The 60948-nt window shown below is 37.2% G+C and overlaps 1 long non-coding RNA gene and 1 pseudogene across 1 annotated transcript; both read left to right on the top strand.

Moving 5' to 3' along the window:
• Positions 1-262: 262 nt before the first annotated feature.
• On the top strand, positions 263-37017 carry Gm45964. The gene is made up of 3 exons (XR_001780531.1): positions 263-533; positions 1562-1613; positions 36943-37017. It is a non-coding gene; the product is annotated as a predicted gene, 45964 (long non-coding RNA).
• Positions 44049-45243, top strand: Gm7745 (predicted gene 7745; annotated as a pseudogene).

Genomic DNA, 60948 nt, shown 5'->3' with positions numbered 1-60948 from the left:
GAAAAGTAACTGAAAATCCCTGCATCTCGGGAGGATGAGGTGTGATACAGATTCCCTGTTTAGGACTGAGAACTTCACACTCTTATTATTTCTATACTGAACATCTGTGGGACTGTGTAGTCTCTGATGAGGGGTGAAAAATGTACTAATATATGTTTATAACGATAAGTCTTTAGAAACCTCTGTAATGGTATATGTATTTAGAGAAATAATAATGGTAGATTTTTTCACAGAAGGTACTTGAGTTCTGGGTCTCATTATTTATGGCAGGCATGAGTTCCATCCTGTTGACTGGCCCTTGATTCCAATAAGAAAGTGGTTGACTACTTCCATCACATTCATACTACTCTCACACACATACATCAGATTAGCATTCCAGGCCAGACACTATCGTAGTTGTCACATCTGGCTTATACTGATAATTACTTTTCATCTTGGAAGCTGTCAGGTGCATCTAGGAAAGGATGAAGCTTGCAGGTATTTTCCTGAGATGTCCAAAATTTTGCATAGACTATGATGGATGAGCTCCGGAGGTAAGACTCAAAGAGACTAATCTCAGGGTTGATTCTTGTTATTGATATGTCCGTACTTTAATTATTAAATTAATATAAAAATTCCTGGGTATTAGGCCACCCTATTGGCCAGATTTTTTACAGATCAATAAAGATGTACTGTAATATAATGATGCTACGGAGAAAAATGATTTCTTAATTTTTAATGATGATTCAATGATAATTCCTAAATTTGTATTAATAATTATTGTGCCCTTTATAATAATGACTGAAATTAAGGCCCTCTGTAATAAGAATACTGCAATCAGATCTCTACCAGTTTTCATATGTCATGAGCTAATTGCACTAGATGGAAAGTTTGATTTCCCCATGATCTATGACTCAAAAATATGTTATCCTCAAAACCAGTATCTTAACACAATGAACAATGTCAATAGCTCATATAGATGTATGGAATTCCAGTGACCATGAACATCAAAAGAGGTAACGAATTTCTAGATTTTGGCTTATTACTTATAGCCTATAGTGTCTGGGAGTGGCATTGTCACCTATTTATAGAAGGAAACCTTTTAAACTCTTTATATGTGTATATATTTTTATGTAACCCAAGGAATGAAGCTACCCTCCTTTGGGATGAGCTTTTCTATCTAAAACTAATTGATACAGTTTCCTATATGCATGACCATAGAACAACATAAGATTTTTAATTTTTGTATGTTTAATTATATGTATATGTGTTCTTCTGTTTTGGCACATGCTAATGCCTGCAGAAGCTTGAAAGGGTTCATGAATGATGCTCAGAAGAAGAATTTACAGGTGATTTTGAACTGTGTGGCATGGCTTCTGAAAAAAAGGATTTAACTCTTCTGCAAGAGCAGTACATAATGTAAACTGCTGAGCCATCTCTCTAGCTCTATGATAATCTAATTTGAATAATCCTACAAATATGTACCCAGAAGCTTATAGACTATGAGATTCTAATCTTATCAAATTGACATCATAAATATTTAAAGTATTAAAAGGAAATATCCTGATATACTTTCTTTCAGATGCTTCTCTGAAATATGTTTGAGAATGCCGAAGAACAGTTATACAAATCAGGTAAGAACCATTGACAGAATGCCCTGGGTTAATCACCACAATGTATAAACTCTTTTAGTGGTCCTTGCTTTTTACCCCAACACTCAGAAGGTGAAGGGAGGAGAATCAGAAGTTCCAGGTAATCACATGGAGCATTTGAGGCCAAACTTGGATTACTCAGCCTCAAGAAAATCATTCAGTCAATAAACAACAAATAAATAAAAGAGTTGATGAAATACATCAATTAGAAACCAAAACAGCTTAAAGGAGGAAAAATCAGATTATCTTCAAAACAAATGCTTAACTTGTAAATCTATATTCTTATGTGGCTTTGCTTAGGATTTCACTGAAATAAATTTAACTATGGACACATAAATATTGAGAAGCTTTATCACTCTATTATATATAACAGTCAGTTGGAACACAATTTTAGATAAAAGTTCAAAACTTTAGAAAGAATTCAAACATTCATGTTCTTACCTTGGTTTTGGACTTATCAAAATAGTTGTAACAGATAGGAACAGAATATGTGTATTCATACAGTTAGTGAAAATGAAATAGATATTTATTGGCATGCTGTCAAAAAGTTCTGAATAGGGCTAGAGAGATAGCTCAGCAGTTAAGAGCACCAACTGCTTTTCCAAAGGTCCTGAGTTTAATTCTCAGCAACCACATGGTGACTCACAACCATCTGTAATGGGATCCATGCCCTCTTCTGGTGTGTCTGAGGGGAGTGACAGTGTACTCACATAAAATAAATAAATAAATAAATCTTTATATTATATATTTATATTATATATACTTTATATATATAGTTTGTATTCTTTCCAATATATTGTTTGATTCCAAAAATATTGACTATTGACATTCATATAAATATGCTTTGACATATTAGTCTAATATTTATATCTTAACATAGTCATTGTTTGACGTAAGATATGCCAAACCTAGTTAAGGAATAATGACAAATTCACCATGAGCCCCCTAGAAATGAAAGGTGATAATGTAGTCAAATATTAGTCAAAGCTGTTTGCTGGACTTCTGTTTGTTTACTTTTTTAAATGGTATTTATTAAGCAAAATAAGAAAAGTGATTAATACGCAAAAGTAAACAATTGACTCTTGTCATCTACAGTTCATCCAAGCAAAATGGATACTTTCTGTTATAGTTTGTATTCTTTCCAATATATTGTTTGATTCCAAAGATATGGACTATTGACATTCATATAAATATGCTTTGGCATATTAGTCTAATATTTATATCTTAACATAGTCATTGTTTGACGTCAGATATGCCAAACCTAGTTAAGGAAAAGCTTCTGAGTTACCTAATTAAATTTGGTCAAAGACAGAGTCTTCGTTGATAGTAATGGTAGGTAGATGAAATAAACTAAGTCTAGTTAGAAGGGTATTTACTAGTTAAATCCAGCTAGATTTGTGGCAGTTTTTCATGACTAAGCTGTATGAAAATTATGATTGTACTGAAACCTATGACACCATGGTGGAAAGAGTTTATGGTTCCAAAGAGACAAAGGGAAAAAAACACAAAAAAATAATATAACATGCAATAATAAAAGCCTCTTAATTTTTATTATTTGTAAGATTAAATTGAAATATATGAAACATTATTAATAGTTACATTATATCTCAAAGGAGAATTGCTCTCAAATACATGATACAAGCAATTTATATGTGGTGCTGTTCAAGGAAGAATTTAGTTAATATCTTTGATGTCCTTTTGGCTGAAAAGTAGTTTATTCTCAAAAACAATAAAATAGAAATAAGCAAAGTAAGTCACAAAAGAAATAAACACATGGCTCTAGTGAACTAAAATGAGTTTTTCTGTTTTCCTAGGATGTATTTTTTTCTAATATATTATTTGGTGGTGTGGAATATGTAAATTAGCTGTTTAAATAATTTCAGATTGCTTATGCATATCTTATAACTTAGAATAAGATTTTCACCAGAAAATGGCAAACATATGTAAAAGGTGTTATTAGTCTAATTTGGTTAGACTTGAACAATTAGGTATTTTAACTCATTTTTAAATTTATAAATGAAATTATACATTTTATAGGTTACTATGTAATGTTTTGGTGCACATATATATTCATGTGACATTCAAATCAAGGTAAACATCTTATAGTCTATTTACAATATCAAATGCTGGAAGTGCAAAAATAAGTTATGCTTCCTTGATGCTTTATTCTTTATAAAGCTTTGCAATTGTTCTCAAACATTTTTAGTATGATATTCACTAATTGCTTTCAAGTGGGAAGATAATAAGAACTAAATTAGCCTTCCCAATTCTAATTATGGAAGTAACTATTCATTAACGTCAGATTAGCTATGGCATCGATGAACACTTTCCCACGTACTCATAGACTCACCCAGCATGTATGTCAATGCAAGCAAAGTAGTTCCTTTAAATATTGAGGATTCTTTTACAGGGTACTTTGTAAAAGTCTGTCAACTTTTTATATTTTCCAATTAAAAATATAAATCCCCTCTGGTAATTCATTTCTTTTTGTCATAGAACCACAGTGTATTTCACAGAATTAAAGCAGATGGCTGCTAAAAGGGAATTTACCACCAAGTTTAACTTCACAGAAGTCGTTCCGTTTATACATGGAAATTTTATGAAGTGTTTTTTTTTCTCCAGACCCTTATGAAAATTAGCCCACACCCTGAGGCCCAATGAATGAAAACAGTTAGACAGACTTAAGGAAATCAGGCTATGGGCACATGGATAAAAAGCACAATGTAAAGCCGTAGTTCTAATGTCTGCCTGTGCCTTCATCAGACTTGAACTTCTCTGGCACACACTCTCTCCTGATCATACATGGAGGGAATTAGAGAAGGCTGTAGACTACCTTGGTGTTAAAACTGTGCTAGAGAGCTGTCTTAATGTAATATTGATCTTTCAAGTCATTGATTTTTTTAGCTTGTAATTTATGGAAGTTGATAATTTTATCAGTAAACCTCCTGAGTCAGTTGCAGAGACCAGGAGTTTTCTAACAAGTGCTAGCTTCTGCCTTTCCTTCCTACACAGTTCTTTCTATTCCCCTCTGGAATTTCTATGTATATCTCTGATGGTTTATGAGCATTCTGAGGCAATTCAGCTGTTTTCAACCTTCATTTTATTGCTGGATGCAGAATCAGAGGGTAAAGAGCTAATTGGTTTAAGGTTTATTTTTCCAGGAAGTTCTAGTCTATTCATAGATTCCCTTTAAGAATAAGATGTAACAAAGACATTAACAGTGAAAGGCATTGTCTCCTTCACATATGGAGACAGTACTGACTGGTATCATTTTAGGTATTGGGTGTTGTTGAAAAGCAGACATTTTTGCAGCAGGGTTTCTATGCAGCTAGACTGATAACAAGAGCCCTTTGGTCTGCAGCTGCTGATACAATTCACTAAGCCTGATGGATTCTGGAACTGTTCGCCTTTTCAGAAATTAATTCAGAATACAGCAAGATTTGGGGGAAAATTCTGTGTTGGAGCACACAATGAAGAGCTTCTTTTAAGAAAATAATCTGACTCAAAATTAAATCACATTTATGCTCAGGATACGGAGTACTTCATGGAATGATGTTTTGAAAGTTTGATGATTCTAGCTCACAACAGGAACAGTCATTTGAGGAAAATCTTTAACTTCCATTTCCCTAAAATTATACAATTTCCAACTGCATACCAAACCTTGTTATTTTTTATTTATTTACAAACTTTAATGCAATATATTTTGGTCATATTTTTACTTCCCTTAACTCCTTTAGGTATTATTCGTAACCCCTATACACCAAAATAAAAAATACCTCACACCACCACTGTTCTTCTTATAACAGATGGAGATGGTCACAGAGAGCTACAACTGGTCACAATGCAGGGAGTAAGTGATTGTGGATGCAGCCTTCCTTGCATTTCAGGTTGTTATTCTATGACACTAATGGCAAGGAGCATTAAGGCAGACAGACATGGTCTGGAGCAGCAGCTGAGAACTCACATCTGATCAGCAAATTATAGGCAGAGAGAAAGAGAGACTGAGCTTGGTGTAGGATTTTGATACCTTAAAGCCTACCGCTAATGACAGAGCTTCTCCATAAAGGTCACATCCCCTCCTAAGAGGACAAATCTCCTTTCTCAAACAGTTCTACTAATTAGAAACCCAACATCCAAACATGTCAGCATATGTGGCATTCAATCCATCTCAGGAAACATCATGGAGAAAAGGCAGAAATATTTTAAAAGGTGGAGGGCTAGGTTACCAGCTCCTAGAGTGTCCCCTGGACATAACAAGGAAATTGCCCTTCTGAGTTCCCAGCAATATGGTTCCCTGAATATCAGAGTAAGATAAAGAACATCAATTGATATGTCAATGTGAAGGAGACATCTCATAAAGGCCTATCCCAGATGATGAAGCATCACCAATGGCAAATGGCTGCTAAGAGAGGGAAAATCAATTTCTTCCAAGAAGAGCTCCCACATAGGTTGTCAATCTCAAGTGATCGAGCCTGAACCTAGCACATATAAGCAATGTTAAATTGCTAAAAGAACTCAGTAAAATATAAATAAATAAATAAATAAATAAATAAATAAATAAATAAATAAATATTTACAATCATATTTGTATATATGTGTGGATATGGCCTCCTAATACCTGCTAAATATATATTTGTTATATATTTGTTTGTGTATGTGTGTAAAAATAATAATTATAGAAGAGATGAATATATTTAGGAGATGGGAGGGCATACAAGGATTTCCAGAAGGAGAAAGGGTTGGGAATGATGTAGAGGCTATAATTTTGTCTGCGGCTCTAAATTTAATAAAAATTAAAAAGAAATGCCAGTACCGTATAGAGATGAAGATGACCTAGACTGAAAGTCACCAGTGATAACTTGCCCCATTCAGGCTGATGTTGGAAATAGATAAGAATAGTATATTTTTCTATGAGATTGACCTTAACATTGTAGGCAGGGAAAATTGCTTTTGTTTTATATCATGGGAAATGAATGATAATTATGCTAGAACACTGCAGGGTTAGAAGCGTGTAATTTAGGCTTGATGCAGAAACTAAAAAGAAAGCCACTCATAATGTAGGCTTATAATGATAACACATGGAAGACAAATACAGGGGGAATCTTAGTTCAAGTACAGCTTGGTATACTTTCCATGACTCTGTATCAGAAAGTCCAGGAAGGATAGAAAAAATAAAGGGAGGGAGACAGACTTTTTGCTAAGGCTATAGGTAATGTGGTCAATTATTTAGGATTTGGGTTACTTTTTCCTAAGCACCTCACACATAATTGCAATTGCACACAGTCTAACCAAAGTAAATTTAATTTGGAAAGTCAGCTCTATCCAACAGGGGAACGGAAATATAATATACTTCTTGGCATTAGCGATGTTGTAGATTATCGTAATGGTAGAAAAGAATCTACCATTGTCATTTTGCCTTACTACAGTTTAAATCTTATTTTTTAGATTGTTATTAATTCCTTGTGAGTTTCACATCCTGCAACCGAATCCCACTTATCCCCTCATCCCTTTGTATCAACTGCACTTGAAATTCCCCCCTAAAAGAAAAATAAAATAAAAAAATAACAAACAGAAGTAAATAAAACAAACCAAAGCATACCAAAAAATCTCCTTGGAAGCTGCAGCTTTGGATCTGCAGGGTTTGCTTCAGAAGTTCATAGATGAAATAGAGCCCTTTATCTGGGCCTGGGTGGTAGCTGAGTTGGTCAGGCTACAATCGTTACTGTACTTACACCAACAAGGTAAGTTTTCAAGCACTGGCCCATGAGCTTCGCCACTGCTGAAGCCTGAAAATAGCAGTGTCCACAGCTATCCTGTTCTCATGTTCTCTGGTGCTTCACTTGTTGCTGATTCAGGTGGTATGGGACAAGGTGGAGAAATGGCACCAATCCTTTCCATGCCGCATCATAGGAGATGAGTGACAGGGCCAGCTGTCCCATGCTTACATCATTGGGGCCATCTCATTTGCACAGAAGTAAAAGGATTAATGGTGCAGCAATATACGAGGTAATCTAACAAACCAGAGAACAAAAACTGATACCAATCGTCAGATTTTTGTTGTTGTTTTTTCTCTCTAATATTATTTTTTGGGCAAAATTAAACTTTTTAATTGCCCCTGACTGGTGTGCATAAGAGCAGATTTTTTTTTTCCACAGGACCATAAAGGAGACTCTTTGCTTTATAAAAAGGAGGTCCATTTTTCTATGATCCTGAAGAACAACGTCTCCTAAGAAGTCTACCTGAGCATCTAGTTGGGAAGTAGAATTTTCTAGATGGCCTAGGTCCATGTCAATGTGAGCACTGAGGTTTAAATTTTTCAGCCTCCACAATGAGGGTTGAAGTTTCAGGTGTAGCAGAGCCATGGATTGTCTGTCTGCCCTAATAAGGGAGTGAGAATGGGCACTACTCACCAAACAGGGATAATTTACACCTAGGTGGACCCTGCCCTCTTCGCCAATATAGATGAACACCTGTGATATGACAACTATAAAAACACAAAGAAGCAGACCTCCTCCTATCCCGAGCTTTTGTCCCCGCCGGCAAGAACACACTCAGGACAACCAGAATCTTCTGCCGCAAAGGCTTTATTGCTTACTTCTCAGGAGAAAGAGAGCGAATGACAAAACCCGGTCCCTTTTATGGAGAATTGTCCTCCGTCTCAGACATGTTGCTCCCTGATTGGCTGAAGCCCATCTGCCAAGTTGTCATCACGGGGAAGGCAGAGCACATGGAGTGGAAAACTACCCCGGCACATGCGCAGATTATTTGTTTACTACGTAGAACACAGGATGTCAGTGCCATCTTGTAATGGCGAATGTGAGGGCAGCTCCTCACATCCTCCAGTACAACAGTTCAGAAGATGCATACTTGGTTAAACCATTGATGCAAGCAATACAGGTTGTGTCTAGGGCCTTAAAATTCACTCAAGCACCATTTCTGTAGTTAAGCTGATGTGTATATCTACAGAAAACTGAAGACAGGGAGCTATCTTGGGGGTTAGTATCAATACACAGATACTCTTTCCTTGGAGAACTCCTAGGGTGCTCTTAGGTTGCTACCATTTACAGTTGTTAAAATTGGAAATGGAGCTTATTGTTTAATTAATTCCAATTCCAATATTATAAGAGAGCCTGGAGTCTAGGAATAGTGAGCAGTGTTTACCTAAGTCCAGTTGAGAATGGTTAGGGAATTGATATACATCTTCTAGTATCCTGAAAAATAAAGAGATTGGCTTTGTTGCTTCCTGGATCTTTACCCTGATTATTACCAAATGTCTTTCTGGAGAAATTGGAATTTTCAAAGTTGCTGATTTCTGAGGCTCATATTTCAGCAATACTGTATTGGGCATGTTTGGGGTGATGGGCCAAATGATACTAGGCAGAAGGTTTTTTCATTTTGGTTTTGTTTCCTTTTGGTTTTGGATAGTAAATTCATTGCCTGGATCTTGACAACTTACATATAAATTGACCATTTATTTATAACCCAGTATCTACTGTTTTTTAATTATGATCTTCAGTTTCCTGTCAGGCTTTAACCCTTATAGCTATGGGGTCATATTTCCAAATGACAAGTAGGTTGTGATGGTTTTCTTTTTAGGGCTATTGAGTCATCATGTTCCAAGGAAGAGTTAGTTTTGCAACCCCATTGAACACAATGGTATTTCTGTGGCTCTTGGCAGGTCAGAGGGCTGTAGGCAGGGTAGGTATAATAATGGGTAGATAGGAGTCCTTTTTTTTTTTTTTTTTTTTTTTTTAATCAACAGTGAGCCAACAGACTCCTTTGTGGCCTCTTCCTGTTAACTCTGGATGTACTATTTTATAGAAATCTACCTAGAATGTGGGTTGGGTCTCGATGGATAGATTGATCTTTCCTAATTTCTGTACCAAGGGTCTTATTTTATTGGGGTTAAGAGCCTTTTTGATGATGGAAAGACAAAGAAGACAAAACAGAAGAATCATAGTCATAGGGTCCATGTCAGTCTTCATCATGTCAGAGGACATGATGTTGAGATCTGTAGCCTCCTTTAACTGGGTGTGGTGGATCCACAGGTGATACTGGAGATACTTACTGCTGTAGGGCTGGAATTTGTGGACAGGCTCAGACATAAGAAAGAGCATCGCCTCTCAAATTATCTGAATGAATGACAGGCATGCCCAAGTCTTCTGGGCTTGTTCCAGGGTCTATGAAGGGACATCATTTAGTTACAGAGGAAAGTGTGAGGCATTCTAGACTTAATTTGAAATACAGTGAAACCTTTTTGATATGGGGTATATATCATCCTTTGGAGGGCAAATGACAGGAGTATTAGCTGGTTTCAGGGACATACTTAGTTTAAGGTTACCTTAAAGTCCTATTTATCATTTTATCTGTCCTTAGCTTTGTGGCCTATAGGTAAAATATAGTTTATATTAAACATTTAGGTCCAGAAATATATATACATGTTTCTTTGCTTGCATGAGACTCGGAAGAGTATAGGGATTCAGAAACATAGGGTGGATTATTTTTACCCTTCTGTTGATCTATGATTCTACATGAGTTGGTAGCCCTGAGTGAAAGCCAGGGAGTATTACAAAGGGAACATGAAGGAATGAAGGTTCCTTCTTGTCATAGTTTATTAGCATGTTTAGCAATGCCCTGTTTGTTGCCCTCTATCATAGGATACTATTTGATGCATACTAGGATAGCAGTACTCAGTACCTGGATGACAACTGGTGCTCTGTGGATGAGCAGTCTTGCTGAGCTAAACTCAGCCCAGACTCAAGCATATAGCTTTTCAAAATTCTGCAGGTATTCTGAAGGTTGAACATCATTTTCAGGTGCAGAATTTTTATGGAGGGAGAATTATTCCAATAGGGGTCAGGCTGGAGGCTAAGTAGAATTCCGAATAAGGTGAGTGATGGCATCTCCAAAGGATATGGTTTCCTGTAGTTTTTGTAATGTCTCTCCCAAATTGGGGAATGAGGGGGTCTGGCATAACTAAGAATTAATGGGTTATATTAGTTTTTACCAAACCTACTGTCCAAGAAGTGAACCAGGGAAAGAGAAGTCTGTCCATTTTCCCCTTGGATATCTGTCCATTGAAATGGCACTGGCCTGAGTAGCTCTGTCTGGACTGAGTGGTACCTGCTTGTGTCAAGTAAAAAGTTTACAGATTTGCCATCTACTTTTAATGTTACCCTAGTCTCCCGACAGCTCAGTGGAATAGAACCCTAATCCCTTCACTCCTTAACCAAATGAAGAAAATTAGGTCTCATCTCTATTCTCAAGCTGAATTCTGTCCTCCTAAGCCATGTAGGAGTAACCATGAGCTATTAGCAGTCATCCACGGTTTGCTAGTGGCTGTAAAAGACTGTCTTGATGAGACTAATGCTACCCTGAGGATTTTTATAAAAGAATTGTCATTTCTGAGTTTTCCAATTAAATGTATCATTGGTTGAAAAAGAGACATATGTCATGAAAAGGGTAGAGGGGGGCCAAGAAGGAAGAAACTACTTTCATCCAAATCCAACTGGGGTCTGATTATTTCCTCCTCATATGTTGCCAGGAGCCATGCTGAGGCATATAGAGGGGAAAGTCAACATCCTTCAGTGGAGCTGAGAGAACAGAAAATGGTTTGGGTTCCTCTGGGTGACTTGACGAAATCAAGAAGATCCAGGTCCCAGCCAGCAAAAGGGCAGAGCTCTTAAACCATGGAGTTGCATCATATATCAGGGAAAGCCAGTTGGTCAGTAAAGGGAAATTAGTCTGCATGGCTGGGGTCTTTTGTCAGCCCATTCCAGATGGCCTGAATCATTTGAGGATCCAGAGGTCATTTACTGAGCCACCAGACTCCAAAAGAAGGCCAAACAATTTCACAGAAGGTCCAGAAATTGTTGGTAAGAAAAAAAAAAAAAAAACACTGTATTCATTCTCATCTGCTAAACCCTCCTTGAAGCATTTTATCCTATATTTACATGGTGTCCTAGGACTGCTCACTCCCCCTTCCACTTCCAATGTTTCAGCAAAACAATGGAACAGGTAAAACATGCATAGAGACACACATAAAGGAAGACTAGAGACAGCCAGAGTTAGCTACCACAAAGACTTAAACCAGGGTGTCTAGTGATGTCTCACATAGATCATGGAGCCAGGTATTTGGGCCACATAAAATCTTTTCTATATATCTTATTTAAAATGTATTATAAATAAATTTACCTCTAAGAGACAACAGATTCAGGCAACTTTTTGTTATTTCACATTTTAAGGTTAAGGCATTGGTAGCCTCTTGGGAAATAGGAATTGGAGTGGGGGGAAGTTCATGGGACCCTGGAATATCTTAAGGTATGTAACCCACCAGGAACTGTCTGTTTTATGTGTCATGAACTCATATAAACAAACTAGATCCCCAGTGTTTTAGCATCTCAGTCTCTGAAGATCAGTTGGACATTTAGAATGCAGCAAGTTAAGCTCACTGGAGACCAGTACAAAGAAACTCCTCAAGCCAAAAAGGAAGCATTGCCAGTGGATGGCTACATGGAAAAGTTACCTAAATCATGCATCCTTAAACCATATAGCTCTTTGTCTTTAGGAAGAAACCATCTTGGTTGTCACATTTCAGTTAGCAAGAAGTAGAACTATAGAAGCCAAAAAGCAAGATTAATAGATTTAGGAACTTTTTATTTGGGGATACTTATAGTACTAGGACTGGGAATGTGGAATGGGTATTTCATTTTGTTTTGGAAGGTATCGGGTCACATTTGATGGGGTATAAGGTCAGAATTGTACCTCAGTCATGGTCCTACTCAGGCTAAGGTCTGCACAGCCTATTATAACTTGTCCTGTATCTAAGGCTCAGTGAATTTCACAGACAAGTAGACAGATAGATTTTAAGAACCAAATATTAGGAAGTTTCCTGTGAAAGTCTTTCCCAGAAATGGCTTCAGAAGCAAGACCAGAACAAAGCCAATCTTAATAGCCGTATGAACAAAAAAGGGTTGAAATTTTACAAGGTAACAATTTTACACAAAATATGTACCTTAGGACTGGTGAGCCAGGGAAATTGGCATCTCCCGGGGTTGAGATTCCTTATTGGTTATTCAATACAAAGTAGTCAATCCTGAAAACACACGTGCACGCACACACCCACAAACACAAACACACACACAACCAGACTCAGCATGTTATATATAAAGTTTACATATTTTTGCATGCAAGTACAGATTACATCTAATAACAATAATAAAAAGGGAAAAAGCCATTAAGTCGAGAGGTTGGTTATACTAGAAGTTGGAGGATGAGTACTTGAGAAGAAGTTGTAAATGGGAAAAAGAAGGGATTTTGATGTAATTCTCTAGTAACAAAAATGTATTAAAATACAAAGAAATTATACAGGGAATACATATGTAAATTCTAAAATTATTTTGCCAATCATGTTCCAAATTTTAGTGTAGGAAGAGTAAGTGCTTTTTAATTAATTATTTGAGATTTTATGCTTTGTATTTTGATCATATTCATCTCCTCATCTCCCAGATACTTCCTCCCTTGTATATACACCCATTTTTTATGTTCTGCTCTTTTGCAGACTCATTAAGTCCCATTAATGCTGACTATATAATCTGACTGTCATTATCAGATTTACCCACCTCCACATTTTGATGTTCTAATTCCAATGACATGGTATATATGAGAATTCTAATGGATAATTAGATTTAGACAAATGAGGATAGAGTTAAAATGTGGCTGTTGAAGGAGCATATTGCAAAAAATATTAAATCTACCAGGGTATTGATCCTTGACTTAGCAGACTTCAGAACCATGAAAAGAACAAACATTTATGTTATCCAAACTTGCCAATTTGGCAATTTTTCTATAGAAATCTGTGCTAATGAAATCATACAGAAATATTCTTACTAAAGGATTAGTGTTATAGCTTGTTATGTACCTCCAAGAAGGAGATTATTATACATAAATCAATCTAAGAAAATGAATTTTATTTCCAGTAAGAGTACTTCTGAGGATGATAGTATTGGAGATAAACAGGAACTTAGCCTACTACCTGAATTCTTTGCCTTCTTAGACTCTTAGTAACACAGTAGAAAGGCATAGCATAAAATCTCTGGAGATTGGCTGTAACAGTCTTAACAAACATTTGAAAGAGCAAGACATTTTAGTAAGACATACCAGTATGATATGAAAGCAAATCTCTATGATCTCACAGTGTCTAAGCACTTTGGCTATAAAAGGTTGATAAGGTTAATCATGGAAGAAATGGTTACCTAATAATCTCATTTTCACTAAAATGTTTTTATGTGGTTTATTAAACTTTATTATGCATATTGGCTACCACCGAAGAATATAAAAGCACACAAGTGGGAAAAATTAGGGCAGTTTGCAAGGTATATAAGATTAAAAGAGACTACAAATGAGATCACACATGTCCACCTGCACAAGCATGCACGTGCACGCAAACACACACACACACACACACACACACACACATACACACAGAGAGATAGAGAGACAGAGAGACAAACAGACAGAGACAGACAGAGACACTGAGAGACAAAGACACAGAGAAAGAGACAGACACAGAGAGACAGAAAGAGGGAGGGAGGGAAGAAGGGAGGAAGGGAGAAAGGAAAGGAAAACTGAGAGGGAGGGGGAGAGGGAAAAAGAGAGAGACAGAGCAACAGAGAGCAAGAGAGCAAGAGAGAGAGACAACTCTCTTTTAAGACAATAGATGCACTTTTTAATATTATCTTTTGGCTAAAGATCATTTACTTTAGAGTAACTACTTAAATCTTTAGCTTGATGTATCTGAAATAATTTGATAGAGGTTCTCTTATTTGAAGCTCATCACATTTCTTTCATTGAGAAACATGGATCAATGTGTCAGGGATTTAGTAATTATTCTAGTTAGGATATCCTTATCTGTTCCTTTTAACTTGTTTTCAAATGTTACATTTAACTGTATCTTTTCCATATGTATAAATCTTCAGGTGTTAGAACATGCTGGAGTTGTTTTAAAGGATCTTAGAGATAGGCTTATCATTGGTTGTGAAATATTGTACAAAGTCAGTATTACATTGGTATAACTACTATCACTTTATACAGCACATTGTTTATCAACCTTTAGAAATATGTGTGGTATGGATTAGCTGGAGTAAAAAGTCAATGAACCCAAAAAAAGTTAAACAAGTTGTCATTAAAGCCAATTATCTTATACCATGGACATTTGAATGTATCTAATGTTAACTTCGTTTGAGAATTAAGAGTTACTTGAAGCTGAATTTTTGAATTTGTGACATGTCATACAACATTGTTTACAGTCACATAAAGAAAATAAAAACCAAAACATTAGCATTTAACTAGTAAATAAACAAGAAGATTCTAGTCAAAGCCACTTAAACCTAATTTTATGAACCCCTTTTGAATGTTCAGAAAGACCTTAGTGTTTTGGGTGAGACTCTCTTCAACTTCTTTTAACTTGACATTAGTTATGACTGAGGTATACATAATTGTATTAGGTATTTTTCTGTTGTTTTAATAAAATGCTATACCAATGCAACTCAGGAAAGAAAGATTACAGTTTCAGAGGGTTAGATGCCAAAGAGTAAAGATGGTTTTACATTGGGATCTGGAAGCTGAGTGATCACACAGATGCCATTCACACAGGAAGCAGAGTCATAAAAAAGTCAGAAATGGATCTATTACAAAACTTCTTACCCTTCAGTAGCTTACTTCCTCCAAGTAGTATGTTCTCAATGTGCTGTATCATCCTGAAAGCAGCCCTCAAATTGAGGAGCAAGTTTCAAATATATGAGCCTTTGGAGGATATTTTTCATTTAAACCACCAAGTTCCACACGGAACTACATAGGCTCATGGACACCTTATGATGCAAGATGTATTTAGTGAAATTTCAAACAACCTCAACCTTTAAACTCTCAAAAGATCAATTTTCAAATTTTCTTCTGAGACTAAACACATTCTTTTAAAAGTGACCCCCATGTGAATTTCAAATAAACTAAATACTTCTAACATACAATGGCAAAGAATAAATATTCCTTCCATAAAAAGAAAGAATATGGAAACTGTGACAAAATGTTGAACCAAAGTATGTCTAAAACAGTAAAGGTCAGATAACAAAACTTGTAGCTGCATGTCAGGTATTAGGGGCTTCTGTTTAGATAGCCTTTTCTCTCCAGCTTTGCTGCCTACAGCATATATCCATCAGTATAGTTGCATTCTCTGTATGCAGCTGTCTCCCAGCTCTCCATCATCTTGGGATTTCAACCACAACCAAGGCTTTGCCTTTACCACTTCACTAAATGGTCTCACAGGGCCTCCTCTCAGTGCTTCCAAACTACAATATGTTGTGCGAATTCAATGGCTCTCTGAAACTTTGAAGTAAGAATCTATGACTCCCGCATCTCACCTTTCTCTAGTCCCATGCAGTTTACTCTGCTGATTTCTGCTGCCAATTTCTGCTGCCAACAGTTTGATGGGCCTTAATCCCATCAAACAATAATTGCATCAGCATTCGTATGTACTTATTGTATGTACTTATTTCTAAAAGTAGCAAAGCTCTGAAGCTCTTTAAATAGGAGTTGTAGCAGGATGGACTCTGTCCTGTTGGAACCCTTCTTATCATTTTAATAAGAAAAAGACACTTCCCTTTAATGACAATCATTTCAATAACAGAGATAGCCTCTATTCTGCAGAGGACTTGGATGGGAAATTAAGATTCCTACTTTTCTTTTCTTACGTATACAACACATTTAAAAAATTTACTTCTGCCCCACATGTTGGCAATTCTTATTAATTTTTAATTATTAATTTTACTTATTTCCATTCCAAATATGTTCTCCCTTCCTAGTCTCCCATCAACAATCCATCCCATCCTGCTCCACTTTGCCTCAAATTGGGTGCTCCTCCACCCACCCACTCACACCTCACTACTCTAGTACCCCCTATGCTGGGGCATCAAGTTTCCACAGGACCAAGAGCCTACCCTCCCACTGATGCCAGATAAGTCAATCTTCTGCTACATATGTAGCTGGAGGCATGGACCCATCCACAAATACTTTCTGGTTGGTAGTTTAGATCCTGGGAGCTCTGGCTGGTCCGGTTAGTGGATATTGTTCTTCCTATGGGGTTGTAGTCCCCTTCAGCTCCTTCAGACCTTCCTCTAGCTCTTCTACTGGGGTTCCTGGGCTTAGTCCTATGATTGGCTGTATCTGCATCTGTAGTAGTCAGGTGCTAACAGAGCCTCCCAGGGGGCATCTATATCAGGCTTCTGTCAGCAAGCACCTCTTGGCATGAGCAATAGTGTCTGGGATAGGTGTTTGCACATGGGATGGATACCCAGCTGGACCAGTCACTGGATGGCCTTTCCTTCACTCCATGTTTTTGTCCCTGCATTTCTTTAGTCAGGAGAAATTCTTGGTTAAAAGGTTTGAGATGGGTGGGTGGCCCCATTCCTCAACTGGGGACCCTGCATATATTTTGGAGGTGGTCTCTACAGTTCTATCTCTCCTTCTTGGGTATTTTGGCTAATGTAATCTCAATTGGGTTCTACGAACCTCTTGCTTCCCTGACTTTGAGGACTTTCTAGTGGATCGCTCTAGTTTCCCACCCTTGAGTGCTAGATGTTTCTATTCATTTTCCAGAACATCTGGACTTCTCTCCTGTTTCTTCCCACACCTAATCATGTCTTCCCTTTCTCTTCCCCTCCTTTCTCCCTCCAAGGTCCCTCCTTTCTTCTACCTCCCATGATTATTTTGTTCCCTTTCTAAGTAGTACCAAAGCATTCACACTTTGTTCTTCCTTATTTTAAACTTCATATGGTCTGTGAGCTATATCATGGATATTCTGAGCTTTTGAGCTAATATCCACATTTCAGTGAGTATATACCATGTGTGTCCTTTTGTGTCTGGATTGCCTCACTAAGAATGATATTTAGAGTTCCAATCATTTGACTGCAAATTTTATTGAAGTTATTGTTTCTAGTAGCTGAGTAGTACTCCAATGTGTAAGTATACCACATTTTCTGTATGCATTCTTCCCTTGAGGGACTTCTGGGTTGTTTCCAGCTTCTGCTATTATGAATAAGGCTGCTACTAACATAGTGGAGCATATGTTCTTGTTATATTTTTGAGCATCTTTGGGGAATATGCCCAGGAGTGGTATATCTCTTTGTATATGACTCTTTGTATAGTTCTTTTTGTTTCTACTTAGTTGATTTTAGCCATAAGTTTGATTATTTCCTGCCTTCTATTTATCCTGAAAGTATTTGTTTCTTTTTGTTCTAGAGTTCTCAGATGTTTTGTTAAGCTGCTAGTGTAGGATCTCTCCAATTTCATTATGAAGGCACTCAGGGCTATGAGTTTTCTTCTTAGAAGTGCTTTCGTTGTTTCCCAAAAGTTTGGGTATGTTGTTCATTCATTTTTATTAAATTCTAAAAATTCTTTAGTTTCTTTCTTTTTCTTTCTTTCTTTCTTTCTTTCTTTCTTTCTTTCTTTCTTTCTTTCTTTCTTTCTTTCTTTCTTCCTTCCTTCCTTCCTTCCTTCCTTCCCCTTCCTTACCCCATCCCTTCCTCCCTCCTTCCCTCCCTCCTTCCCTCCCTCTTTCCCTCCCACCCCCCCTCCCTCTCCCCTCTCTCTTTCTTTCTTTCTTCCTTCCTTCCTTCCTTCCTTCCTTCCTTCCTTCCTTCCTTCCTTCCTTCCTTCCTTCCCCTTCCTTTCCCCCTCCCTCCCCCTCTCTCTTTTCTTTCTTTCTTTCTTTCTTTCTTTCTTTCTTTCTTTCTTTCTTTCTTTCTTTCTTTCTTTCTTTCTTCCCTAAGTTATCATTGAGTAGATAGTTGTTCAGCTTCCATGATTATGTGGGCTTTCTGTTGTTTTGTTATTTTTGAAGACCAGCCTTGATCTGTGGTGAACTGATAGAATGCACAGGATTCTGTCAATTATCTTGTATCCGTTGTGGCTTGTTTTATGTCAGATTATATGGTAAATTTTAGAGAAGATATCATGAGATTCTGAGAAGAACATATGTTTTATTTAGGGTGAGATGTTTAGTAGATATCTGTTTTCTCTTCAATTCATAACCTCCATTAGTTTACTAATTGCTGTGTTTATGTTTAGTTTCTATTTCAAAGGCCTGTCCATTGGTGACAGTAGGGTGTTGAAGTCTCCCACTATTATTGTGTGAGGCTCAATGTGTGCTTTGAGCTTTAGTAGAGTTGGTTTTTTTTTATGAATGTTAATGCCCTTGGATTTGGGGCATAGATATTCAGAATTAAAAAATCATCTTGGTGCATTATTTTCTTTGATGTGTGTTGTGTCTTTCCTCATCTTTTTGATATATTTTGGTTGAAAGTAGATTTTATTTGATATTACAATTGCTACTCCAGCTTGTTTCTTGGGAACATTTGCTCAGAATTTTTTTCTGGCCTTTTTCTCTGATGTGGTATCTGTCTTTGTCACTGAGGTATGTTTCCTGTATGCAGCAAAATGATTGTTGGTTCCTGTTATTTTTGTGGTTAGAAGTGGATTTATGTTTGTATGGTTTTCTTCTTTTGGGTTTCTTGTGAGACGACTAATTACTTGGCTTTACATGGGTATAGTTTCCCTCCTATTGAAGTTTTCCTTCTATTTCCTTTATAGGGCTAATTTGTGGCAATATATTGCTTAAATTTGGTTTTGTCATGGAATATCTTGGTTTTTCAATCTATGGTAATTGAAAGTTTTTCTTGGTATAGTAGCCTGGGTTGGCATTTGTGTTCTCTTAGAATCTGTATGACATCTGCCGAAGATCTTCTGATACTTAGTCTCTCTGTTGATAAGTCTGGTGTTATTCTGACAAGTCTGCGTTTATATGTTAGCTTGCCTTTTTCTCTGTCCACTTTTAATGTTCTTTCTTTGTTATGTGTATTTAGTGTTTTAATTATTATGTAACAGGGGGATTTTCTTTTTTTTTCCATTTTTATTAGGTATTTAGCTCATTTACATTTTCAATGCTATACCAAAAGTCCCCCATACCCACCCACCCCCACTCCCCCACCCACCCCCACTCCCCCACCCACCCACTCCCCTTTTTTGGCCCTGGCGTTCCCCTGTACTGGGGCATATGAAGTTTGCCTGTCCAATGGGCCTCTCTTTCCAGTGATGGCCGACTAGGCCATCTTTTGATACATATGCAGCTAGAGTCAAGAGCTCCGGGGTACTGGTTAGTTCATAATGTTGTTCCACCTATAGGGTTGCAGATCCCTTTAGCTCCTTGGGTACTTTCTCTAGCTCCTCCATTGGGAGCCCTGTGATCCATCCATTAGCTGACTGTGAGCATCCACTTCTGTGTTTGCTAGGACCCTGCATAGTCTAACAAGAGACAGCTACATCTGGGTCCTTTCAATAAAATCTTGCTAGTGTATGCAATGGTGTCAGCATTTGGATGCTGATTATGGGGTGGATCCCTGGATATGGCAGTCTCTACATGGTCCATCCTTTCATCTCAGCTCCAAACTTTGTCTCTGTAACTCCTTCCATGGGTGTTTTGTTCCCAATTCTAAGGAGGGGCATAGTGTCCACACTTCAGTCTTCATTCTTCTTGAGTTTCATGTGTTTAGCAAATTGGGTATCCTAGGTTTGGGGCTAATATCCACTTATCAGTGAGTACATATTGTGTGAGTTCCTTTGTGAATGTGTTACCTCACTCAGGATGATGCCCTCCAGGTCGATCCATTTGGCTAGGAATTTCATAAATTCATTCTTTTTAATAGCTGAGTAGTACTCCATTGTGTAGATGTACCACATTTTCTGTATCCATTCCTCTGTTGAGGGGCATCTGGGTTCTTTCCAGCTTCTGGCTATTATAAATAAGGCTGCTATGAACATAGTGGAGCATGTGTTCTTCTTACCGGTTGAGACATCTTCTGGATATATGCCCAGGAGAGGTATTGCGGGATCCTCTGGTAGTACTATGTCCAATTTTCTGAGGAACCGCCAGACTGATTTTCAGAGTGTTTGTACAAGCCTGCAATCCCACCAACAATGGAGGAGTGTTCCTCTTTCTCCACATCCATGCCAGCATCTGCTGTCACCTGAATTTTTTATCTTAGCTATTCTGACTGGTATGAGGTAGAATCTCAGGGTTGTTTTGATTTGCATTTTCCTGATGATTAAGGATGTGGAACATTTTTTCAGGTGCTTCTCTGCCATTCGGTATTCCTCAGGTGAGAATTCTGAGCCCCATTTTTAATGGGGTTATTCGAATTTCTGAAGTCCACCTTCTTGAGTTCTTTATATATGTTGGATATTAGTCCCCTATCTGATTTAGGATAGGTAAAGATCCTTTCCCAATCTGTTGGTGGTCTTTTTGTCTTATTGACGGTGTCTTTTGCCTTGCAGAAACTTTGGAGTTTCATTAGGTCGCATTTGTCAATTCTCAATCTTACAGCACAAGCCATTGCTGTTCTGTTCAGGAATTTTCCCCCTGTGCCCATATCTTCAAGGCTTTTCCCCACTTTCTCCTCTATAAGTTTCAGTGTCTCTGGATTTATGTGAAGTTCATTGATCCACTTAGATTTGACCTTAGTACAAGGAGTTAAGTATGGATCAATTCGCATTCTTCTACACGATAACAACCAGTTGGGCCAGCACAATTTGTTGAAAATGCTGTCTTTCTTCCACTGGATGGTTTTAGCTCCCTTGTGGAAGATCAAGTGACCATAGGTGTGTAGGTTCATTTCTGGGTCTTCAATTCTATTCCATTTGTCTACTTATCTGTCTCTATACCAGTACCATGCAGTTTTTATCACAATTGCTCTGTAGTAAAGCTTTAGGTCAGGCATGGTGATTCCACCAGATGTTCTTTTATTCTTGAGAAGAGTTTTTGGTATCCTAGGTTTTTTGTTATTCCAGATGAATTTGCAAATTGCTCCTTCTAATTCGTTGAAGAATTGAGTTGGAATTTTGATGGGGATTGCATTGAATCTGTAAATTGCGTTTGGCAAGATAGCCATTTTTACAATGTTGATCCTGCCAATCCATGAGCATGGGAGATCTTTCCATCTTCTGAGATCTTCTTTAATTTCTTTCTTCAGAGATTTGAAGTTTTTATCATACAGATCTTTCACCTCCTTAGTTAGAGTCAAGCCAAGATATTTTATATTATTTGTGACTATTGAGAAGGGTGTTGTTTCCCTAATTTCTTTCTCAGGCTGTTTATTCTTTGTGTAGAGAAAGGCCATTGACTTGTTTGAGTTAATTTTATATCCAGCTACTTCACCGAAGCTGTTTATCAGGTTTAGGAGTTCTCTGGTGGAATTTTTAGGGTTACTTATATACACTATCATATCATCTGCAAAAAGTGATATTTTGACTTCTTCTTTTCCAATTTGTATCCCCTTGATCTCCTTTTGTTGTCGAATTGCTCTGGCTAATACTTCAAGTACTATGTTGAAAAGGTATGGAGAAAGTGGGCAGCCTTGTCTAGTCCCTGATTTTAGTGGGATTGCTTCCAGCTTATCTCCATTTACTTTGATGTTGGCTACTGGTTTGCTGTAGATTGCTTTTATCATGGTTAGGTATGGGCCTTGAATTCCTGATCTTTCCAAGACTTTTATCATGAATGGGTGTTGGATCTTGTCAAATGCTTTTTCTGCATCTAAGGAGATGATCATGTGGTTTTTGTCTTTGAGTTTGTTTATATAATGGATTACATTGATGGATTTTCGTATATTAAACCATCCCTGCATCCCTGGAATAAAACCTACTTGGTCAGGATGGATGATTGCTTTAATGTGTTCTTGGATTCGGTTAGCGAGAATTTTATTGAGGATTTTTGCATCGATATTCATAAGAGAAATTGGTCTGAAGTTCTCTATCTTTGTTGCGTCTTTCTGTGTTTTAGGTATCAGAGTAATAGTGGCTTCATAAAATGAGTTGGGTAGAGTACCTTCTACTTCTATTTTGTGAAATAATTTGTGCAGAACTGGAATTAGATCTTCTTTGAAGGTCTGATAGAACTCTGCACTAAACCCGTCTGGTCTTGGGCTTTTTTTGGCTGGGAGAGTATTAATAACTGCTTCTATTTCTTTAGGTGATATGGGACTGTTTAGATGGTCAATTTGATCCTGATTCAACTTTGGTACCTGGTATCTGTCCAGAAATTTGTCCATTTCGTCCAGGTTTTCCAGTTTTTTTGAGTATAGCGTTTTGTAGAAGGATCTGATGGTGTTTTGGATTTCTTCAGGATCTGTTGTTATGTCTCCCTTTTCATTTCTGATTTTGTTAATTAGGAATTTGTCCCTGTGCCCTTTAGTGAGTCTAGCTAAGGGTTTATCTATCTTGTTGATTTTCTCAAAGAACCAACTCCTCGTTTGGTTAATTCTTTGAATAGTTCTTCTTGTTTCCACTTGGTTGATTTCACCCCCGAGTTTGATTATTTCCTGCCATCTACTCCTCTTGGGTGAATTTGCTTCCTTTTTTTCTAGGGCTTTTAGATGTGTTGTCAAGCTGCTAGTATGTGCTCTCTCCCGTTTCTTCTTGGAGGCACTCAGAGCTATGAGTTTCCCTCTTAGATATGCTTTCATTGTGTCCCATAGGTTTGGGTACGTTGTGGCTTCATTTTCATTAAACTCTAAAAAGTCTTTAATTTCTTTCTTTATTCCTTCCTTGACCAAGGTATCATTGAGAAGAGTGTTGTTCAGTTTCCACGTGAATGTTGGCTTTCCAGTATTTATGTTGTTATTGAAGATCAGTCTTAGGCCATGGTGGTCTGATAGGATACATGGGACAATTTCAATATTTTTGTATCTGTTGAGGCCTGTTTTGTGACCAATTATATGGTCAGTTTTGGAGAAGGTCCTGTGAGGTGCTGAGAAGAAGGTATATCCTTTTGTTTTAGGATAAAATGTTCTGTAGATATCTGTCAGGTCCATTTGTTTCATAACTTCTGTTAGTTTCACTGTGTCCCTCTTTAGTTTCTGTTTCCATGATCTGTCCATTGATGAAAGTGTTGTGTTGAAGTCTCCCACTATTATTGAGTGAGGTACAACGTGTGTTTTGAGCTTTACTAAAGTGTCTTTAATGAATGTGGCTGCCCTTGCATTTGGAGCGTAGATATTCAGAATTGTGAGTTCCTCTTGGAGGATTTTACCTTTGATGAGTATGAAGTGTCCCTCCTTGTCTTTTTTGATAACTTTGGGTTGAAAGTCGATTTCATCCAATATTAAAATGGCTACTCCAGCTTGTTTCTTCAGACCATTTGCTTGGAAAATTGTTTTCCAGCCTTTCACTCTGAGGTAGTGTCTGTCTTTTTCCCTGAGATGGGTTTCCTGTAAGCAGCAGAATGTTGGGTCCTGTCTGTGTAGCCAGTCTGTTAGTCTATGTCTTTTTATTGGGGAGTTGAGACCATTGATATTAAGAGATATTAAGGAAAAGTAATTGTTGCTTCCTGTTATTTTTGTTGTTAAAGTTGGCATTCTGTTCTTGTGGCTGTCTTCTTTTAGTTTTGTTGAGGGATTATCTTCTTGTTTTTTCTAGGGCGTGGTTCCCGTCCTTGTATTGTTTTTTTTTTTTTTTTTTCTGTTATTATCCTTTGAAGGGCTGGATTCGTGGAGAGATAATGGGTGAATTTAGTTTTGTCGTGGAATACTTTGGTTTCTCCATCTATGGTAATTGAGAGTTTGGCTGGGTATAGTAGCCTGGGCTGGAATTTGTGTTCTTTTAGTGTCTGTATAACATCTGTCCAGGCTCTTCTGGCTTTCATAGTCTCTGGTGAAAAATCTGGTGTAATTCTGATAGGCTTGCCTTTATATGTTACTTGCCCTTTTTCCCTTACTGCTTTTAGTATTCTATCTTTATTTAGTGCATTTGATGTTCTGATTATTATATGTCGGGAGGAGTTTCTTTTCTGGTCCAGTCTATTTGGAGTTCTGTAGGCTTCTTGTATGTTCATGAACATCTCTTTCTTTAGGTTTGGGAAGTTTTCTTCTTTAATTTTGTTGAAGATATTTACTGGCCCTTTAACTTGAAAATCTTCATTCTCATCCACTCCTATTATCCGTAGGTTTGGTCTTCTCATTGTGTCCTGGATTTCCTGGATGTTTTGAGTTAGGATCTTTTTGCATTTTCCATTTTCTTTGATTGTTGTGCCGATGTTCTCTATGGAATCTTCTGCACCTGAGATTCTCTCTTCCATCTCTTGTATTCTGTTGCTGATGCTGGCATCTATGGTTCCAGATTTCTTTCCTAGGGTTTCTATATCCAGCGTTGCCTCACTTTGGGTTTTCTTTATTGTGTCTACTTCCCTTTTTAGGTCTAGTATGGTTTTGCTCATTTCTATCACCTGTTTGGATGTGTTTTCCTGTTTTTCTATAAGGACTTTTACCTGTTTGGTTGTATTTTCCTGTTTTTCTTTAAGGACTTGTAACTCTTTAGTTCTCCTGTATTTCTTTAAGTGAGTTATTAAATTCCTTCTTTATGTCCTCTACCATCATCATGAGAAATGCTTTTAAATCCAGGTCTACCTTTTCAGGTGTGTTAGGATGCCCTGGACTGGGCGAAGTGGGAGTGCTGGGTTCTGATGATGGTGAGTAGTCTTGGTTCCTGTTAGTAGGATTCTTACAATTATCTTTCACCATCTGGCAATCTCTGGAGTTAGTTGTTATAGTTGTCTTTGTTTAGAGATTGTTCCTCTGTTGATTTTGTTACACTCTATCAGCAGACGTGGGAGACTAGCTCTCTCCTCTGAGTTTCAGTGGTCAGAGCAGTCTCTGCAGGCAAGCTCTCCTCTTTCAGGGAAGGTGCACATTTATCTGGTGTTTGGACCTCCTCCTGGCTGAAGATGAAGGCCCAAAACAGGATCTTTCCCAGAAGCTGTGTTGCTTTGGCCAGGAAGGTGGCCGGTTGTCTGGAGCCGAAGATGGCTCTGCCTCAGAAGCTCTGTGGCTCTTGCCTGTCCCAGAAACGGCTAGCCTATGTATTCCACACCGTCACCCGTGCAGCCTGCCCTCCGTGGAGTCCCGGAGCCAAGGAGGCTCCCACCGGGTCCTGAGGCAGAAACCTCTCGGGCCAGGCGGACCCCTGTGCTCTCACCAGGAAGGTGGCCGGTTGCCTGGAGCCGAAGATGGCTCTGCCTCAGAAGCTCTGTGGCTCTTGCCTGTCCCAGAAACGGCTAGCCTCTGTATTCCACACCGTCACCCGTGCAGCCTGCCCTCCGCAGAGTCATGGTTAGGTTAGAGAAGTTTTCTTCTATGATTTTGTTGAAAATGTTTTCTGGCCCTTTGGATTGAGAATCTTCACTCTCTTCTATATATATTTTTCTTAGGTTTTATTATTATTATTATTATTATTATTATTATTATTATTACTATTACCAAATTTCCGGGATATTTTGGTTTAGGAGGTTCTTATGATTTGTATATTTTGACTGTTTTCTCAATATCTTCCATGGTATTTTCTATGGCTGAAATTATCTCTTCTATCTCCTGTATTATGTTGATTATGGTTGCATCTGTAATTCTTGATCTTTTTCCTAGGCTTTCTATCTGCAGGATTGTCTCCCTTTGTGATTTCTTTACTGTTTTTATTTTCATTTTTAGACCATGGATGGTTTTGTTCAATTCCTTCACCTGTTTGATTGGTTTTTATTTCCTGTATTTCTTTAAAGGATTTATGTGTTTCCATTTTAAGGGAGTCTACCTGTGTACCTGTGTTATCCTGTATTTCTTTAAGGGGGTTATTTATGCCTGCCTTAAATTCCTCTGTCATCGTCATGAGATGGTCATTTAAGTCAAGATCCTTCTTTTTATGTGAGATAGAGCATCTAGGGCCTGCTGTGGTGGAAGAACTGGATTTTATAGTGCCAAGTGGCATTGGTTTCTGTTGCTTATATTCTTATGCCTGCTTTTCACCATCTTGTTATATCTGGTGTTAACTGGCCATGCTATATCTTACTGGAGCTTGTCCCTGCTGTGGCCCTTGTTATGTTCAACCTCCTTGTGTCAGGCTGTCTCTTGGTATGGCAAGAGGTCTACACTGGTGATCTGCCCAGGCATTGCTGTTGGCAGGAAGAGGATGTGTCTCTGGCAGGGTGGATAGGTCCCACCTCTGCTGAGGCATGCACAGGTTCCAGTTAGGTCAGGTATTAGGGTGGGAGTTGGGGGCTCACCTTTGAGCCTGGTTGTAACAGAATTACTGCATGGCATGTTGTCTCTGCGTGTGGGAGGGGTCTATGCATGCAGGATCTCTCCAGGGCAGAGTTGCAGGCCCAGAAGGAAGATGTGCCTCTTCTTGTTATTGATCAATGTAAATGTAATATGTATCAATATTTTGTGTTTTTGAAATTTTCCCAACCAAGAAATTTGTCCCTTGCTTTAAAATAGAGCTTTAGACAAATTTGTAGGAGATGGGTAAAATACAACTGCACAAAATATACTATGAGTGATCTCTATCTTTTTTCGTAATATAGTATTTGCTCCCTTGGGTAATCTTCAAAGCTGGGCCTCCACGGTCTGCACTACTCTCAGCATTACTGTTTTCCTGGTTCCTACCAGATTTGTCTCTTAAGCTCTATACCTTTCTTTTCTAATTAAATATTCCAACATTTTCTGCATTTCTTAGAAAAAAAAAAAAAACACAGTCAGGTTTTTGTTGTTTTTGTGCATAAGCCTACATCTACAACCAGAGAACTCTTAAGCAGTATTTTGCTTAAATACAACATAATTGAAACACAAGGTCAGCACAGATGACAAAAATTTATTGTAATCAAGCTGCTACAACTTTGCCATCTTGCAGACAGGATCAAACTAAGTTCATGTTTTCAGGCTCAGGAAACAACTTCTATCCTAACTAAGATTCCCTTGCTTAACCTCTTATGTCAAAATATGATTGGACAGTGATACAGCTCACCCTGCGGCCTTCCCATTAAGGTTTAATATTTTAAATATACTATACAGTGTACCTTCAAGGTCATAGTTCAACCCCTTAGTCTGTTCTTGCCCCCCCCCCCAATAAATCAGGATGTCTGAACACAGACAACTGTTTCCCTACAACAGAATCTGTTCAGCTATTGCGAAGTTCTCAGCTCTCCAAAGTCCTGGGACATTAAATTTCATTTCTTCTTATGATGAAATGGAGATGGAAAATATGGCTGTTCAGAAAGTAAGTTTCTTTTGCTTGTTCTCAAGAACACTTGTACTTATTTTAGATTGTAGTTTGTACCTACATTGAGGACAAATGTATTTAAAATTTGAGCCCTGCTAATAGCGTTCAACATTTATTTTGAAAGACCAGAGAGTATGATCATACAATTAAAAATCAGTCATTTCATAAAAATGGTTGATTTCTATCTAAATCGCTATCACTTTTCCATATAGCTTCTTTAAAATGCTCCCACATTTTGTACTTTTTAAATGGAGTGAGAGGAGGATTCTCAGAATAGCTGTCTTCCTACCTTGTTAATGTTGGCCATATCTTTAAAATCCTTGCAATGAGTTTACTGAAAGTATTTTATTATCTACACTAGTTATTCCCTTAGAAAATACCAGAACATGTGCGAATTCTTTATTAATACCTGGAACGATCAAGATTATTCATAATTTCCACAGCATTTTACAATTTGTATTGGCTCCAATGAGAAAACAGCCATCAATCTAAATGTTGATTCTTCTATATAGACAAATAGGTAGGATGGGTGCAAAGAGGCTCACTACTTTACATTCATGCCAACTGAATCAAACAATAAACAGCTATATTTGAGAGTTGGATAATAGTTTAGTTTGGGTATGGGAAAACTTGACATTTTCTTCATCGGCCTGAAAATAAAGTATATTAAAAAATAAGATTAATCGAGACTCGAGCCCCGGGCTACCTTGCCAGCAGAGTCTTGCCCAACACCCGCAAGGGCCCACACGGGACTCCCCACGGGACCCTAAGACCTCTGGTGAGTGGACCACAGTGCCTGCCCCAATCCAATCGCGCGGAACTTGAGACTGCGGTACATAGGGAAGCAGGCTACCCGGGCCTGATCTGGGGCACAAGTCCCTTCCGCTCGACTCGAGACTCGAGCCCCGGGCTACCTTGACAGCAGAGTCTTGCCCAACACCCGCAAGGGCCCACACGGGACTCCCCACGGGACCCTAAGACCTCTGGTGAGTGGACCACAGTGCCTGCCCCAATCCAATCGCGCGGAACTTGAGACTGCGGTACATAGGGAAGCAGGCTACCCGGGCCTGATCTGGGGCACAAGTCCCTTCCGCTCGACTCGAGACTCGAGACCCGGGCTACCTTGCCAGCAGAGTCTTGCCCAACACCCGCAAGGGTCCACACGGGACTCCCCACGGGACCCTAAGACCTCTGGTGAGTGGATCACAGTGCCTGCCCCAATCCAATCGCGCAGAACTCGAGACTGCGGTACATAGGGAAGCAGGCTACCCGGGCCTGATCTGGGGCACAAGTCCCTTCCGCTCGACTCGAGACTCGAGCCCCGAGCCCCGGGCTACCTTGCCAGCAGAGTCTTGCCCAACACCCGCAAGGGTCCACACGGGACTCCCCACGGGACCCTAAGACCTCTGGTGAGTGGACCACAGTGCCTGCCCCAATCCAATCGCGCGGAACTTGAGACTGCGGTACATAGGGAAGCAGGCTACCCGGGCCTGATCTGGGGCACAAGTCCCTTCCACTCCACTCGAGCCCCGGCTACCTTGCCAGCTGAGTCGCCTGACACCCGCAAGGGCCCACACAGGATTCCACACGTGATCCTAAGACCTCTAGTGAGTGGAACACAACTTCTGCCAGGAGTCTGGTTCGAACACCAGATATCTGGGTACCTGCCTTGCAAGAAGAGAGCTTGCCTGCAGAGAATACTCTGCCCACTGAAACTAAGGAGAGTGCTACCCTCCAGGTCTGCTCATAGAGGCTAACAGAGTCACCTGAAGAACAAGCTCTTAACAGTGACAACTAAAACAGCTAGCTTCAGAGATTACCAGATGGCGAAAGGCAAACGTAAGAATCCTACTAACAGAAATCAAGACCACTCACCATCATCAGAACGCAGCACTCCCACCCCACCTAGTCCTGGGCACCCCAACACAACCGAAAATCTAGACCCAGATTTAAAAACATTTCTCATGATGATGATAGAGGACATCAAGAAGGACTTTCATAAGTCACTTAAAGATTTACAGGAGAGCACTGCTAAAGAGTTACAGGCTCTTAAAGAAAAGCAGGAAAACACAGCCAAACAGGTGATGGAAATGAACAAAACCATACTAGAACTAAAAGGGGAAGTAGACACAATAAAGAAAACCCAAAGCGAGGCAACGCTGGAGATAGAAACCCTAGGAAAGAGATCTGGAACCATAGATGCGAGCATCAGCAACAGAATACAAGAAATGGAAGAGAGAATCTCAGGTGCAGAAGATTCCATAGAGAACATCGACACAACAGTCAAAGAAAATACAAAATGCAAAAGGATCCTAACTCAAAACATCCAGGTAATCCAGGACACAATGAGAAGACCAAACCTACGGATAATAGGAATTGATGAGAATGAAGATTTTCAACTTAAAGGGCCAGCTAATATCTTCAACAAAATAATAGAAGAAAACTTCCCAAACATAAAAAAAGAGATGCCATGATCATACAAGAAGCATACAGAACTCCAAATAGACTGGACCAGAAAAGAAATTCCTCCCGACACATAATAATCAGAACAACAAATGCACTAAATAAAGATAGAATATTAAAAGCAGTAAGGGAGAAAGTTCAAGTAACATATAAAGGAAGGCCTATCAGAATTACACCAGACTTTTCACCAGAGACTATGAAAGCCAGAAGAGCCTGGACAGATGTTATACAGACACTAAGAGAACACAAATGCCAGCCCAGGCTACTATACCCGGCCAAACTCTCAATTACCATAGATGGAGAAACCAAAGTATTCCACGACAAAACCAAGTTCACACAATATCTTTCCACGAATCCAGCCCTTCAAAGGATAATAACAGAAAAGAAGCAATACAAGGACGGAAATCACGCCCTAGAACAACCAAGAAAGTAATCATTCAACAAACCAAAAAGAAGACAGCCACAAGAACAGAATGCCAACTCTAACAACAAAAATAAAAGGGAGCAACAATTACTTTTCCTTAATATCTCTTAATATCAATGGACTCAATTCCCCAATAAAAAGACATAGACTAACAGACTGGCTACACAAACAGGACCCAACATTCTGCTGCTTACAGGAAACCCATCTCAGGGAAAAAGACAGACACTACCTCAGAGTGAAAGGCTGGAAAACAATTTTCCAAGCAAATGGACTGAAGAAACAAGCTGGAGTAGCCATTTTAATATCGGATAAAATCGACTTCCAACCCAAAGTTATCAAAAAAGACAAGGAGGGACACTTCATACTCATCAAAGGTAAAATCCTCCAAGAGGAACTCTCAATTCTGAATATCTACGCACCAAATGCCAGGGCAGCCACATTCATTAGAGACACTTTAGTAAAGCTCAAAGCATACATTGCACCTCACACAATAATAGTGGGAGACTTCAACACACCACTTTCTTCAAAGGACAGATCGTGGAAACAGAAACTAAACAGGGACACAGTGAAACTAACAGAAGTTATGAAACAAATGGACCTGACAGATATCTACAGAACATTTTATCCTAAAACAAAAGGATATACCTTCTTCTCAGCACCTCACGGGACCTTCTCCAAAATTGACCATATAATTGGTCACAAAACAGGCCTCAATAGATACAAAAATATTGAAATTGTCCCATGTATCCTATCAGACCACCATGGCCTAAGACTGATCTTCAATAACAACATAAATAATGGAAAGCCAACATTCACGTGGAAACTGAATAACACTCTTCTCAATGATACCTTGGTCAAGGAAGGAATAAAGAAAGAAATTAAAGACTTTTTAGAGTTTAATGAAAATGAAGCCACAACGTACCCAAACCTATGGGACACAATGAAAGCATTTCTAAGAGGGAAACTCATAGCGCTGAGTGCCTCCAAGAAGAAACGGGAGACAGCACATACTAGCAGCTTGACAACACATCTAAAAGCCCTAGAAAAAAAGGAAGCAAATTCACCCAAGAGGAGTAGACAGCAGGAAATAATCAAACTCAGGGGTGAAATCAACCTAGTGGAAACAAGAAGAACTATTCAAAGAATTAACCAAACGAGGAGTTGGTTCTTTGAGAAAATCAACAAGATAGATAAACCCTTAGCTAGACTCACTAAAGGGCACAGGGACAAAATCCTAATTAACAAAATCAGAAATGAAAAGGGAGACATAACAACAGATCCTGAAGAAATCCAAAACACCATCAGATCCTTCTACAAAAGGCTATACTCAACAAAACTGGAAAACCTGGACGAAATGGACAAATTTCTGGACAGATACCAGGTACCAAAGTTGAATCAGGATCAAGTTGACCATCTAAACAGTCCCATATCACCTAAAGAAATAGAAGCAGTTATTAATAGTCTCCCAACCAAAAAAAGCCCAGGACCAGATGGGTTTAGTGCAGAGTTCTATCAGACCTTCAAAGAAGATCTAATTCCAATTCTGCACAAACTATTTCACAAAATAGAAGTAGAAGGTACTCTACCCAACTCATTTTATGAAGCCACTATTACTCTGATACCTAAACCACAGAAAGATCCAACAAAGATAGAGAACTTCAGACCAATTTCTCTTATGAATATCGATGCAAAAATCCTCAATAAAATTCTCGCTAACCGAATCCAAGAACACATTAAAGCAATCATCCATCCTGACCAAGTAGGTTTTATTCCAGGGATGCAGGGATGGTTTAATATACGAAAATCCATCAATGTAATCCATTATATAAACAAACTCAAAGACAAAAACCACATGATCATCTCGTTAGATGCAGAAAAAGCATTTGACAAGATCCAACACCCATTCATGATAAAAGTTTTGGAAAGATCAGGAATTCAAGGCCCATACCTAAACATGATAAAAGCAATCTACAGCAAACCAGTAGCCAACATGAAAGTAAATGGAGAGAAGCTGGAAGCAATCCCACTAAAATCAGGGACTAGACAAGGCTGCCCACTTTCTCCCTACCTTTTCAACATAGTACTTGAAGTATTAGCCAGAGCAATTCGACAACAAAAGGAGATCAAGGGGATACAAATTGGAAAAGAGGAAGTCAAAATATCACTTTTTGCAGATGATATGATAGTATATATAAGTGACCCTAAAAATTCTACCAGAGAACTCCTAAACCTGATAAACAGCTTCGGTGAAGTAGCTGGATATAAAATTAACTCAAACAAGTCAATGGCCTTTCTCTATACAAAGAATAAACAGGCTGAGAAAGAAATTAGGGAAACAACACCCTTCTCAATAGTCACAAATAATATAAAATATCTTGGCGTGACTCTAACTAAGGAGGTGAAAGATCTGTATGATAAAAACTTCAAATCTCTGAAGAAAGAAATTAAAGAAGATCTCAGAAGATGGAAAGATCTCCCATGCTCATGGATTGGCAGGATCAACATTGTAAAAATGGCTATCTTGCCAAAAGCAATCTACAGATTCAATGCAATCCCCATCAAAATTCCAACTCAATTCTTCAACGAATTGGAAGGAGCAATTTGCAAATTTGTCTGGAATAACAAAAAACCTAGGATAGCAAAAAGTCTTCTCAAGGATAAAAGAACTTCTGGCGGAATCACCATGCCAGACCTAAAGCTTTACTACAGAGCAATTGTAATAAAAACTGCATGGTACTGGTATAGAGACAGACAAGTAGACCAATGGAATAGAATTGAAGATCCAGAAATGAACCCACACACCTATGGTCACTTGATCTTCGACAAGGGAGCTAAAACCATCCAGTGGAAGAAAGACAGCATTTTCAACAATTGGTGCTGGCACAACTGGTTGTTATCGTGTAGAAGAATGCGAATCGATCCATACTTATCTCCTTGTACTAAGGTCAAATCTAAGTGGATCAAGGAACTTCACATAAAACCAGAGACACTGAAACTTATAGAGGAGAAAGTGGGGAAAAGCCTTGAAGATATGGGCACAGGGGAAAAATTCCTGAACAGAACAGCAATGGCTTGTGCTGTAAGATCGAGAATCGACAAATGGGACCTAATGAAACTCCAAAGTTTCTGCAAGGCAAAAGACACCGTCAATAAGACAAAAAGACCACCAACAGATTGGGAAAGGATCTTTACCTATCCTAAATCAGATAGGGGACTAATATCCAACATATATAAAGAACTCAAGAAGGTGGACTTCAGAAAATCAAATAACCCCATTAAAAAATGGGGCTCAGAACTGAACAAAGAATTCTCACCTGAGGAATACCGAATGGCAGAGAAGCACTTGAAAAAATGTTCAACATCCTTAATCATCAGGGAAATGCAAATCAAAACAACCCTGAGATTCCACCTCACACCAGTCAGAATGGCTAAGATCAAAAATTCAGGTGACAGCAGATGCTGGCGAGGATGTGGAGAAAGAGGAACACTCCTCCATTGTTGGTGGGAGTGCAGGCTTGTACAACCACTCTGGAAATCAGTCTGGCGGTTCCTCAGAAAACTGGACATAGTACTACCGGAGGATCCAGCAATACCTCTCCTGGGCATATATCCAGAAGATGCCCCAACAGGTAAGAAGGACACATGCTCCACTATGTTCATAGCAGCCTTATTTATAATAGCCAGAAGCTGGAAAGAACCCAGATGCCCCTCAACAGAGGAATGGATACAGAAAATGTGGTACATCTACACAATGGAGTACTACTCAGCTATTAAAAAGAATGAATTTATGAAATTCCTAGCCAAATGGATGGACCTGGAGGGCATCATCCTGAGTGAGGTAACACATTCACAAAGAAACTCACACAATATGTATTCACTGATAAGTGGATATTAGCCCCAAACCTAGGATACCCAAATATAAGATATAATTTGCTAAACACATGAAACTCAAGGAGAATGAAGACTGAAGTGTGGACACTATGCCCCTCCTTAGATTTGGGAACAAAACACCCATGGAAGGAGTTACAGAGACGGAGTTTGGAGCTGAGATGAAAGGATGGACCATGTAGAGACTGCCATAGCCAGGGATCCACCCCATAATCAGCATCCAAACGCTGACACCATTGCATACACTAGCAAGATTTTATTGAAAGGACGCAGATGTAGCTGTCTCTTGTGAGACTATGCCGGGGCCCAGCAAACACAGAAGTGGATGCTCACAGTCAGCTAATGGATGGATCATAGGGCTCCCAATGGAGGAGCTAGAGAAAGTAGCCAAGGAGCTAAAGGGATCTGCAACCCTATAGGTGGAACAACATTATGAGCTAACCAGTACCCCGGAGCTCTTGACTCTAGCTGCATTTATATCAAAAGATGGCCTAGTCGGCCATCACTGGAAAGAGAGGCCCATTGGACTTGCAAACTTTATATGCCCCAGTACAGGGGAATTCCAGGGCCAAAAACGGGGAGTGGGTGGGCAGGGGAGTGGGGGTGGGTGGATATGGGGGACTTTTGGTATAGCATTGGAAATGTAAATGAGTTAAATACCTAATAAAAATGGAAAAAAAAAATAAGATTAAATCTGAATTCTCTATAAGGCCTGTCCTAAAAACTTCAGAACCTAGACAGTTTACAAACATAGCTAGTATTAAATTGTCAACTCGAGTAATGTAAGATCTGAAGGAGACTATGTTAATATTTTGATTTGTTAGAAGAAAAACTAAATTAAGTATCTTAGAGAACTAACATTGTCATAGTTCTTGGGTTTTGAAATTAAAGTATCAGCTAATCATGTTCTATCAAAAGACTCTATCTCACATGGAGAAGTCCACTCACAAATTTTTCTTTCTTACTAGATAGACATAGATTTAGCTCATACATGAAAATCAAATCTCTGGTATATTAACCATAAAGATGAAAGCAATAAACCTTTAAATGTTAAATTTAAAAAAATCAAAAGGGTAAATACTTGATACATTCGTATCTTAGAATTATATCTTATTTTTTTGACTCTGTTCTATACTGAGTTTTCTAACAAGAAGGCTAATAGAAAAAAAATCTTGTCCACAAAAAAATGTTAAAAACAAAACTACACAAAATTGTTATTTCTAACCTTTTTGACTGAAGAACATAAGACTACCAATGTGCTACTTCAACAAGATGTGGAAACATCCTTTAAATTCCCCTGTCTCCAGTACATAATCTCTCCTTATTTACCAAGACAATCTTGCTTTATGGTTATTGTAGTGGTATGCTATAGGCTTATCAATTTCTTAGATTTTAATTTTTATTAGAAATTAATATGTAATTTAATATATTTTTGAAATTTTAGAATTTGGTAGTTTGTTTGTTACAATGTTAAAGGTTTGCTAATTTAATACTATTACTTTAATGGTTGACCAATAACTTACAAGTGATTTTTAATGTTCTAGCTCTGATGTAGTCACTGATATTTATTGTTCTAACCCTGGTCTTGAATCAGAATTGTAACTGTTTCATTGCAATTGTAGAACAGATAAAATATATAAAACGTATATTCAAAAACATACTATCACATGCAGTGTTAAATTCTGCTGTATGAGAAAGGAGAAAGCAAAGTAAGGGAAACTCAATGATCCCTGGGCTCCCTGACTGAATCAGTTACCAGATAAGGGCCAGGGCAGGTGCAACCTTTGCTAAAAGTGGATGAAGATTTTACTTTGAGAAAAAAAAAGATGTAATTAAGGAAAGAATGTATCAAAATAAAGGATGTTCACTATTAATACACAGCTGAAGTTATGTGGTTTTCCTTCAGACATTGGTCTTAGGACTGATGAGTGTGTAATGAGGTAAGGCTGGAGAAAGCATGGTAGAGACTGTCTGTATATATGGTATAAATAGAAGTGAGAAAGATCAAGATGCTGAGGTACCTGAAATCATGGTTCAACCAGAATATAAAAAAGATACAGAATATTTTGAGAAATCAATTGAAAGTCCACAAAATCTTCAGAAAGTAGACTATAGCTGTGTTCATTTATTAGACATCTATATTGACCTGTCATTGTCATTCATTAGAAGTCTGTTCTTTCTCCTATATCCCATTATTATATAACCAATTTGTATAAACTTCTTTCTATTCAAATAATTTGCTTCATTATTGCATACTCTCAGATTATTAATAAATCCATATATAAACATGGTATTTTACTTTTTATTGAAAAGAGATTCTTCCCTTATATAATACAATACAACCACAATTTTACCTCCCTTAATTTCTCCTTGCTATGCTTTTCCTCCCCTCAGATTCAGCTCCAATCCATTTTCTTTTCAAAGAAGAGCAGACCTTCAAGAGACTACAGTGAAACAGGACAAAAGAAGAAACAATAAAACAGGTGAAAGCTCTTATATGAAGTCAAGATGAGGCAATCCAAAAGGACCAAAAAGAGTCTCAATAGGAGGCAAATGAGTCAGAAATACAATCTCTTCCATTGTAGAGTCCCACAGAAACACCAAGCTAACTGGTCATACATTATGCTCAGAGGACTTGATGGAGCCCCATGCAGGCCCCATGTTTGCCATTTCAGTCTATGTGAGCCTATGTGAACCCTGCTTAGGTTTAGCAGGCCATACTCTTTTAGCATACTCCCTGTCTTCTATTTCCTACAGTCATTTCTTCCTGTTCCACAGGGGACTCCAGGTCTGAGATGAGGGACCCAATAGAGACCACCAATTTAGATATTCTCTCTCTCTCTCTCTCTCCCTCTCCCCCCCGCTCTCTCTCTCTCATGTGGGTCCCACTTCCATCTCCTGCTGAAGGAAGAAGGAATCATTTTTGATGATAAGTAGACTTGGCAAAAATCTATGAGTATAAAATATTGTATTTTTAATGACAGGAAAAAACAGATTAGCTACATTAATTTAAGGAAATACAGTATTTAAAATTTTTACAGGGTTGAGAAAATGGTTTAGCCTGTAAAAGACAGGCCTGGTGACTTAAGTTGAATTCTCAGGACTGACATGGTAGAAGAGGCAACCAACTCCTAAAAATTGTCTGACTTCCACAAATATTGCAGGACAAATGTGTGTATACAAATACACACACACACACACACACACACACACACACACACACACACACACAAAGAGAGAGAATATTAAATGTAATAAAAATAACAAAAATCATAATACATTATAACATTTCCCATATGTGTCCTAAAACTGACCTAAAAGTCAATTCACACTATTAGTTGTAGAAGTAGAAGGACAGAAGGAAGGAAGGAAGGAAGGAAGGAAGGAAGGAAGGAAGGAAGGAAGGAAGGAAGGAAGAAATTTACCCATCTCTAAATATAGGCATGAGTTCTTCAGAGATTGTCATTAAGTTCTTTCCTAGCCTCTCCCTTGTTAAATCGTAATCATGGTTTTATCATATTAGAGATAAAAATAGCAAGTACTATTAATTTTGGTTTCTGTTGAAGCAACTATTGTTTCACCACCTTCATTAAAATGTGCTCAATTAACACAGGGTTTCTGTTTCTTTTATTGACTTTCTATTTGTAGACAGAAGTGACATGTACTTAGATAAGTAAGCTCATTGGTGAATACTTGATACCTTTCAGGATACTTCAGAAATGGCTTTCAAAGCCAAATGAGTAGAGAAATTGTCCTGTTTGATTAGTAATATCGCCACTTTGGGAAAGTGTTTGAATCTTCCTCTCATATAATTTTTTAATCTTAGTTATTCAGTCATTTTTCAGTTGAGTGAACTGAATCATTTCTCGTTTTCCAATTTAGAATAGAAACAGCAATTTCCTATGTTGATGATTTTAATATCATAAACAATTCTCATAAAAGATAGTAAGTCCTTATTTTTACAGATTTTTCATATTTTCTAATAATGGAATCAATGGCCCTAACATAATGAAAACTATGTGTCAAAAATTCTGTGAAATGCTTAAAAAGTAGAAGACTTTTGTTCTTCAAGGAACAGCAATTCTTGGAAGTGGGTATTCATTTTCTTTGATGAAAGAAAAGGGACAATTTGATTAAATCATTTTCCCAATGCTGTTTATATAATAAAGAACAAAACTAGGTTGCCCTTCAATCCAAGGCTGTACATACCATGCTTACTTTGTCATCAGTACATTATCTATGCACTCATAACTATTTTAAGAAATGAAGTTTTAGATGAAATGCTTTGAGAAAAGATGATTTCAATTTTTAAATGTAGTGCTTTTTATAGAGTGCATCTTGCATGCAGGGTTATGAGCTATATAGGAAATCTTCTCCTGTAAGGATTCATACATCTCTGGAGAATACCTGGAAGATTGGATAGGTGTTTCCTCCATATTCATTTCCATACAGTTTGATGCCCAATTACCATGAGCTATTTATGCATTGATCACCAAGATTTCCTTTGATAGTCCTCATTCCTTTCTGTGTTTAGTATGACTTACTGCTGTGACTGTGTTTCTTGATTCAAATGTGATTCCTACAGTTTTACTTGCACTAAGTTATCTCTTAGAAAAGCTGTCCTCTGAAGCGTTCATCAGTCCTCTGCAGCATGGCTCATCTTGAACCTTGAATGCCACTGTCTTTTTACAAGAAGAGCTTTCAACAAACTGAGCTTAAAGAATGTATTGGTTTTTCTTTTTTTTTCCTTTTTTCTTTTTTCAATTTTTTTTTTACACGCCAGACTTTATTCACTTCCTGATCATTTCCTGATCTTCCACATCCCATGCCTCCTCCCTGCCTCCTCTTTCCAAGAGGATGACCTCCAGGCCCCAAACAGACCTTTAACCTCCCTGGGACCTCCAGTCTCCTGGGGGTTGGGTGCATCTTCTCTGACTGAACCCAGACCCTGCAGTTCTCGGTTGTATGTGTGTTTGGGGCCTCATATCAGGTGGCGTATGCTGTCTGTTTGGTGGTCCAGTATTTGAGGGATCTCAGGGGTTCAAATTAATTAAGACTGCTGATCTTTCTACAGAGTCGCCCTCCACCTCAACATCTTCCAGCCTTTCCCTAATTTAACCACAGAGGTCAGCAGCTTTTGTCCATTGGTTGGGTGTAAATAACTGCAACTCACTCAGCTGCCTGCCGGGTCCCTCAGAGGGAGTGATGATAAATTCTTTTTTTTTGTGAGCGATCCATAGCCTCAGTAAGTAAGATCTTAGGACCTCCACTTGAGCTGTCATTGAACCTGGTTTTTCCTCAGGCTCCTCCCCATTTCCATCCCTGCACCCCTTTCAGACAGTAACAATTATGGATCAGATTTTTGACTGTGAGATAGCAACCCCATCCCTCACTAGATGCCCTGTTTTTCTGCTGGAGGTGGGTTCTACAAGATTCCTCTCTCCACTGTAGGGCATTTCATCTAAGATCACCTCCCACATCTCTGGTACATTTAGAAGGGTCTCCCTAATCTCCTATCTCCAGAGGTTGCCTGTTTCCATTCTTGCTGATGGCCCACAGGACTTCAGTCCTTTCCCTGACCCAGAACCAAATCATGTTCCCCTCTCCCTTGCCCCATCTCCTTTCCCTTCTAGGTCCTTTCCTCCCTCCACCCTTGTGTTTGCTTTCTTCTCCCTTCCAAGTGAGACTGTGGAGTCCTCACTTGGGCCCTTCAGCTTGTTAAACTTTTTGAGTTCTGCGGACTATATCTTCAGTATTCTGTACTTTTTTTTTCATTGATATGCACTTATTGGTTAGTAAGTAAATTGCCTGTACTTATGGGTCTGAGTTTTATCACTCAGGATATTTTCTAGTTTCATCCATGTGCCTATTAAACTCAAGATGTCCTTGTTTTTAATACCTGAGTAGTATTCCATTATGTAAATGAATCACATTTTCTGTATCCATTCTTCTGTCTTGGGACATCTGGGTTCATTCCATCTTCTGGGTAGCACAAATAAGGCAGCTATGAACAGTGGAACTTTTGCCCCTGTGTCATGGTGGGGCATCTTTTGGGTATATTCCCAAGAGTGGTATTGCTGGATCTTCAGGTAGATCTATTCAAATTTTCTGAGGAAACTCCAGACTGATTTCCAGAGTGGTTGTACAGGTTTGCAATCCCACCAGCAATGGAGGAATGTTCCTCTCTCTCCACATCCTCTCCAATATGTGTTGTCAACTGAGGTTTTGATCTTAGAAATTCTGATTGGTATAAGTTGGAATTTCAGGTTCGTTTTGATTTGCATTTCTTTAATCACTAAGGACTTTGAACATTTCTTTAGGTGCTTGTCAACCATTTGAGATTCCTCCGTTGTGAATTCTTGGTTTAGTTCTATACCCCATTTTTTATATTGGTATATTATTTTAATTAGTTATTTTCTTTATTTACATTTCAAATGTTATCCCCTTTCTTGATTTCTCCTCTGAAAATACCCCAATTTTTGATTGTGTTGTTTGGGGTTTTTTTGTTGTTGTTTTTGTGTTTTGATTTGTTTGGTTTGGTTTGGTGGTTAGCTTCTTGAGTTCTTTATATATTTTGAATATTAGCCCTTTGTCAGATGTGGGGTTAACAAAGATGGTTTTCTCCTGATCTGTAGGCTTCTGATTTGTCTTATTGACTATGTTCTTTGCTTTACAGAAGTTTTCCAGTTTCATGAAGTACATTTATGAATTCTTGATCTTAAAGAATGAGCCATTGGAGTTCTGTTTAGGAAATTTCCCCATACCATTGAGTTCAAGTCTCTTTCCCAATTTCTTTTCTGCTAGATTTAGTGTATCTGGTTTTATGTTGAGGTCCTTGATCCACTTGGACTTGAGTTTTGTGCAAGGTGAAAAATATGAGTCTATTTTTATTTTTGTACATACAGAGAGCCAGTTAGACCTGTAGCATGTATTAAAGATGTTATCTCTTTTCCATTGTATACTTCGGCTTCTTTTAATATTTTTTTAATTTTTAATTTTTTTATTTTCTTTGAAATAACATTGCAACTTAGTATTCACTTTAACTTAATTACTTTCTTTTCTAATTATTTTACATTGATCATTATAATTATTATTATTATCTTTTGGTTTGGTGGCAATTTTTTTTCAATTTACATTTAGGTATTTTCTTCATTTACATTTCAAATGCTACCCCAAAAGTTCACCCCACTCTCCCCTACCCACCCACTCCCAATTCTTGGCCTTGGCATTCCCCTGTACTGAGGCATATAAAGTTTGCAAGCCCAAGGGGTCTCTCTTCCCAATGATGTTCAACTAGGCCATCTTCTGCTACATATGCAGATAGAGACACAAGCTGCGGGGGTGCTGATTAGTTCATAATGTTGTCCCACCTATAGGGATGTAGACCGCTTAGGCTCCTTGGGTACTTTCTCTAGCTCCTCCATTGGGGGCCCTGTGTTCCATCCAATAGCTGACAGTGAGCATCCACTTCTGTGTTTGCCAGGCACTGGCATAGCCTCTCAAGAGCCAGCTATATCAGAGTCCTGTCAGCAAAATCTTGCTGGTGTATGCAATGGTGTCAGCATTTGGTGCCTGATTATGGGATGAATCCCTGGGTATGGCAGTCTCTAGATGGTCCATCCTTTCATCTCAGCTCCAAACTTTGTCTCTGTAACTCCTTCCATGGGTGTTTTGTTCCCTATTCTAAGAAGGGGCAAAGTGTCCACACTTTGGTCTTCGTTCTTCTTGAGTTTCATGTGCTTTGTATCTTGTATCTTGCGTACTCTAAGTTTCTGGGCTAATATCCACTTATCAGTGATTACATATCATGTGAGTTCTTTTGTGACTGGGTTACCTCACTCAGGATGATACCCTCCAGGTCCATCCATTAGCCTAGGAATTTCATAAATTCATTCTTTTTAATTGCTGAGTAGTACTACTTTTCCTTAATATCTTTTAATATCAATAGACTCAGTTCCCCAATAAAAAACATAGTCTAACAGACTGGCTACACAAACAGGAACCAACATTATACTGCTTATAGGAAACCCATCTCAGGGACAAAGACAGACACTATCTCAGAGTGAAAGGTGAGAAAACAATTTTCCAAGCAAACAGTCTGAAGAAACAAGCTGGAGTAGCCATTCTAATATCGAATAAAATTGACTTCCAACCCAAAGTTATCAAAAAAGACAAGGAGGAGCACTTCATACTCATCAAAGGTAAAATCTTCCAAGAGGAACTTTCAATTCTGAATTATCTATGCTCCAAATGCAAGGGCAGCCACATTCATTAGAGAAACTTTAGTAAAGCACAAAGCACACATTGCACCTCACACAATAATAGTGGGTGACTTCAGCACCCCACTTTCATCAATGGACAGTCCCTGGAAACAGAAACTAAACAGGGACACAGTGAAACTAACAGAAGTTATGAAACAAATGGTTTTAACAGATATCTATAGAACATTTTTTGAGTTAATGTTTTTAATTAGGTATTTTCCTCATTTACATTTCCCAAAGCTACCCCAAAAGTCCCCCATACCCACCCACCCCCACTCCTCTACCCAGCCACTCCCCCTTTTTTGGCCCTGGCATTCCCCTATACTGGGGCATATAAAGTTTGCAAGTCCAATGGGCCTCTTTTTCCAGTGATGGCCAACTAGGCCATCTTTTGATACATATGCAGCTAGAGACAAGAGCTCCGGGGTACTGGTTAGTTCATATTGTTGTTCCACCTATAGGGTTGCAGTTCCCTTTCGCTCCTGGGGTACTTTCTCTAGCTCCTCCATTGGGGGCCCTGTGATCCATCCAATAGCTGACTGTGAGCATCCACTTCTGTGTTTGCTAGGCCCCGGCATAGTCTTACAAATGGTCTACAGAACATTTTATCCTAAAACAAAAGGATATACCTTCTTCTCAACACCTCATGGTACCTCCTCCAAAATTGACCATATAATTGGTCACAAAACAGGCCTCACCAGATACAAAAATATTGAAATTGTCCCATGCATCCTATCAGATCACCATGGACTAAGGTTGATGATCTTCAATAACAACATAAATAATAGAAAGCCAACATTCACGTGGAAACTGAACAACACTCTCCTCATTGATACCTTGGTCAAGGAAGGAATAAAGAAAAAAAATTAAAGACTTTTTAGAGTTTAATGAAAATGAAGCCAAAACATACCCAAACTTATGGGACACAATGATCATTAAAATTTATAGAAATGTTAGAAAAGCAGAATTTAATTTCTTAACAGTATAGTAATACACTGCATGAAATATTTTAATTATTATGTAGAAAATAGTAATTTAGTAGAGTAAAATATGCAAAGACTGTCTAAACACTAGTTTCATATAAACAAGTTTAAAATAAAATAATACTTTATAAAATAGGACAAGTATTTAATTTTGCTGACAAAATAAGATCTAACTATGTTATTGAAAAATAAACATTTTGAGGCTCTCTATTCCTCCTTGTTCCAGAGACAGCCGCATCTTCTTGTGCAGTGCCAGCCTCATCCCATAGACAAAATGGTGAATTTCAGTTTGAATGTATTTGGCTGTATTTGGTACCTAGTTACCAGGGCTGCCATCTGATTGTTGCCATCAACGACTCCTTTATTGATCTCAACTACATGGTCTACATGTTCCAGTATGACTCCACCCATGGCAAATTCAATGGCATTTTCAAGGCTGAGAATGGGAAGCTTGTCATCAACGGGAAGCCCATCACCATCTTCCAGGAGCGAGATCCTGCTAATATCAAATGGGTTGATGCTGGTGCTGAGTATGTTGTGGAGTCTACTGGTGCCTTCACTACCGTGGAGAAGGCCAGGAACCACTTGAAGTATGGGGTCAAAAGTGTCATCATCTCTACCCCTTTGTCCAATGCCTCCATATTTGTGATGGGTATGAACCATGAGAAATATGACAACTCACTCAAAATTGTCAACAATGCATTCTGTAGCACCAACTGCTTAGCTCCAATCTCCAAGGTCATCCATGACAACTTTGTCATTATGGAAGGACTCATGACCATGGTCCATGCCATTACTGCCACTCAGAAAACTGTGGATGACCCCTCTGGAAAGCTTTGGAGAGATGGCTGTGGGGCTGCCCAGAACATCATCTCTGCGTCCACTGGTGCTGCCAAGGCTGTGGGCAAGGTCATCCCAGAGTTAAATGGGAAGCTTCTTGGCATGGCCTTCCATGTTCCTACCCCAATGTATCTATGGTGGATCTGACATGCTGCCTGGAGAAACCTGCCAAGTATGATGACATCATAAAGGTGGCGAAGCAGGCATCTAAGGACCCACTGAAGGGCATCCTGGGCTACACTGAGGATCAGGTTGTCTCCTGAGACTTCAACAGCCACTCCCACTCTTCCACCTTTGATGCCATTGCTCTCAATGACAACTTTGTAAAGCTCGTTTCCAGGTATGACAATGAATATGGCTATAGCAACAGGGTGGTGGACCTCATGGCCTACATGGCCTCCAAGGGATAAGAAACCCTGGACCATCCACCCCAAAAGGGCACTGAGAGCAAGAAAGAGGCTCTCAGTTGCTGAGGAGTCCCTATCCCAACTCAGCCCCCAACACTGAGCATATCCCTCACAATTTCCATCCCAGAACCCCATAATAACAGGAGGGGCATAGAGGGCTCAAACTACTCTCTTTAATATCATCAATAAATTTCATTGCACCCAGGGCGGGGGGCATTTTGAAAGCTTAAACAAATATATATTAATTGTCGGCATTAGAAAATGAGAAAGTATGCTCTAAGAATAGACTCAGCAGCAGTTATTTAAACATTATTTACATTAGGGAAATTTTCTAAGCAACATGCCCAACAATTTTACATTGGATATCTTCATAACAGTGCACTGTTTTAAACATTATCATATTCATTTTAAATTAAAATTTACCTCTTTGGTAAACATTGAAGCTCTATTAGAAAATAATATGCATGAAAAATTTGGGTTTTCTTCTTACTATACATGCTGATGGCATTTTTACTGATTGGATCAAAATGTCAGAGTTTCATTTTATATGCAACACAACTTAAATATTAAATCTGTATATTTTTTAATACCTAGTATGTATTCATTCTTTAAGTTCTGTACATGCACTAACAAACCAGGGTCATTAAAGTAAGGAGACTATCCATATTATTTTTAATCTTTTATTTATTTTGTAAGTTTGTTTTTGTTACTCAATGATGAAGCAATATTGTTTACTAGTACTTAAAAATGATGTGAAGCAGTTAATATATGTCAACTATCAGAGTAGTTTCTAAGTGAGTCCATTTCCCTAATAGTTTTGATTTAAAAAAAGCCATAAATAGATGCTTCATGTTATCATGCTATATAAGGTATACTTGTAGTTGGAGAATAATACATATATATATATATATATATATATGTATATATATATATATATATATATATATATATATATGGCTATAATTGTGTTTTTGATCTTGAATGAATTGTGATTTTTAACCTGAGTGAAATTTTTGGAACACACACAGTATATATTAATAATGATTATGATGTTACGAAATAATAAACACAGTTATTACATTGTTCACTGTTAATGAAGAATTTCTTCAATTAAAATTGTCTTAAGCCTGTTTTAAAAAGTGAGTATATCACATTCAACAATGATTCATATTAACAAGAAAAGGATTATATTTTTAGAGAAACGATCTGAAAAAAATGAGACTAATTTTTCAATATCAGATTGAAGTAAAATCCATTTTCTAAGATTTGTGGTAGTATTGTATAAAATGAAATATACCTTTTAGATAGAGGACTAGATTATGGCCATTCAATAATGACACAGTAAAAATGATAAAAATTAAAAAATTAAAAAAAGGAAAAAGAAAGGCAAATCAAATATATATTTGAACGCAATGTCATTAATCTAGCTTTAGACACTGGATTCATGCTGTTTCCTTCTGTCTCTCTCTTCCTGTCTCTGTCTTGGTCTCTGTCTCTGTATCTCTGTATCTCTGATTCTCTCTGTCTCTCTCTCTCTCTCTCTCTGTCTCTCTGTCTGTCTCTCTCTCTGTATGTGTGTGTGCATGTGGGTATATGTTTGTGTCTGACAGAATGGACCACATACTAAAGATATTTTGTAAATTTTATAATAAAAATATTAAGCTTGCTTTCAGAAATTTATATATGGAAGTAAATTTATATATGGGTATACAAATGGGAGTCATGTAAATGAAATGTGGACTTAAGAAATCAGTTTCCCAAATGCTTATTTGGCATTTAGTGACATGATCATGTGTTTTGTTTTGTTTTGTTTTGTTTTGTTTTGTTTTGTTTTTTCCCTTTGAGTTTTCTTATATAGTGGATTACATTGAAGAATTTCTGTATGTTGAACCATCCCTGAATCCCTGGGATGAAGACTACTTGATCATGGTGAACGATCATTTTGATGTGTTCTTGGATTTGGGTTGCGAGAATTTTATTGAGTATTTTTGCATGAATATTCATAAGGGAAATTGGTTTGAGGTAATCTTTCCTTGTTGAGTCTCTGTGTGGTTTAGGTGTAAGCATAAATGTGGCTTCAGAGGATGGATTGGGTAGTGCTCCTTCTGTTTCAATTTTCTGGAATAGTTTAAAAACAAATAGTTTTTCTTTGAAGATCTGGTAAAATTCTGCATTAAACCATCTTCTCCTAGGCTTTTTGGTTGGGAAACTTTTTTTTTTTTTTTGAGATGCTGTAACCATTTTATTAGATATTTTTTTATATACATTTCAAATGCTATCCTGAAAGTTCCCTATACCCTCCACCCACCCTGCTCACCTACCCACCAACTCCTGATTCTTTGCCCTGGCATTCCCCTGTACTGGGCGTATAAAGTTTGCAATACCAAGGGGCCTCTCTTCCCAATGTTGGCTGACTAGGCCATCACCTGCTACATATGCAACTAGAGATATGAGCTCTGGGGGTACTGGTTAGTTCATATTATTGTTCCACCTATAGTGTTGCAGAGCCCTTCAGCTTTCTCTAGCTTCTCCATTGGGGGTCCTGTGTTGCATCATATAGATGACTGTGAGCACCCACTTCTATATTTGCCAGGCACTGGCATATCCTCATATGAGACAGCTCTAACAGGGTCCCTTCAGCAAAATCTTTCTGGAATATGCAATAGTGTCTGTGTTGGGTGGCTGATTATGGGATGAATCCCTGGGTGGGGTAGTCTCTGGATAGTCCATCCTTTCTTCTTAGCTCCAAACTTTGTCTCTGTAACTCCTTCCCAGCATTACCTCTCCTAGGCATATACCCAGAAGAAGTTCCAGCTTGTAATAAGAACACATGCTCCACTATGTTCATAGCAGCCTTATTTATAATAGCCAGAAGCTAGAAAGAACCCAGATGTCCCTCAACAGAAGAATGGATACAGAAAATGTGGTACATTTACACAATGGAGTACTACTCAGCTATTAAAAACAATGGATTTATGAAATTCTTGGACAAATGGATGGAACTAGAAAATATCATCCTTAGTGAGGTAACCCAATCACAAAAGAAGTCATTAGATATGCACTCACTGATAAGTGGATATTAGCCCAGAAACATAGAACACCCAAGATACAATTTGCAAAACACAAGAAATTTAAGAAGAGGGTGACCAGTAGGTGGATACTTTGTTCCTCTTTAGAATAGGGAACAAAATACACATGAAAGGTTGGGAAACTTTTAATGACTGCATTTTAGCAGTTATGTGACTGTTTACATGATTTATCTGATCCTGATTTAACTTTGGTACTTGGTATCTTTCTACAAAATTGTCCATTTGTTGAGTATAGGCATTTGTAATAGGATCTGCTGAGGTTTTTTTTTTTTTTTTAAATTTCCTTGGTTTCTGTTATTATGTCTCCTTTTTCATTTCTGATTTTGACAATTTGGTTACTGTCTCTCTGCCTTCAAGTTAATCTGGCTAAGGGTTTATCTATCTTTTTTATTTTCTCAAAGAACCAGCTCCTGGTATTGTTGATTCTTTGTATAGTTCTTCTGTTTCGACTTAGTTAATATTAGCCCTGTATTTGACTATTTCTTGCCATGTACTCCTCCTGGGTGTATTAGCTTCTTTATGTCCAAGAACTTTCAGTTTGCTGTCAAGCTGTTAGTGTGTGCTCTCTTCAGTTTCTTTTTGAGGTACTCAGAGCTATGAGTTTTCCTCTTAAGACTGCTTTCATTGTGTCCCATACATTTGGATATGTTGTGCCTCCATTTTTGTTAAGTTTTAAACAGTTTTTAATTTTTTCTTTATTTCTTCCTTGACCAAGTTAACACTGAGTAGAGAGTTGTTCACCTTTCATGCATACGTGAGCTTTCTGTTGTTTTCATTGTTATTGAAGCTCAGCTTTAGTCCATGGTGATCTAACAGGATGTATGGGATAATTTCAATCTTCTTGTCTCTGTTGAGGCCTGGTTTGTGACTTATTTTGTGGTCAATTTTGTAAAAGGTACCATGAGGTGCTGAGAAGAAGGTATAGTATTTTGTTTTAGGATGAAATATTCTATAGATATCTGTTTTTATTTTAAATTTATTCGGTATTTTCTTCATTTACATTTCCAATGCTATCCAAAATTTCCCCATACCCTCCCTCCCCCACCCACTCCCACATCTTGGCCCTGGCATTCCCCAGTACTGAGGCATATAAAGTTTGCAAGACCAAGGGGCTTCTCTTCCCAATGATATCCGACTAGGCCATCTTCTGATAAATATGCAGCTAGAGACATGAGCTCCGGGGTACTGGTTAGTTCATATTGTTTGGTTCAAACCTTGTTATTTTTACTGTACCTGTTTAGTTTCTGTTTTCATGATCTCCTTTGATGAGAGTGGGGTGTAAAGTCTCAAACTATTATTTTGTGAGGTGCAAAGTGAGCTATAAGTTTTAGTAAAGTTTCTTTTTTTATATATTTTATTTACATTTCAAATGGTATCACCTTCCCCAGTTTCCCCTCTGAAAACTCCCTATCCCATCCTGCCTCCGCATGCGTCAATGAGGGTGATCGACCAGCCATCCAACCAACTGTCTCCTCACCATCCTGGCATTAACCTACACTGAGGCATGGAGCCTTCCCAGGACCAAGGACCACTCCTCCTATTGATGACTAACAAGGCCATCCTCTGATACATATGTAGCTGGAGCCATGGGACCCTACATGTATGCTCTTTGGTTGGTGGTTTAGTTCCAGGGAGCTTGATAGAGGGGGCATGTCTGGCTGATTGATATTTTTTTGCAAATTCCTTCAGGTCCATTAGACTTTTCTCTAAATCCTCCATTGGGAACCTCATGCTCAGTCTAATGGTTGGCTGTGAGTACCCACCTCTGTATTTGTCAGGCTCTGGCAGAGCTTCTCAGAAGACAGCTATATCAGGCTATTGTCAGCAAACACTTCCTGGCATCCTCAATAGTGTCTGGGTTTGGTGTCTATACAAGGGAGGGATCCCCAGGTGGGACAGTCTCTGGATGGTCTTCCTTTAAGTCTCTGCTCCACACTTTGTCTCCATATTTCCTCCCATGAGTATTTTGCTCCTGCTTCTGAGAAGGACTGAGGCATCCACACTTTGGTCTCTCTTCTTCTTGAGCTTCATGTGGTATGAAAAGTGTATTTTGGGTGTTCTGAGCTATTAGGCTAATATCCAGTTATCAATGAATAGATACCATCTATGTTCTTCTTTTTTTTTTTTTTTAAACTGGGTTACATCACCCAGGGTTATATTTTCTAGTTCTATCCATTTGTCTAAGAATTTCATAAATTCATAGTTTTTTGATAGCTGAGTTGTACTCCATTGTGTAAATGTATCACATTTTCTATATCCATTCCTCTGTTGAAGGACATCTGGGTTCATTACAGATTCTGACTGTAAATTTGGGGATAGGGAAAAGTTCTAACCAATCCTACATTCAATACAGTGCTAATATCAATATACACAAAGAACATAAGTTAGAATCCAGAGAATCAAATAATCCTATTAAAAATGGGGTAGAGAGCTAAACAAATAATTCCCAACTGAGGAATACCCAATGGTAGAGAAGCACCTAAAGAAATATTTAACATTCTTAGTCATCAGGAAAATGCAAATCGAAACAACCCTGAGATTCCACCTCACACCAGTCAGAATAGATAAAATCAAAACTCTGGTGATAGCAAATTCTGGAGCAGATATGGAGAAAGAGGTACACTTCTCCATTGTTGGTGGGATTGCAATATATTACAACTATTCTGGAAATCAGTCTAGCAGTTCGTCTAAAATTTGAACATAATACTTCCTGAGGACCCAGCTATACCACTCATAGGCATATACTCAAAAGATGCTCTAACATATAACAAGGATACATGTTCAACTATGCTCATAAAGTTTCTTCTATGAATGTGGATTCTCTTGCATTTGGAGCATAGACTTTCAGAATTGAGAGTTCATCTTTGTAGATTGTTTTCTTTGATGTGTAAGAAGTGCCTTTCTTTATGTTTTTTGATAACTTTTGGTTGAAAGTCAATTTTCAATTTTCAATAGTAAACCTATTAGAATGAATACTCCAGCTTGTTTATTGGGACCTTTGCTTGGAAACTTTTTTCCACCTCTTTACCCTAAAGTAGTGTCTGTCTTTATCATGGAGGTGTATTTTCTGTATGTAGCAAAATGCTGGGTCCTGTTTACATATCCAGTCTGTTAGTCTATATCTTTTTATTGGAAAATTGAGCCCATTAATGTTAAGAGATATTAATGAAAAGTGATTGTTTCATCCTGTCTAAAGGAAATACTGAGATAAAGTGTGGAGCAGAGACTGAAGGAAAGGCCATCCAGAGACTTCCCCACCTGGCAATCCATCCCTTATACAGACACTAAATGCAGACACAATTGCAGATGCCAAGATGTGCTTGCTGATCAGAGCTAGAAATAGCTGTCTCCTGAGAGGCTTTACCAGTGCCTGACAAATACAAAGGCAAATGCTCATAGCCAACCACTGGAGTGAGCACGGGGACCCCAGTGGAGGAGTTAGAGAAAGGACTGAAGGACTTGAAGGGGCTTTGCAACCCCATAGGTACAACAACAATATCAACCAACCAGTTGGAAGTACATGACTCAATTATTGGGCTTTGTGAGCCCAAAAAGCAAGTTCGAAAAAACATCTTATTTATATACTTTTATTAAAATGTATTAAAATGTTCATTACACACCCCAAATGTTTTAGTATTATTTGTTAATAACAATACATTTGTTATTTTCCTTTTAAAAATTTGTTACCATTCTTTTAACATTCCTTTACCCATAATCTTTGATGGGTGGCATAATGAATTGAAAAAAAATTTTTTTCATATAATGCTAAGCAAATGAGTAGGGGTATCTGTTTTTTTACTTTGAGTTCAAATATTTGAAATATTATGGAAACATCAAACTTGCTCCTTTGGTTCACAAAACCCAATAACTCTGATTCATGCACTTCCAATTTTCATACTTTAATGAAAGAAGTTTCCTCAGTCATGTGTATTGAATTGAATCTTTCTCTGTCTGAGAGCAAGTGTGTTTGTTTTTTTTTTTTTTTAAATGTCTTGGGCAGGAGATTATCAGGCATAAATATATATGTCATATTATCCATTTGCAAATTATAAAAAATAATTCTTAGTAGATTACTCTTATAAAAAAAAGAAAAGAAAACCTAATTCTAATATGTTTGAACAGAGCCTCTTCCTCATCGGTTGATTTACCTCTCAAGGCAACTTTATAATAAATGTTCATTAGGGACTTATAAACATGTTATGTATTACATTGTAGGTGATGCTAACACATGGCCTCTACACATATTCTATAATAAACCTGTTCTTTAATACTCATATTTCCAGTTTTATAGTCACTCATATTGGAAAGTGTAATATTACCTTATTTCATGTCTCTTAGAGTCATTTTATACTGTATAGCTACTAAAATATGAGGTTTTTGGACTAATATTGCTTTGTATAATGGAAGAAAACTTTTGTGTTGTTTCCAGAATTAAAACTCATTATTTATAAAATTAATTTCGTACACTCTATTGAAATACATCATATGTAGGTACATATATGACTTGTAGGATAATCAACTGATTCTATACTTGGGTTAATGTCCTTTGAATTGTGGCATGTTGTTTAAATTATAGGATTTTATATCAGACAATTTTGAAGGTAGGTATTAGTAGTTATGTTCCTTATGTCATATTTATTAACTGTTTTAATTGGTGGTCAGACACACTTAAGAGAAGAAAATATCATGGCCAAACTTATTGGTTAGTGGGACACTCATGCTTAAGGCATTTCATGCACCATCATCTAATCATTATGTGAATGTACATTTTTACAGAAGAAAGTATCTATAATCATCATATTTAAAAACATTGTGCTTTTAGTTGCTGATCTATAAAGTACAAAAGATAATAACTAATTCTCTAATGCACACACACATATATATATATTAAGAGTATATAATATATAACATAGCTATTACATATTTTAATGCTTGAACTAATAACTAAAAGATGTAAGATATATTTACTGTTAAAAATAATATTTAGAAGTACTAGAGGTGTGCTGAAGAAACTATAGCCTATTAATACAATAGCTAAATATACTTGATATTAAAATATAATAAATTACACATGTATATTAGTAGTGATATTTTCTATTGGTAAAGATTATTTAGGTAACTTCAACATCCTCCATTCTTTTCTATAGTCTAAGTACTACAGAAGGATATTTTTTATAGAATATTCAGATATATATTGTAAAAAATGAGCAATTTGATCATAACATTACACTTTCTTTACATCTACCAGTTGCTTCTTACTCCAATTAGAATGAAATCTAAACCAATAATAATGGCATATACAGTTGTATTTTCCTAATTTCATCTTATTTTATCATTCTTTTCATTCATCCTATATGTGCCACCTACTAGAATCTTAACACTTTCTGGAATCTGTTGCCCATGTATTCCTGAGAAACTCATTGTAAGTGTTGCATTCTTAGTATTGGGTTCTTATTTAGAACAACATTCCTACATCCTATGTCACTTCCTTCTGGCCTTTTCTCTTCTTCAGAAATTTTATTGGTGGGACATTTCTTTTTTTTTTTCTTTAATTAGATATTTCCTTTATTTATATTTTAAATGTTATACCCTTTTCCTGTTTGTCCCCCACCTCACGGATTCCCCCTATCCCATCCTCCACAACTTGCTTCTGTGAGGGTGTTCCCCAACCCACCCACCTACTTCTGCCTCCCCGCCCTAGAATTCCCCTACAATGGGGCATTGAACCTTCACAGAGCCAAGGGCCTCTTCTTTCATTGATGTCCAACACGGCCATCCTTTGCTACATATGTAGATGGAGCCATGGGTCCCTCCATGTGCACCCCTTGGTTAGTAGTTTAGTCTCTGGGATCTCAGGAGGTCTGGTTAATTAATAAGGTTTTTCTTCATATATGTGGTACACTTACTTAGTCTATTTTGAGCCCTTCCTCATGATAGCAACAGTGGTATTTTCCTTGCTCTTAGCTGTATCTTCAGTGCTTAGAACAAAGATTGGTCATTAGGTTAAATTGGATGTAAATAAACTTTAAATGAGCAGGATATACATAACTCTAAACTTTTATGGGTACAAAGTATTGTTAGCAGAATATCAAGAATGGTTATGCCTTCAAAAATGATCAAGTCAGCTACTGTCAGATTTAATAAAGCCTTTGACAATAATTTCAAATTTGTTGAACTTTCTGACCTGATATCTTTAATAAAATCAAAACAGATATAAGAAAGGGATTAAATTGCCTATTTTTCTCAGTAAAAACCTTGAATTTTGAATAAATCATTAACTCATCTTAATCACTTTCTGAATATTTTCTCTTTTCCTTCTTGTATGTGGACAGTTCCCACATAGTTAAATGTTATATTTAGTCAGTCATTGAGAATCTTTACTATTATTTATACATAAAAACTACAATTTCTATAGATTTGATGATTAGAATCCTCATATTTTATGTAAAAGTTACAAAAATATAAAAATAATTATTTAATGGTAATATTAAGTTGTTCCTTAATTGTTAAGAGCATTGTTCTTATAGAGGAAAGATGACTTTCTACTCTCCAAGCACATTACACCTGAATCTATACAATAAATTAATAGCCATAGTAATATGGGAGTATCTATTCAAAATATTTATATAAAGATAACAGAAAATAATTACACAGATAAACATTCTTCAAAATGTAGAAGCTTATATATTCTCTTTATGTCAGGAGAGCAAGAGGTGATGTACGAATCTTAGTAGAGAATAATGCTTTGAGGAGAGTTGAGTCTGACTTCAGAAGAACAGTTAAGGCTTACGGCTTTTAGAAATACCTATCTTTACATAGCATCCATACCTAGTCTCCTTTACAGTGATGTGAGCTAGTCGTCCCTGTTGAGTGCAAGTCTTAAAAGAAATTTGGTGTGGAAAGCGCTAAAGGATGAAGGGGAGCAGCTCGCCTGCCGCTGTCTGAAATCTGAAATATACCGTCTAAAGCAGCATGCTTTTTATTGGTACTTTTTAATTCATTCTAAATATTCATTGTCAACATATTACCGATCTTCATTACATTGAAGAAAGCCCGTTTTTGTTTCAAAACACCTTTAATTAGCTCATTAATAATGCCAACAGAATAAGAGTCCTTTACAAATTGTATATAAAGGAAAATTGATGTGAAGTCTATATTAACTATTAAATTGTTTAAATTGACTATTCAAAATGTCTACAGTTGTATTCAGCACACATTTCTTCCTCTTGATTCTTGACAATAGTGACAACAAACCTTGAAAAAGTAGATAAATTTCCTGCCATCCATTTTAACATTAACAGATATATAAATTTCCCACCAAGTTAATCAGAAATTCCCTTAGTATTAGTGAGGAAATCAGTATTTTAAAGAAAATGTTAAATGGTAAAAGAAAAGAAAACTTTGATAAAAAGTATAAGGCAACTAATAAAACACAGAGCATTATTTGACCAGGATTGAGAAGAAAATGGATTTCTAGAACAATAAACAAGGCATTGGAAGGGATTTATGATTTGTGTTAATTTGGAGTCCTGTGCTCAGACTGCAGCTTTGATAACTTTATGTGAACAGAAGTCCACAATTTTTTTTGACCAGAGATAAGGCCTAGTCATACTCTTAGTAATTAAGTATACAAGGCTAATAAAGAGGAAAACGATAAGCTATATTCAAGAAAGCCAGAGGGTGTAGCACACATCAATAATTTAAATAGCATAAAACATTGGAGTTCGTCTACTCCAAGTTTCTTTTTGTTTTTAATGTATCAAATGAGCTTAAAGATTGTCTTTGGACTCAATAATTCTATCCTAGTCACAAAATATATTTGTTAATGTATCTGAGTATATATTTTGTATATATGTATATGAAAGGTAATGAGTACATGTATTCAATATTACAATTAAAGATAAGAAACATTAAAAGGATAGAAAGTAGCATAAAAAGAATACTATAACAGAAACATACTCAGTAGGTCTCCAGATATTACAGTTATCAAAATAAAAAATAAATTTTTTTTTGTTCAATTTGATGGAAAATAAACTGAAACACTGAACATGAAATCTTGACACAGAAAATAAAATTAATGATAAGTAGAAAGAATGGGTTCTATAGTAGTATATAGGTTTTTTTTTTTTCATTTTGCTTTGTTTTTAAATAATTGTGGCTTTAGGTAATGATTCTAAACAATATTCTTGGTTGTATTGACTCAGACACCTTACAACATAAAGTCTAGGCTTAATAAACATACATTTATGTGCTAGGATATATTTACAAGATGCTTGCAGCAATGCTATTTGTAACAGATAAAACCCATACAATGCAAACAAAAGAGATACAGAAAGGGACAAAATACTATATGAAAATAGCAGTGTACATGGTTTATCTTGAACAAAATGGATGAATGAAACAAGTATTTAAAGTGAATACATCAGAATATATCTACAATCAATTTATTTCAGAAAAATAAAAACTGAACTGGTATAATTTTGGATGTAATTTGTACAAGTCCTGTACATGGCTGCAATAGTGAGTGAATGTGATAGGGGGAACTGATGTTTTCAGATTGGATTTAAATCATACTCCATAGGAAGACTCACATGCCAGTTAGTGTAAGAACTTACAGTTGAGAAATTATAAACCCTGGGAGCATCCTGCAAATAACAATTTTCTCAATGACCTTAGTATGAAACTGCTCCTAAACTGATTTCTGTGTATCTATTGTTTAGTAGAACTCTCAGATCTCAATAGAGACATTTCATTATGCATGAATGATGATTAACACAGAAATTCATGACCAGAGTCAGGAGAACAAGTGTGTGTAGAATGTTTAGTCATAAATGGAACATCTAAATACCATCCAATTCCCAAAGGCTCAGGGACATGACAAAGGAACGTCTAAAGAAGTCTTATTCTCAACAGAATGAAAGACGGAATTAAAATTAAAAGTAAAAATTAACTTCTATTTCCTAACCAATTAGTGAGTGTTAACATGGTGGAGTGGAAAGGATTTAAAGGTTAGAAAGTTTAATAATAATATGAAATAGCTCTTCACAACGATAATTCATTAAATCATTAATACATATCCATTAGGGTGAAGACAAAGTAGTATTGATAAACTTATGTGAAAACTTGGCAAGTCTCCATCTGACCTTGACAAAATGCTGAAAGAATCACAGGATTAAGACAGATTAATGCCAGGCATTTTTACTATAAGAAAAATAAGTGTTTTATGTTCATTAATTAACAAATGTTCTCTGGAGAAATTGTAAAACTAGTGGAATTTTTGTTACGTCTGTTGAGGTTAACAAATATTGAAGTTAAGCAAATATGTTTTCATATTAAAAACTCCTACACAATACTCTAGCCATTGAACCTTAATACTCATTATCACAGAAGAAGCACAACTGTCTATACAGGTATTCAGATCAGTATTATTTATTGTGAATAAAATAGATATTTCCACATATTAATCTAAAACTTACTTGATAAAATTGAGCATTTTAATATATTAATATATCAGAATACAACTCTACAAGAATAACAAAGCTACTGATAAATGCAATAATGATGGAGAACACACCTGGAATAAAGCTACACTTATCAAAAGATAACATTTCAAAACAACTGCAATTTTTTTCATAGTTGTAAAAGTAAAATAGAGTGGCCCTTTAACTGAGATTAGGAATGACATTACTAAGAAATGGTCATAAAAATGTGGTCTAGCTTGAATGGAGTCAGTTACATAGATGGGTACGTTTTTGCAGGTCTGAAAACTGTGCATTTCATGAACATATAGCTCACTCTCAGTGAACATATGTCCAAAGACAATTAATTATCAAGCCATATATGTGTAGTCATCAAGACACCTAGAAGAAAAGAACAGGAACATAAGCAAGGGTTATTTGTTCAACACAGAAATTTATGTACATGGTATAGATGATTCTATATCATTAAAATGTCTTACAAAATAAAATTGCACTTTGTAAAGGAAGTAAATACTTAAAATAGCAGAAGTCATTAAAAAGTACATTGCTTAACAGATAATAGAGTATGCCTATATACCAAAGGTAGAGAAAACACTGAATGCTCATCCACCTTTGGCCACCATCCCAGGTGGTTATGTTCTTATCATGGTATCATAATTAATCCCAGGCTCAAAGAACATAAAAAGTACTGCATAATTATAATCATTCAAAAAGTCCTATCAACCACAGTTAAGTATGTGTCAGAATATAAGTCCATGAGAAAATACAAATATAGGAAACATTTTTTCAAATGAGCAGCAAAATGTCAGAGAATTAAGACTTTTCCAAGAACATTATAATTTTAACATAGTATCCATATTAGAAACAATAAAAAGAATTAAAGTAAACAATTCTGAACTGTAGTGATACTATAGAGTGCAAAGTATTTTCTAAAAATTTTATCCAGAGCATTTTGAACTGGTTGTTGTGGGTCTGTGGTTGCTCAAATATTCTGCCATCACCATAAATAAATTTTAATAAGAAGAGTTTTTTATTCAGGTATTAGTGTCCAACAGAGAAAAGGATTACACCCAAAAGTATACCAAGGTTGCTCAGCTAGCCATACCAGCTCAGATCTTATAAAGGTAAAAACCACAGGGATACATTTTTTGTTCTTGCAATTGTTTTGTTTGTTTGTTTTTTGAGCAGATTAAGCAAGTTTGGTTTCAAAAGCAGAAATATCAGATAGTTTTATGACCTCTTATCTTGCTATAACTGCCAGTTTTACAAAATTGGTTCATTTTAAGAATAGTCTTCAACATCTGTAAAAAAGAGGGAAGTAGTAGGCAGTTATGGGCATTCCTGGTATATATATATATGTGTGTGTGTGTGTGTGTGTGTGTGTCTGTGTATCACATGTATATGCATGTTTAAAATATATGTATCTTACATGTTTATATATGGTAAAGATAATCTATACATTTCTATGGTTAAGATATATGTATGAATATACAAACATACATATCTCTATCTATCTATCTATCTATCTATCTATCTATCTATCTATCTATCTATCAGATATCTGTCTAGCTGTAATGTTAACCATCACAGTACAAAAAACGTTTACACAGATGAGATGAAATAAAGAAAATCCCACACCTCTGAATTCAGGCAATGGGTGTGAAGAGATTCTTAGTGTATAAAGAGTAAAACAGAAGGTGTCTTATAATACCACAGACATATTTAAAGAGAGGCAGTAACAGCAGTTGTTGAATTTCTAACATCAACTGTCAATAGTAAGTTAGTGGCTCTGCTCAAAAGTACAAAAGAAGCCAGGAGGATATATGATATCGATTTATATAGAAAATTACGTTTTCTTTCTGTGTGTATATCAAACTTAACAGGACATCTTCAGAGGCTCATAAAACTTATGATACCAATTCCATTGAGTTATTTGGCAGCAAATGACTACAGACAGGCTAACACCCGATTCCTTTGGGGTAACTAAGATTTCATACATAGTAAACTCTAAGTTAGAGCAGAAGTATATTTTGCTTGAAAATGAGTATCAGAAGTAGAATGTAAATAGCAGATTATCTGGAGCTATAAAATAATTTTATCTTATTTTCTAAGGGCAAAATTCTAGCAGAATAACAAAACAGAACAAAAGTAGAGGGAAACTCTGATGAGAGAGATATAGTATTGCTAAGCAGTGCTTTGAACTGACATCCAGAGGAAAAGATTGAACTATTAAAACAGCATTCATGTAACAAACCAGAAACATACAAAAGAAACAATTGTAGAGGTACACTCAGTGACCCTAATATACATTTTAATAGTAAAGAGGAGTCATGAAATAACAAATTAGCATGCTTGACTATAAAACAGAGGAAAAAATAAAGAGAAAAAATACAGATATGAATCTTAATTGAGGAGTATTTGTCCTTACTTCTTTTTAAAATTGTCTTCACTCATTTATTTTGTTTACTTATTTAGACGTATGTATGTATATGTGTGTATATGTACCATGGCAGACAAATGGGTGACAGAGTTCAGTTGCAGGAGTTGTCTTCACCCTTCAGCCATGGGAATCCCAGAGATTGAACTTTGGTAACCAAGCTTTGATGAATGCATCTTTATCTAGTAAACTACCTCCCTGGCCCTTACCTCTTTTTAATAGCTAAAACACAAATGGCAGGTTAAATACAAATGATGAACAAGCATCAAGTGAGCATGCATGATGACACACAACTCTTTGAGCAATGATATTATTTTCCCTTGCATGAGACACAAACTTGAATCAAAATCTGTTAATATTGAGAAGGCAATGACCTTTACTATCTCAAATTTATTCAACACTATTTTGCCATACTGACTTTCTCTTTGTCTAAAGACCTCATTTTTCATCTCAAAACCTTGATACATGTTTGCTTTGCCTGTGACATTAATAATTTACCTTTAAAGTATCAAGCTTTGCAATTCTCCTCAGATTCTTTTGCATCTACTATCTACAAAGATATGGAATACCAAGTCCTCCTTATAGCAATGTTTTTCTATAGTGTGTTTAGCAAAATTCCCAATTCTTGTAATTATTCACTTTTGCTGTAACTGTATAATTTTCAAACAGCTTAGAGGTGGTTTGTATGATAATCATGAATATGTAGAATATATGTCTGACCTAGAGTTTTATTTTGACCACATTCATTATTGCATTATCTGCTATCTGAGTTCTCTCTTTTTTTTTCCATTTTTTATTAGGTATTTAGCTCATTTACATTTCCAATGCTATACCAAAAGTCCCCCATATCCACCCACCCCCACTCCCCTGCCCACCCACTCCCCCTTTTTGGCCCTGGTGTTCC

Source organism: Mus musculus, chromosome 12, assembly GCF_000001635.26.
Source record: "Mus musculus strain C57BL/6J chromosome 12, GRCm38.p6 C57BL/6J".
Lineage (NCBI taxonomy): Eukaryota > Metazoa > Chordata > Mammalia > Rodentia > Muridae > Mus > Mus musculus.
Note: the sequence above shows the minus strand (reverse complement) of the source record. Positions and strands in the feature narration are given on the sequence as shown.